This window comes from Primulina tabacum, chromosome 9 (assembly GCF_025594145.1).
Source record: "Primulina tabacum isolate GXHZ01 chromosome 9, ASM2559414v2, whole genome shotgun sequence".
Classification (NCBI taxonomy): Eukaryota; Viridiplantae; Streptophyta; class Magnoliopsida; order Lamiales; family Gesneriaceae; genus Primulina; species Primulina tabacum.
The window spans coordinates 17,421,575-17,493,663 of NC_134558.1; the positions used below are offsets into that span (position 1 = coordinate 17,421,575).

Consider the following 72,089-nt stretch of genomic DNA (forward strand, 5'->3'; position numbering starts at 1 on the left):
GGAGTTATAAAGGATTTTGTTGTGCATGTTCTAGTTGAATACAAGATGGTTTTTTCGCTTTGTATATTTTTGTACATGGAGTGATTAGTGTGCTCTTTTGTTCTAGATTTCTTGAATCTTGATATACGAGTCAATTAACATCTTATTTGTAACGTACCATATTTTTTACTACTTAAAATTTGCGGAAAAATAAAAAAAAATTCTTGATTATGAAATAACTGTATGTCTCCAAAAGTATTTGCAACAAAAGATCTAAAAATAAAGTTCACCGAAAGCATCTGATTAAAATCTTATAACCCGTAACATAAATCAGAGTATTTTGATCATATCAAAAAGCTTAAAACATGGCGGTCCTCGGGTTTAGTCTCCCGTTCAGTCCAAACCAGCTCATTGGTCATCACCCCTCGTCTCCTCCAATGCATCCTCGTCTGCATCGATCAAGTCTAGTGAGTCTAAAGACTCAACACGTATAAATTGGAAGTAACGAGTAATACGTAATAAAATCAAATGCAACTTCAAAATAGAATGTACATACTTGAACTTGAACGTGCATATAAAAGCTTGAACTTACATACATACATAGACGTGCCATAACGTGAAACTTTTCTTAAACATGCTTGCATACTTGTACATACATGAACATATTTAGACTACATCATTTTGCGTATAGACATGTTTCAAAGCAAGTGACTCATAACATAATTCGTCTGATCAGACTAAACCACATTACTGGGCTGGCAGGGACGAATCCACTGCCACATACATGAGATCCTCGTTCATGCTTTAATGGGTGGATTGGTCCCCGTTCATGCTTTAACGCTTTCCAATCCTGATCTAAACCCGTTCATGCTTTAACAGGGTGGAGAGATCCTCGGACACGTTCAACGACTTCCAAACCCATTCATAATTTGGTTACAAGACATTTAGCATACCTCAAAAACTTGAAATATTTTCTTTGCACGTCGCACATACTTACTTGGCGTTGAGGGATTCGTTGGATCTCGCTTGGGACCGCTGCTGCAACATACTAACATGAGTTCAAACACTTATTTTTCATAGCTTAGACTTAGGTACTCGTGCTCACCACCGAAGTAAATAAATAGCTTATGACATTCTAAATCTCTCGTGACTTGACCTCGTTCAATAATCGTACTAAGCCATGGTATAGAACCCCAAAACAATCTCAAAAAGAACCCTAAACTATTCCCAAACAGGATGTACACAGACCCCGTGCCCAGGTCCGGCTCCGGGTCCGTGTAGGTACTGTAAAAAGCATGTGAAGAAAAGGGGAGGCACGGACCCCGTGCCTAGGTCCGTGTAAGGGTCCGTGTAGACTCGGCAAAATGGCACTTCAGAAGGAACGAAAGCACGAACCCCGTGTCCGGGTCCGTGTACCCTCGGTGAAAGCAAACCAACGAAAATTCAATACATGTGATGCTCAACATTCTAAACATGATTGCACGGACTATGACCCGACGCCTCGAGACCCATCCTAGGATGCTACCACATTGATACAACCCTTACAAACACCCCGAATCCACGATATCCAACCTAGGACACGATGCAACTCAAAAACACGGGACTTGACACCAAATCGATTCTTACAACTTCTAATGAATTCAAGTGCCTATCGACACTAACCAGTACACCAATTACCAACCCAACATCATACTAAACATACCTAAATGCAGCAACAATCACCAGTCGATCCCTAACGAAGGCCTGTAACAATAAAACTTCAAGAACACCTCAATAACTTAATTTTCCAGAAATCGCAGTTTGAGCAGTCCCACGAAAATGATCATAACTCAGTCAATTTTATCCAAATATTTCGAATTTTATATCAAATCGAAGGTATCGAAAAGTTCTACAATTTTCATGTTGAAAGTTTTCTCAAAATCACGATCGAAAAATCGCAGTTTTTAAAAGAACAGCAAAAAAACTAGATTTTCAGATCCACAAACGTTCAAAATGCGATATAAACAATATTCGCTCAAACTTTACGCATCACACATGTATTTTTACACATAAAAACAACGCAACACATACTATGACATGATCGACGCATGAAAAATAGATTATACGTGCCTTTTAATATTAAAATTTACCGAACCGACGATACTGAAGCGGGAAAGAAGCGAGGGTTGATCCGGTGCGATTAGTGGCTCGATCTAGTTGAAGAAACTCACAAAATTTTGCTGGAAATGTAAGGGAAAAAAGGGACGGCTGCTGCACTACTCAAGAACCCTAAATTTTCTCTCCAAAATGTGTAAATGAAATGTGTTTGTGTGTGTTGTGTGTTTAACGTGTATATGTGTGTGTTAATGGTGTGTGTGCGTGTGTTTTGTAATTTAGGATAAATAATTTAGCTCATTTACATAATTAACAAGGTAAATAAAAGGCTAACTAAATGTCACTTAAAATGTTAATTAAAATGCTAATAAATGCTAACTCACTATTAATTTTAATCAAATCTTCTAACTTAAAATAGAATGCACAAGTGTCATAACTTTTAAAAGTTTAAAAAAATCATAAAATAGCTAAATCGATAATTTAGGCTTTAAAATGTTAAAAACTAAATAAATTATTTAAAATGTCCCAATCTTAACTTAAAATAAAATACCACATTTTAAACGGGTTCGGGGACGGGGACGGGGATTTTATCCCCGCGGGTTCGGGGACGGGGATTCCCCGATAAGGTAGATCCGGGGATGGGTGCGGGGATGGGAGCGGGGATATAATTAGGGGACGGGGATGGGGATGGCAAACTTGCCTCCGCCCCGTCCCATTGCCATCCCTAAATTCTCTCCTCCTATTGTCAGCATAGCTCTTTTGGCGACTTTGGGCGGTCTTCATTCTGTCTCGAATCTTGACCACCACATCTGCAGTCTGCTGAACTATCTCTAGACCAAGTTCTGCTCTCTCACCAACCTCATCCCAATGAATTGGTAATCTGCACTTCCTTCCATACAATGCATCGTAGGGAGCCATACCTATAAATGCTTGGAAACTGTTGTTGTAGGTAAACTTCACTAGAGGTAGCTTCGATTCCCAAGTCCCCTGGAAATCGATCATACAAGCTCGCAATAGATCCTCCAAAATTTGAATCACGCGCTCAGACTAGCCATCTGTCTGCGGGTGAAAAGCTGTACTGAATAACAACTTCGTCCCCATGGTTGCATGAAGGCTCTTCCAAAAGGACGATGTAAACTTCGGGTCCCTGTCGGACACAATAGAAACTGGGATTCCATGTAATCGAACGATCTCCCTGATATAAAGCTCTGCATAGTGCGTCATGGAGAAAGTCGTCTTCACTGGCAAGAAATGCGCTGACTTAGTGAGTCGATCCACTATGACACAAATAGCATTAAATCCTCTGACTGACTTCGGTAAACCAACTACAAAGTCCATGGTAAGGGATAGGGAGTGGCTTAAACATTCCTGCTGGCATCTGATGTTCAGATTTCACTTTTTGGCAAGTGAGACACTTTGATACGTATCGGCGGATGTCTCTCTTCATACCTGGCCACCAATACAGGATCTGCAAATCCTTTTACATTTTGGTACCTCCTGGGTGGATGGAATATGGAGATGCTTGTGCCTCCGTCAGAATATCCTCTCTGATCGAATCAACACTAGGCACCCACATTCTACCTCTGTATCTCACAATATCATTAGACACTGTGTAGAGTACACTGCCCTTGGCTTCATCCTTTAGCCTCCATTTCTGCAACTGCTCATTTGAAAGCTGTCCTCTACGAATACGGTCTAGTAAATCAGATTTGACTGTCAGATTAGACATTCTAGGAGCTTTGCCCTTCCGATAAACCTCTAGACTGAACCTCTGAATCTCAGACTGAAGAGGTCTCTGCACTGACAACTCTGCTACAACTACCACTTTTCTGCTCAAGGCGTCTGCGACAACATTAGCTTTTCCCGGATGGTAGCTAATTTCGCAATCGTAGTCTTTTACCAATTCTAACCACCGTCTTTGCCTCATGTTTAGCTCTTTCTGCGTGAAGAAATACTTGAGACTCTTGTGATCAGTAAATATCTGGCATTTCTCACAGTACAAGTAGTGTCTCAAAATCTTCAATGCAAAGACAACGGCGGCTAATTCTAAATCATAAGTCGGATAATTTTTCTCGTGCACTTTCAACTGTCTGGAGGCATAAGCTATAATCTGGCCATGCTGCATCAACATTGCGCTTAACCCGAGCTTAGATGCGTCGGTGCATAACACAAAATCTCCTTGCCCTGATGGCATGGCTAACACTGGCGCTGAAATAAGAGCTTGCTACAAAGTATCGAAGCTCTTCTGACATTCATCACTCCACGCAAACTTAGCATTCTTCTTTGTCAGTGAAGTGCGTGGCACTGCTATCGAAGAAAATCCCTGAATAAACTTACGGTAGTAACCAGCTAAACACAGAAAACTGCGGATCTCTGACGCATTCTTCGGTTCAACCCATTCCTTAACGGCTGCCACCTTCGCTAGATCCACCTCAATCCCACTGCTAGACACTATGTGACCAAAAAAGGCTACCTTCTCCAACCAAAACTCACATTTATTGAACTTCGCAAACAACTTGCGACTCTGCAAAACTTGCAAAACTGTCTTCAAATTCTGGCTATGTTCCTCATAGCTCTTCGAGTAAATGAGAATTTTGTCAATAAATACTATGACGAACTGATCAAGGTAACACTAAAATACTCGGTTCATGAGGTCCATGAAAATTGTTGGAGCATTCGTCAGTCCAAACGGCATCATCAAGAACTCGTAATGCCCATACCTAGTTCTAAAGGCTGTCTTGTGAACATCCGCGTCCTTCACCTTCAGCTGGTGATACCCTGATCGAAGATCTATCTTAGAGAACACTGAAGCTCCCTGCAACTGATCGAACAAGTCCTCGATCCTTGGAAGTGGGTATTTATTCTTGATCGTTACCTTGTTCAATTCTCGGTAATCGATACACAACCTCATGCTCCCATCCTTCTTCTTCACAAAGAGCACTGGTGCGCCCCACGGTGAGAAACTAGGGCGAATAAATTCCTTTTCAAGGAGTTCCTGAATCTGCTGCTTGAGTTCTAATATCTCAGCTAGAGCTAATCGATACGGCGCCTTGGAGATTGGCACAGTGCCTGGCATAAGATCGATTGCAAACTCCACTTCTCGCTCTGGTGGAAGGCCTGTGACTTCATCTGAAAAGACGTCGGAAAATTCTCTGACTACTGGTACCTCCGATATAGATGGAGTGGGTACGTCGGGTGTTGAAGTAATGCTGGCCAAGAAAGCCTGACACCCCTTGGAAATGAGTCTCCACGTCTGCATGCAAGAAATCATGCGAGAGAAACCTCTCCATCTGTCTGGCTCGAAAAGAAACTGCTCCATTTCCATCGGTCTGACCAACACTGATATCTTCTGAAAGTCAATCAGGACTCTGTTCTTCGTCAGCCAGTCCATTCCCAGAATGATATCAACTCTGGCATCGGTAACACTATCAGATCGGCATATACCAGGTGGCCCTGCAGTTCTATATCAATATCTCTGACCACGCTGGTAGCTAATAGTTCTTCCCCTGAGGGGACTGTCGCCGAGTAATTAACGTCAAGGCCGATAGACTTGACGTCTTAATGATTAGCGAATGTCTCCGAGATAAAGGAGTGAGTGGCTCCTGAATCTATCAGGGTCTTTGTGGCTAATCTCTTGATGAAAATATTTCCTGAGAGATGTTAGCACAACACAAACTTATATCCCCAAACTTCTACATTAACCTCAAGCATCGCAGAAATTAATATCCCAAGTGACTCAAAAATATTACTGGCACAATAATAATCCCAAATAGAATTTCAATATGCAAGGCAGATTAATACTGAGCTTAGGTAGAAAAGTTTACCGGTAAGTAATGTCGTGTCTGTGTTCGCCTCCTGCGCATGCATGGCGAACACTCTGCCCTGGGTCGGCTGTCTCCACTGTGGACACTCCTTCAACATGTGGTCACTGGCTCCACATTTAAAGCATTTCCCTGATCCCCATAGACACTGCCCCGGATGATGGCGATTGCACTTCGGGCACACTGGGTGTTCTCCCAGCCTCTGTGGCGCCTTCTGCTGTGGCATAGGGCCCTTGTCCTTTGGCGGTCCCTGATAAGGCTTATTTCCTGGATGCCCCTGGAACAACCTCTTAAACTGAGGTCGCTGTTGCTGCTGCTGCAGCTGCTGTGGAGCCTGATAGGGCCTCTTGCCCTGTCTGTCAACCTCAATATCCCTCTGATCCTGTTCTGCCGCCAAAGCTCGAGACATGGCAACTGCATAGGTAGTAGGACCAGCAACTCTCACATCTCGGCGCAAGATCGGCCGCAACCCATCCATGAAATGCCTCAACTTACACTGGGCATCATTAGCTATCAGGAGCACAAAGTGACACCCCCTCTCAAACTTCCTGACAAACTCTGCTACACTACTATCTCCCTGTTGCAGTGTCATAAATTCCCTGGTCAGTCTGAATCGTACTTCTTCAGTGAAGTACTTGGAGTAGAATATCTCCTTAAACCCATTCCACGTCAAAGTCTGCAAATTTACTGATACTGACGCACTCTCCCACCACAGTCTGACGTCACCTGATAGAAGGAACGTGGCACATCTGACTCGGTCTGCATCCTGCAGCTCCATAAAGTCGAAGATCACCTCGATGGACTTAATCCATCCCTCGGCCACCATCGGGTCGGTCATCCCTGAAAACTCCTTTGGGCTCATCCGCCTGAATCTCTCGTAAACTGCCTCTGGTCTGGGTCTGGCTTCTGTATTTGCCGCAGTCTGGTTCCCCGCAAACTGAGCAAAGAACTGCGTCATACCTGCAAGCATCTGTGCCTGCATATCTGGCGGTGGAGGAGGTGGAGCGTCTCTCCCCTCCTCTCGGGCCTCTCTGTCCTCATCCCTAGCTTCCCGGTCAATAATGCGTCTAGGAGGCATACTGTTCCAACAATTTACCCAACACGTAAATCCAATATGCATGCATGAACATGATATCAATAGCATAAGATGCACGTAATTTGAACTTGAAACATGACATGCTGAAATCATGACTTAATGCTTAATGCATAACATAATTCAAAACTTTAAAACTTACAGACTTGAGGTGTGGCTTCGTGAGCTTCTCGCGACTAGCAGTAGGCGTAATCCTTTACAAGAACACGACTCTGATACCAACTGTAACGTACCGTACTTTTTACTACTTAAAATTTGCGGAAAAATAAAATAAAATTTCTTGATTATAAAATAACTCTCAACTTCGATTTAAAATAAACTGTACGTCTCCAAAAGTATTTGCAACAAAAGATCTAAAAATAAAGTTCACCGAAAGCATCTGATTAAAATCTTATAACCCACTCGTAACATAAATCAGAGTATTTTGATCATATCAAAAAGCTTAAAACATGGCGGTCCTCGGGTTTAGCCTCCCGCTCAGTCCAAGCCAGCTCATTGGTCCTCACCCCACGTCTCCTCCAATGCATCCTCGCCTGCATCGATCAACTCTAGCGAGTCTAAAGACTCAACACGTATAAACTGGAAGTAACGAGCAATACATAATAAAATGACATGCAACTTCAAAATAGAACGTACATACTTGAACTTGAACGTGCATATAAAAGCTTGAACTTACATACATACATAGACGTGCCATAACGTGAAACTTTTCTTAAACATGCTTGCATATTTGTACATACATGAACATACTTAGACTTCATCATTTTGCGTAGAGGCATGTTTCAAAGCAAGTGACCCATAACATAATTCGCCTTATCAGACTAAACCATAGTACTGGGCCGACAGGGACGAATCCACTGCCACATACATGAGATCCTCGTTCATGCTTTAATGGGTGGATTGGTCCCCGTTTATACTTTAACGCTTTTTAATCCTTATCTAAACCCGTTCATGCTTTAACGGGGTGGAGAGATCCTCGGCCACGTTCACCGACTTCCAAACCCATTCATAATTTGGTCACAAGACATTTAGCATGTGAAGGCCCTCGAACTACTTGCTTGGAAATTTTGCGGAAAATTAAAAATTTTCTTTTTAAAAGAACTTAAATGGCCTCATTCATAAAAGCACTGGTGAATCAAGTTCAATATTTCAAAATATTGCAGCGGAAGAAAATCAAAGTTTTGCCAACAACAACGATTTAAAAATATCCAACAACTGATAAAAATTGTTTGCGAAGAAAATAACAACTGCTGCTCTGAGGTCCTCGGGTGCCACTACTGCCGACCCAAGCTGGCTCACTGGTCCCCGCCCTCGGCCCTGGCCTCATCAGTACCTACAACAATCAAGTCTAGTGAGCCTAAAGACTCAGCATGCATAAATCGCAGGTAACGAGTAAAAATCTGAATTTAAAATATGCATGAGATAAAATATCCTGTCCTGAGGCATACTGAAAATAATCTGTACTGAGCAATTATAATACGTGCATAACTGAACTGGAAGTCACTGTAAAAATATTTGTTCCTTGGAGCCTGTACTGAAATATCTGGTAAAATTTTCTGTTGAGATTATGTTTTACGCCTGTGGCCACTGCACTAAGCTGAACTGATCGGTAACTGGCTACCGGGGAGGCTGAAACTGATCTGAGCTGGCCGGTCACTGGCGACCGGGTGGTACCATACTGAACTGATCGGTAACTGGCTACCAGGGAGGCTGAAACTGATCTGAGCTGGCCGGTCACTGGCGACCGGGTGGTACCATACTGAACTGATCGGTCACTGGCGACCGTATAAAAATAACACTCCCACATAGTGAATGAACCACAAGCCATATCGCATAAATCTCAAAAAAAAATAATCATTTTCTATTTAATGCACGTAAAATAATTAACTGGCGTAATGAAAATTCCTGTAATTTTACCAACTGGAGTGGATTGGATCGTTCCCAGGCTCGCTGCAACCTAACTGTGCCATGAAAAATATGCAATAGCTTAAACTTGACCAATTACGCAATTTACGTTCAAAAGATGCGACTATGACGCCTAATGACTTCGCATTTAATCATGACTCCGAGCCAACCTGAACCGACACTGAACCGACGTATAGTCATGATTAAAATACGCTGAAAAATCATAAAATAATATTCCTAAAATGATAGGGTCGAAATCTAGGTGGAATGGAGGCCAAAACACGAAACGCTCTTTCGAGAGTCAATTTGGCACATTGCACCGTAAATTCTCGTACGACCTCAAAAATGATCCAAATGACGAACGGTCAAAAACATGACCTTCCCAACTCAATGAGGCACTGTCCAGTCCAAGGCCATGGGCTAAAAGCCAACCAAGAACTCAAACGACGCTTCTGAACAGCAGCATACTTGCTGTCAAAAATACAGCAGCTGCGCACTACAAGACTTGCATTGGTTTCGAGACTATCGGCCATTAGGGGCGTGAACCACCGACCAGAGACTCTTACCAACATCCCAAGGAATGATTTGAACCATGGCTAAGGGCCCTAGGCCAGCCACAATCCGCATCACACCAAATCTTAACCGAAGGGTCCAACCGAGAGCAACGTGCATGCGTGTGTAGTGTTTATGCTATGATCGATGTCTTGCGTCGTTCCAGTGGCCATTTGATTGACCATGGCACGATCTAGACATCTAGGAGCATGATATGAACCGTGGCTAAGGGCCATAGGCCAACCAAGATCCATACCAAGCAACAAAAGAACGAAATCAAAAGCTGAACAAATGAAGAAGCCGAATGGGGAAAGGGGCTGTTGTGACGTTTTGATTAAAAACCGATGAACCATGGACCAAGCCACCAAAAGGGCAACTTAGTCACGTCTTAGACTTGCTAGGGAAGTGATCCAACCATGGCTAAAGGCCCTTGGGGCAGCCAAGATCAGATCCACAACCCTTGACACAAAACTGAAATTTCGAATCACATTGCTGCACTTATGGGGAACTTGCTGTCATTTCGGTTTTCCAGCAAGCATGGGGATGGTTTGAATGGACCAACATGGTCCTAATGCATCCTACTACATGTATACAAGTCGCCTTGGGAGCCTGGAGTCGATCCAATACCTGAAACCATCAAAACTCAGAAAAACGTGAAGCTTGCCAAGGGAAGTCGAAAATTCTGCATGTGTGTTCCAAAATATTTTGACATGGATCTCGATTTTTACTTGCTAAAACATGATCATGTACTGAAAAATAAATGATAATATGACTTGATTGAGGTTTGAAAGAAATCTAGACATGCCTGGTTTCGTTTCGAAAGAAAACGAAAAGAAGAGACGAGACGGCGCGGAGGAGACGGAGTGGCTTGCTTCTCTACCTTTCTTGGCTCTCGATTTTTCTCCCTTTCTCCCTAGCTGCTATCCACGTTTTTTCTACTGAAAAGGGGTCTTATTTTCGGTGGAGGTGGAGGGGGGAGTGATGGTTATGAAGGTGAGGAGAAGGGTGCACAAAAATAGGATCATATCAAGACCAAGTCCACTCCCCTTTTGAATTTGAATTTTGAATTGATATCAAATGAGTTGGTGGATGTTTCTAGGAGGTGGTGGCCGAAATTTAGCTTGATTCTAGACTAGGATATGTCCATTTATTTAATTAAATTGTGCTCCCAAAAATCCTAGAATTATCCTACTAATTACATGCAAAGAATTGGTCAAAGTTGGTGAGTTGGAAAATGAATCTTCTAGCACTAAGGGTGGCCGAAAAATGCATGATAAAATAAAGGAAAATGTTGATTATCTAGTCAACTAATAATCCTTGAAAGCCTTACTAATCCTTTAAATAATTTAGTGAGCTAACCCCTTAATTAAGTAACTTAAATGAGTTCATTTCTTAATCACCTCAAATAATTAAATTAAATCCTCAAACCTTCCTTTCTAACTTAAATGAACTTAGTTACTAGCTAAATTAACTTCTGGAAATATTTCTCAAATCTTAAATTCTATCTCAAAACTCCAACTCCGGTCCGGCCTCACTGAAAATACTGAAATGCTAAAAATCAAACTGCTGAACTGAAATAATAAATAATTAACTTCAAACAAATGCATTTAAAATAATCATGCAATGAAGTCAATTAAATTTAAAAATCTAGAATTATGCATGGCTTATACGTCTACTGATTTACGGGTTCTACATAGCATACCTCAAAAACTTGAAATATTTTCTTCGCACGTCGCACATACTTACTTGGCGTTGAGGAATTTGTTGGATCTCGCTTGGGGCCGCTGCTGCAACATACTAACATGAGTTCAAACACTTATCTTTCATAGCTTAGACGTAGGTACTCGTGCTCACCACCGAAGTAAATAAATAGCTTATGACATTCTAAATCCCTCGTGACTTGACCTCGTTCAATAATCGTACTAAGCCATGGTATAGAACCCCAAAACAATCTCAAAGGGAACCCTAAAATATTCCCAAACAGGAGGTACACGGACCCCGTGCCCAGGTCCGGCTCCGAGTCCGTGTAGGTACTGTAAAAAGCATGTGAAGAAAAGGGGAGGCACGGACCTCGTGCCTAGGTCCGTGTAAGGGTCCGTGTAGACTCGGCAAAATGGCACTTCGGAAGGAACAAAGGCACGGACCTCGTGCCTGGGTCCGTGTCCGGGTCCGTGTACCCTCGGTGAAAGCAAACCAACGAAAATTCAATACATGTGATGCTCAACATTCTAAACATGATTACACGGACTAGGACCCGACGTCTCGAGACCCATCCTAGGATGCTGCCACATTGATACAACCCGTACAAACACCCCGAATCCACGACATCCAACCTATACACGATGCAACTCAAAAACACGGGACTTGACACCAAATCGCTTCTTACGACTTTTAATGAATTCAAGTGCCTATCGACACTAACTGATACACCAATTACCAACCCAACATCATACTAAACATACCTAAATGCAGTAACAATCACCCGTCGATCCCCAACGAAGCCTACAACAATAAAACTTCAAGAACACCTCAATAACATAATTTTACAGAAAACGTAATTTGAGCAGTCCCACGAAAATGATCATAACTCACTCAATTTTTATCCAAATATTTCGAATTTTATATAAAATTGAAGGTATCGAAAAGTTCTACAATTTTCATGTTGAAAGTTTTCTCAAAATCACGACCGAAAAATCGCAGTTTTTAAAAGAACAGAAAAAAACGAGATTTTCAGATCCCGAAACGTTCAAAATGCGATCTAAACAATTTTCGCTCAAACTTTACGCATCACACATGTATTTTTACGCATAAAAACAACGCAACACATACTATGACATGATCGACGCAGGAAAAATAGATTATACGTGCCTTTTGATATTAAAATTTACCGAACCGACGATATCGAAGCGGGAAAGAAGCGAGGGTTGATCCGGTGCGATTAGTGGCTCGATCTACTTGAAGAACCTCACAAAATTTTGCTGGAAATGTAAGGGAAAAAGGGGACAGCTGCTGCACTACTCAAGAACTCTAAATTTTCTCTCCAAAATGTGTAAATGAAATGTGTTTGTGTGTGTTGTGTGTTTACCGTGTATATGTGTGTGTTAATGGTGTGTGTGCATGTGTTTAGTAATTTAGGGTAAATAATTTAGCTCATTTACATAATTAACAAGGTAAATAAAAGGCTAACTAAATGCCATTTAAAATGTTAATTAAAATGCTAATAAATGCTAACTCACTAATAATTTTAATAAAATCTTCCAATTTAAAATATAATGCACAAGTGTAACAACTTTTAAAAGTTTAAAAAAAATCATAAAATAGCTAAATAGATAATTTAGGCTTTAAAATGTTAAAAACTAAATAAATTATTTAAAATGCCCCAATCTTAACTTAAATACCAAAAATCGTCACCGGTGTCTTTTCCTCGATCCCGCCTCGAATAATCGCCTGAAACATGAAACTCGAGAAAATATTTTAATGTGCATCACATAAACATGAATAATTTAAAATAATACATTTAAATAAAACATGCATCACAAAAAAAATTATTTTAAATTTAAATAAATGATTTAACAATTTAAATAATGAATGGGTGTTACATGTATTGATTTTGGGTTCTACATTATTAGTAGGAACTGGTTCAAAGTCTTGTGTTGTAAATGCCTAAAAATTCGGAAAACAAACACACTTTTATTCATGTGAAGTAAATACTTGTGATGATTTGTAAAAAAATAGTAGATTTCTTGTGAGACGGTCTCACGTATCTTTATCTGTGAGACCGATCAACCCTACCGATATTCACAATAAAAAGTAATACTCTTAGCATAAAAAGTAATATTTTTTCATGGATGACCCAAATAAGTGATCTGTCTCACAAAATATGACCCGTGAGATCGTCTTACACAAGTTTTTGTCGTAAAAAAAATATTCCATTAGGATAAAGGGTGTTTTTTTTCAAGTTTAAATTTTCATACTTCTTCGAATTAATTTTCTGAACATCTAGATTCATAATTTACATTTTATTCTCAATCTATAAAATAAATAGTATAATACAAATCTTGTAATAAAAATAATTTTTTTATGAATTTGCATTGTTGATTAATTAAATTATGTAACGAAAATTGGATGTTGACGAATTCTAATTTATTTTGTTTAACGATTCATATACTGTTTTCGAACTCATTTATTTAATATATTTGAATTAAAGGAGATTTCATTTAAATCCCCAACGATACAAATAAATGTGTGTTCAGTCTTTGTCAGATTAAAATTTTCTTTGCAATCATTGATTCACACAAACAACGTTTCTGCACTCCTTAATCAACAATTATTTTTTGGATGAAACTCGGTTTGAAATAATTTACACTGAAATATCATATATTAATACAATATTTCTAGTGTTTTGTACCAATTTTCATTTTGAAAAAAATACGTGTTATCAATACCAGAATTTGTTATAGATGTTTGGATATTCAAAAATTATATATAAGTGTTAGGCCTGAAACATGTAATACTCAAATATCATATATCAATATTAGATTTTCAATGTTTTATGTCAGATTTCATCCAAAAAACACATGTAGCCCTAGTGAGTGCAGTAACATTTTTGTGTTAGACAAAAACTGCAAAAAAAATTCAGACAAACAAGAACTGAATACGTATTTAACTATTGGAATGTTCATTTATTGATCATTTGCTCTTGAATTAAAGTAAATTAAAATAAAGTTTTTTTTTCTACAAAGAAAATTGGTTTTTTATAATAAATACCTCCAGTCATATTATAAAATAAAATAAAAACCTTCTGTTACTGTGAACACGAGTTTTTTTGTTAGACCACATACAAAATTAATCCAAATTTTTTAAATATTATTTATCATTTTCTTATTTTTTTAATCACTTTGATTAATATGTATCATTTTTTCTGAAAGGTTGATTATGTATCATTTTTTTAATTACTTTGATTATGTATCATTTTTTAATCCAATTACTGTGCACTTAAACAATGTGATTGTTGCATGACAGCGTCAGTAATATGGGGAGTCGATGCCGTATAGAAATCAAGAGGAGACATATCGGAATGCTAGCATATTATCACTTTTAACGACCGAGTAAGCTCTGCTGATTTTGCTGTATTGATCACTGAGTTGAAAAAAAACTTGTCTGCGTAGGCTTTCCCACAGTGGGCTTTTCGGTGGTTCATATGGCGGAAGTAAGAAAATCTTTCTTGTGTTAGCTTGATCCTATAATCCAATTTTGTGTCAATATTAAGAAGATCGGTTGGTTTTGGGACAAATGTTCATTAGATTATATGTAACAGTGCTGGCAGCATGGATGAGGCTCAAATACCCACACATTGCAATTGGGGCGCTTGCTTCCTCAGCGCCAGTTCTTCAGTTCGAGGATATTGTGCCTCCCGAAACATTTTATGACGTTGTCTACAATGATTTTAAAGTCTGTTTTTCCCTTCATACTGAACTTAACATTTATGTCGCTTTTAATTCAAAAGTGTTCTTTAGTATGGTAATCTTGCTGATTGATCGTCATGTCAGGGTGGAAGTGTTAGCTGCTTTAGTACCATAAGACATCTTGGATGTAATAGAACCTATTGCTATATTTATTTGGCTACGGCTGATTACCCCTATCCTGTTGATTTTCTTATGCCAATGCCTGGAAATCCAATAAAGGAGGTTGATTTGCTGTAAATTTAAAGTTCATATCTCTCTTTTCTCATGTATAAAAATATATGATTTTTTGTAACTTAGAAGAATCAGTAAAACCATTTTTTTCTATTATATGATCTGTATTTGCTGAATTAAATGCTGACCAATCTATGATTTTTGTCATGTATGTAAAAAGATTGGCAATTGCTCCGGTAAGACCGACATCTTAGAGTGAATTTTTGAAGGAGTTAGCGTGTATTACAATTGTAAGAAAAATAAAGTGGATTATCGGATCGCCCATGAGGGTCAACACGACCCGACCCAAATAATTCAAATTGGCATTTCGAATTAATTGGAGGGAGTGGTTATTTTTCTAAATAACTCCCCAAATGCTACTTGAATATATCATATTATCAATACATGAAAAGTGACCGAAGACTTTTGCAAGCAAAATCCAAAAGAAAATATCACCATTGTTTTATGCATTTGGTTTGTAAAAATCGATTCACTTCCATTCGTGATCGGCGTCAGATCATCGAAGTATATTAATATCATCGAAGAAGGTTAGTAAATCAACTACCAAATATCTTAAATCGAATGATATGATTATTCGATATCCACATGCGATTAGTGTTATTTTTCCGTCGTTGATATCAGAGCCATATACTAGTTGATATTCTAACTTGTTTTTTTTGCATTTCGGTAATGTTTTATGTTCTTTCAATGTTAATTCCAAAACTTCATATGCATGTAAAATTTATTCTCGAAAATAAATATATATGAAGCAAGGAAGAATGAGAATGAAGAAACAAACGTGTTCAAAATAGAATATTTGACATGATAATCTCACAATTATGTCTTGTTTTTTTGCCAAGCGGTGGGTTTTGTTTTTTAATTTTACGATGTTGAATCTAATTCATTGGCCAATCCATGAGACTCGTGGCTTGTTTCATGTGATTATAAAACTGCAACATGTTTTCATCTTTCTTCGAAGGAGCACCGTTTGAGATTCATGGTTATGGAGATCATCGCACGTTCTGTTTTTTTACAATTAGCACGAAGTATAGCCTTGAATGCTATGAATGTATACTATAAGCGTGAGCTTTGAAATTTTAAAAGATTTCAGCAGAGTAACAGCTCAGTTGATAGAATAATATATCGATCGGGTTGATTCAGCTTGATTATTTGTCAGCTGCTATTCTCTGCTATTTATAGGCTTTGCCTCCAACGGTAATATTGAATACGATTTGAAACTTTCTATCCATTGTTTGCCATGTCAACATTCTACTGACAGTCGTACACTGCAGCTTTTGCGATCCCACTACTTGTTGCAGTCAGCTTTTGTAAAGTTGTCGGTTGAACGTCCTTTTCCTTAACTGATGACTTGTACTGTTAAAATATCAGCAGATAGGATGTAGCTGAAAGATCACAACTGATTGTAGTAATTAATCAGTTCCAACTGATCAGTCAGTTGTCTGCGTAGTTCAGTTTGCTAGTCCAATTGTCTTAGAAAATCTGCGTACTAGTCTTCAGTTATGAGCAACCGATAGTTTGTGTATTTTGATCAGTTTCTATCAGTCTACTTGATCAGTTAGTTCAATCTATTAAACGCTCAGTTTGTCAAACTTCCAAAATTCAGTTTCCAACAATTTTTCACTTTTTGGTGTTTGACAAAACTTAGAAAATATGATTGATCAACTGAAGTTATTGTAGATAAAATAACATTTTATTGACAACTCTTTCAATGTACAGATTTGTACAAAAAATGAAAGAATAAAGGAATCTTCTAACTGACTAAAATAATCTTCAAAATTTGCCAATTATCTTCTATTGTTGCCTGGGTCTCTTTGTAGATTGCACCTGCTAATCTTTTTCTTCTTCTTCCCCATTTTTGTCAAACGCATCAACCTTTTTAGATAACATACGAACATCCGAGGAGATGTTTGATACTGCATTCATCAAAATTTTTTGCAGCAAATCCATTTTTTTTGAGACAGTGTTTTCCAAAAAAATCAAGGGGTCTTGTGAACAATGCTTGAGTTTGGAAGTTTGCTTCAGCTAACACTCTGTATTTTTTAAGTTTTTTCATTTGAAAAAATAGAGAAGTTACATTGTGAGGCCCGGGGCCGAAGAGGGCGGGGGGTGATCACCTGTGCCATGAGGTTGCACGGACAATGAGCGGGGCATTACAGTTGGTATCAGAGCCGACCTCTCTTAGTACGGTGTGGTTCGGGGACGAACCAAGCGGAAGCTGGTGGGCATGTGAGGCCCGGGGCAGAAGAGGGCGGGGGGTGATCGCCTGTGCCATGAGGTTGCACGGACAATGAGCGGCTCCTGGCAGGCTTCTAGGTGGAGGGAACATGAATGAACCGATCCCACACCGGAATGAGAGGGATTCCGAGACTGTTCAATGTAATAGACTATACAATTGAAGAGGGCTTAAAAGATTTGATTGGTACTACTCATATCACGAAGGTGCATCTTCTTTTCGGTAGCTCATCACATAAAAACTCTAAAGTTAAGCGTGCTTGACTTTGGGTAATTTTGGGATGGGTGACCTCCTGGGAAGTTTCCCAGGGTGCGTGTGAGTGAGGACATAAGCACGCTGGAAAGACCCGTCTTGGTACAGTGAGGACAGTCGTCGAATCTGGGGCGCTACATACATCCTTTGTGATTTGCTGTAGTCTTCCCATAGTGTGCTCCTTTACAAATTCGAGCTTCATAGTATGTATAAATTGGGTTGACTTGATGTCAGAAATGGAAGTCATTACACTGACAAGGTTGGTCTGAATGGCCTAAATTTCTTCGAACATTGATAGAGTTTCATGGCTCCAGATTTTTCTGGTTCTTGCTCCATGTTTTCTTGATTAAAGATCACCAACGCCCTGTCAGTTTTTTCAGTTTCAAGAATAACCATTTCTGAAATATCTTCTAGTATAACTTCCTGCTGAAGCTGTGGAGGAGAAGAGAGATTCGAAACAGCAGTGGAACTTGAAGGCTCTGTAGTTGGTTGATCAGCTGAAATAATAGTTGGTTCTTCAGTTGGTTGCTCAGCTGATTAAGAAATTGGTTCTTCAGTTGTTTGAACAACTGAAACCGTGGTTGGCTTTTCAGTTGGCACCTCTTTAGATTGTATCAAGTGTACCCGAGCCTCTTCAGTTATTGTTTGAACGACTTGTTCAGTCATGGCAGATGACTGAACTGGCTCTTCAGTTTCTGTGACTGTTCAGTCGTGGCAGTCGACTGAACTGGCTCTTCAGTTATTTGAGACATATCCTGTGAGGCTGGTTCTTCAGTTGTGATTTGTTCTTCAACTGCTTTTGAAGTAGTCAGCTCAATATCAGTGGCAATTGATTTAATAACTTCGTTCATGTTTTCCAATGATAATTCAGCATCAATATATAGTTGAAGTTCCGCAGTTGAGGATTGAGGAGCAGTAGTTGACGATTGCGTATCTTTTGAAGAAGAAGCAGCTATTTGCTCAGAAGATTCAGCAACTGGTTCCTGAGATGCCTCTTGCGGTTGAACTGATTGTTCAGCTTCCTCTTCTGATGAAAGATTGTGGGAATCTGCTGGAATAGTCAGTTCTTGATCCAGTTCCCAATGTTTGATCTCCTTTTGTAGTGATAGAAGTCCAGTTGATCATGAACTGCTTTGTCATTAAAGGCAGTTGGACATATGGGATCATAATTTTGGCGTAGCTGAACAATCATTTGTCTTAAATACTTTGCACGTACTTGATCAAAGAAGTACTTCTTCCTCTGCAAAGCTTGAACAACTGAGGCCGCTTTGACCATTTTTAGGACTATAGTTTCAAGTTCAATAAATTTCTTCAAAACTGATTTCTTCTGTAGCTTCCTGACAAACAATTCAGTCTAAACCTGGCTCATTCATCGTAAGACTTTAGCTTAGTCTCAGAAAACTCATTGATCTCTTTCCAGATTAGGTCAATATGATTTTGAATTTCATTTGTACGTCTGGACTCACTGTCATCTTGTCCTTTCCATTTGAGTCAGTCACAACATGAGGAATACTCAGTCCTGATTCAGTTGCATCAATTCTTTCTCTAATCACTACCCCTTTGGGTCTGACAAATGGCAAAGTAGTTGGACCAGAGATAGTGATCAGTGGAGCTATAACTTCAGCAAGTTTCTTCTTATCACCAGATTCGGTGATAGTCTTCTTGTGTTGAGCAGCAGGAGGAAGTAACTGATCTTCAGTTGAAGATTTAACTGGTATTGCTCTCAAAGGAGTATCCTTGATCGGCTGTTCAGCTCTAGATTGTATCAGCATGTCAGTTGGGACGGTGCTCAGAACAATTGCTGGTTTCGTCTTGATAGTTTTGGGTTTCTTGGCGATTTTAGGGGAAAGAGTCTTATCAGAATCAGTTTCACTGGCAATCAGTTTGCGTTTGATTGCCTTCTTCTGAATTGTCTTCTTGGCTTTCTTGACTGATTTGGGAGCCTCATGCGTCCCAATCTCCTTTTTCACCTTAATGAACTGTTCAGGAGAGATGTCCAGCTTGAGCTTCGGCAGTTGAACACTCTTGACATTGAAAATCTAGAACTTGGATGACCTCTCAGAGAAGTCACCCACCAAACCCTTGCTTTTGAGCAAATAGCTGAGCGGCACTGCAAATCCCTTTGATTCTTTCGATGGCTGAAACATGTTTTTGAGAAGGTTGAAGATGATACCTTTTCATTGCAGTCTTAATCCAGCCATGATAGTAGTCATGACTTGAAATTTTTCCCGATTTAGAACAGCAAAAGATCCTGCTTTGGCGAGTAGCCCTTTGGCCACGATGTCAGCCAGTAACTGGATTTCTGGCTTCAGTTCTTTCTTCGGATCGAAAACCTTGATTTTTTGTCCATCAGCAGATAGGAGAGTCTGCATCTCCTCGACATCAGATGTTTTCACCTTAGAGATATTTTCCATTCCATCAGTAGGCAGCTGAAAGAAGTTGCTGAACCAACAAGCATTAGCTCTCCTTGAAAAGGAGGTGATCCAGCCGCACCTTCCAGTACGGCTATCTTGTTACGGCTTCTTCCTATACCTATGAATTCCATTAGACCCAGAAATGATACATTGGAAGAATCGGTTGGGTCTTCCAATATCAATAGGTTGATTGTTTCGCTCCTGTATCATCCAAAATGAAAAAAGATCTCTGAGAGTTGTTTCCTGAATCCGAAATAGAGTACTTGGATGAGCCAAAAAGCTAACAAAGAGGTCCTTCTTTTGTCCCTTCCAGGCGATTGGAAAATAGTATAAACAAGTAAATAAAAGGTTTTTCAGAATTTAAGTTTTTTTTTATGAAACGTAATCGACAACAATAATTTGTTTCTTTTTACGAACTTGATGTCGATAAATCTGCGAGTCTAGAAATGAGTTGCTGAAGGAGTATTCTTCGATTATCAGCAACTGATTGTTGACGGTGGTAGTGATGTTGTCGTCAGCAGAGATAAATCTATTGGCATAGAGATCCTTAATCTCTTTTGGATAAATTTCTTTGAAAGATAGTCCCAAAAATGTCTTCAGTCCAGCAGCCTCCAGTTTGAGAAACACATTCTTGATATCCTCTTCCTGGACAGATAGGACTGAATCAAAATCAATTGCCATTGCGTTCAACATGTATGCCGGAACTTGATTTGCCATTGCTGAAAGATTGGTTATCTGCGAGAGAGAAAGTTCTGTGTATTGATTTGCTCTGTAGACTGAAATATGCATAAAGAAAAACTGAAATGAGGCGGGGACAAGTACATATGTATGTGAGTGTTCAATTGTTGGACACGTGTTAATTCAAGATAATTGAATAAAATCGTGTGTACGTGTGATGAAAATGTGTGTAGAATTTAAATGGGTTATGGTTGGCCAAGTTTTAAAACACTATTCATTGAAAGACATCAGTTAAATGCGTAATTATCAGTCACATCACTTATTATGAAATATTTATCGATTAATTAGTTAACTTATTGGAGAAGATCAGTTTAGGTCAACAACTGAGTGATCTGTTGAAAGTTGAGTCATTTCAGTTGAATACCAACTGACTATTGTCTTCTCAGTTAACCATTTAAGTCGATATTCTCCCTCAATAGATGCATATAAATAAAAAGGTAGAATAAACTTAGTTTGGATCAGTTAAGTGTATTCTGTTAGCTGATGTCTCTTCGTCTTCTTCTTATTTCTCGAATAAAGAGAACTGTCTATAAATAAGACCATTGTCACTAGATGATAACAACGACAATCAAACACATATGGATAGAGCAATCAGTTCCAACAACCCTCTTTCTCCAACAACGCTTCGCCGTCTGGAGAGACAGAAGGAAGCTATGGAGAGTTATGTCCTTGAGAAAGTCGTGTCCACCTGGACTAAAGTACAAGAACTTCAAATAATTCAGCGAGATGGGTTGGTTGCTACTGATAAACAGAGGGCAACCGAGATAAAGTTTAAGAAACGTATTAATGTGATCCACACTTCAGATCTTGCTACTGATGAAGATCTGTTGGAGTTGATGCTGATGCAGGATCAGAGAGCGTTGGAGAAGATTATCTTCTCGGAAGACTACCGAAGAATTTCCTGTAAAGCATTGTCTAGTTGGATGTTCCTTTGGCTAGATGTCGTAGGAAAGGAACTAAATCGTGTAATATGTGAAAGATTTTATCGATAAAATTGTTGTTTCGATTCATTGCTCTTTCCTTATCTGCATATGAACTGATATCAGTTGACAACCAGTTAACTAACTGATAATGCCTAACTGAGTAGTTATTAACTGATATAAAATTAACAACAACTGACATAACAACATTATCATTGATATAATTAAGACAAATCAATTAAACCAAGAATATTTCAAAAATGAGAAAACTTAGTCTCTGGTAACGATTTGGTGAAGATGTCAGTTGTTTGTTGTTCATTTGGTATGTATTCCAGCCTTATTGATTTCTTCAGAGTATGATCTCTGATGAAGTGATGCCTAACATTGATATGCTTGGTCCTAGAGTGAAAAACTGGATTGTATGTAATATGTGAAAAGGAACTGAATCTGTAATATGTGAAAGATTTTATCAATAAAATTGTTGTTTCGATTCATTGCTCTTTCCTTATCTGCATATGAACTGATATCAGTTGACAAACATTTAACTAACTGATAATGCCTAACTGAGTAGTTATTAAATGATATAAAATTAACAACAACTGACATAACAACATTATCATTGATATAATTAAGACAAATCAATTAAACCAAGAATATTGCGAAAATGAGAAAACTTAGTCTCTGGTGACGGTTTGGTGAAGATGTCAGTTGTTTGTTGTTCAGTTGGTATGTATTCCAGCCTTATTGATTTCTTCAAAGCATGATCTCTGATGAAGTGATGCCTAACATCGATATGCTTGGTCCTAGAATGAAAAACTGGATTGTATGTAATTGCAATCGTGCTTGTATTGTAACAAAATGTTGATGATTCTTTTCCAATGACTCCATAGTCTTTCACTTGTTGAATCCAGATCAGTTGTGCACAGTAGTTTCCAGCAGCAACATATTCTACTTCAGTTGTCGAAGTTGCTATGGATGTTTGATTCTTGCTGAACCATGAAATCAGTCTGTCTCCTAGAAACTGACATGATCCACTGGTGCTTTTACGATCTATCTTACATCCTGCATAATCTGCATCTGAATATCCAAATAAATTGAAAGAAGAGTCCTTATCATACCATAAGCCCACATTTTGTGTGCCTTTAAGATATTTAAGCTGCGTTTGGCAGCTGAAAAATACGATTGCTTAGGATCTGTCTGAAATCTAGCACACATACAAACAGAAAATACAATATCAAGACGACTAGCCGTTAGGTACAATAATGAACCTATTCCACCTTTGTAAATTGTTGTCTCAAATGATATTCTCCCTTAATCATTGTCTAGTTTGATTGATGAACTCATGAGAGTATTTGCAGCTAACATGTTTCCATGTCAAATTTCTTAAGCAATTCCTTCGTATATTTGGCCTGACTGATAAAAATACCAGTTTCAGTTGCTTCACTTGCAGACCGAGGAAAAATGTCAGTTCACCCATCATACTCATCTCAAATTTTTTCTGCATTAACTTGGCAAATTTCTCACATAATTTGAGGTTAGTTGACCCAAAAATAATATCATCAACATATATTTGCACAAGTAAAATGTGATCATTCTTTGAAAATTTGAACAAAGTATTATCAACAGATCTAACATTAAAATCATGATCAGTTAGGAATTTTGAAAGAGTTTCATACCAAACTCTTGGAGCTTGTTTAAGACCATATAAGGCTTTGTTCAAATGATAAACATGATCAAGATGAGAGTGATTAACAAAACCTGGTGGTTGTTCAACATATACTTCTTCTTGCAACTGACCGTTCAGAAATGCACTCTTCACATCCATCCGGTAGACTTTAAAGTTCTTGAATGAAGCATAAGCAATGAACATTCTGATTGCTTCCAGTCTTGCAACTGGTGCATAAGTTTCATCGTAAACTATTACTTCTTCTTTCCTATATTCTTGTGCTACAAGCCTCGCTTTGTTGCGCAAAACTAAACCATCTTCGTTCAGTTTGTTTCTGTATACCCTCTTTGTACCTACAATGGTTTTAGAAACTGGTCTTGGAACTATGTTCTAGACATTGTTATGGGTAAACTGATTTAGATCTTCTTGCATGGCATTTATCCAGTTAGGATCAACAAGATCTTCATCATTTTTCTTAGGTTCCAGTTGGCCGGAAACGAAAGATGAATGAATAAATAAACTAAAATTTTGATTCCGAGTTCTTACCAGATCAGATGGATTACCTATTACCAATTCTGGTAGATGTGATTTCTTCCATCTGTACTCAGCATTTGTTGCATCCATCTCAGCAACTGCTTCGACTGGCAACTGAATATTTTCTTCAGTTTCAGTTGTTGTTGTATAAGTTGGTAACTGAGTATTATCATTATGCTCCACCAACTGATTATCAGTAACAATTTCTTGTTCAACTGATTGATCCAGCACTTTTAGTTATGGTGTTTGAATGATATTTCGATTAATGTGATTCTCTTCTTCATTATCATCCTCCAAACTAATATATATAAAGCGATCAACTAGCTCAAATAAATTAGTTGGCTTATTAGTTAGCACAGATTCATCAAATAGAACATGAATAGACTCTTCTACATTCAAAGTGCATTTGTTAAAAACTCTGTAAGCTTTACTAACTGATGAATACCCAAGAAATTTTCACTCTGCAGATTTAACATCAAAAGCTTTTAAATGATTTTTGCCTTTATCAAGAAAAAAACATCTGCAGTCGAATATTTTGAAATAAGAAACCACGTTTTTGCGTCCATGTCAGATCTCATACGGTGTTTTCAAATGATGCTTCTTAATCATTGATCTGTTCTGAGTGTAACATCCAGTGTTTACTGCTTCTACCCAAAACCTCTGAGAAATACCAGAATCAGCAAGCATTGTTCTAGCAGCTTATTTAAGGGTCCGATTTCTTCTCTCATCTATACCATTTTGCTGAGGAGTTCTTGCTGCTGAGAGCTCATGCTTGATCCCAGTATTTTCTAAAAATTGTGAAAGATTTTGATTGATGAATTCAGTCCCTCGATCAAACCTTATTCGATCAATCCCAATTGATTTTTCATTTAATAGTCTTTTGAAAAGCTTAATCAGTTGTGCAGCAGTTTGGTCTCTGGATTTAAGAATGATAATCCAAGTAAATCTTGAAAAATCATCCACGACTACTAAGGTGTATTTCATTCCTCCTAAGCTCATGATTGGTATAGGACCAAAAATATCCATATGTAGCAGTTCTAAGTATCGAGAAGATGATTTACAACCCTTGTTTTTAAATGAAGATCTTACTTGCTTACCAAACTAACATGCTGAACAAATTTTATCTTTCGAAAAATCTATTTTGGGCAAACCAGTTACAAGATCATGGTTACTAAGATAAACAATAGATTTAAAGTTAAGGTGGTTCAACATCTTATGCCACAACCAATTTTTAGAAGATTTGGAAGCTATAAAACAAATCGGTGCATAAAGTTGATCAGTCCAACTGACTTTGTAGGTGTTCCCACAACGATTACCAGTTAGGATGACCTCATCAGTTGAGTCTCTAACTGAGCAAGTGTGTTTGTCGAACTGAACTGAGAATTTATTGTCACGTATTTGACTGATGCTAATCAAGTTATATTTCAAATTCTCAACTAGTAAAACATCTTTGATAGTAAAATTACCATGGATAAGCTTACCCTTACCCACAATTTTACCTTTGGAGTTGTCTTCAAAATCGATGTTTGGACCAGTGTATTTGATTAGTTGAGATAGCAAATTTGCATCCCCTGTCATATGACGCGAGCATCCATTGTCCAGATACCAGGTTGATTCTTTGTTTGTACTTGTCACCTGCAATCACACCTAATATATAATCTTGGTACCCACATCTATTTGGGTCATAAACTAATTAGTCCTTTAGGAATCCAGACTTGGACCAGTCTAACTGCCTTTCCAGTTGCTATGTTCCAAATAGTTTTTTCTCAGCTTGTTTGTGCTTGATGTGTAGTGTGCAGATAAAGCAATATGATTTTTAGCCTTGTTTAACTGGTTGTTCAGCCGATATCTTTTCTAAACTGGTTTACTGTTATAGTAATTGGAGTAGCCTATTTGAATAGTTCAGGTATTTATTGTTGAACCTTTTTGGTGACTAACTTTGTGGGTCAATTGAAATTTTTGGGCTATAGCCAATACCATACCTTCTAGCCTTGTTCTTAGTTTAAATAGGCTGTACAACTGGCTTATTTGGCTCAGGTTGTTCTTATACCACAACTGATTTTACAAAGTCAATATATTTCCCTTTGTCCAGTTCAGTTATGGTTGAGTATCACTGGTGAAAGTTTCATCTTGGTTGCTAAACCCTAAACCAGTTTTATCAGTAAATTGATTTTTGCTTTTCTTGTACTTCAGTTAGTGCAACAGATGATTTATTCCATGCCTTGATAAGCTCAATTTGCTTTGAATTATCAAGCATTAACTGCTGAATCATAGATTAATTATTTCTTCTTTTAGCATTCAGCTCAGCAATCTTCCGTTTAAGACTCAACAGATCGACTGATTCATCAGTTTCAGTTTTATCGTCTTTGGGTTCAGTTTTCTTTGATTTGGCATTCTCAAAAGATAGGGCAAGCTTGTGATACTCATTGACCATGTCATGAAGGGTAGAAATAAGTTCATCTCGTGTGAATTCAGTTGAACTAAAGTCGAATACATGTTGACTGGTTGACTCCAGTTTTGTGTCATCAGCCATCAGACACTTGACCTCCTCATCATCATCACTGGAGCAGCTCAAGCTCTCAGGTTCTGAATCATCACTGTCAGATTCTGCCCATTTGGACTTGCTTTCCTCCGCTAGAAGTACCTCATGTTTCTTTCTGTATGATTTCTTATCATCCTTAGTTCAACTCTTGTGCTCATAAGATTTCTTTCCCTTTTTAGTTGAGCCTCGACTGTCCTTCTTTGGCTTAGGACAGTCAGCAATAAAGTGACCAGCTTTGCCACAATTGTAGCAAGCATTAGGTTCTTCTTTGGAGTTATTTCTATGATATTGTCTATGAAAGTTTCCTTGATTTCTTCTATAAATCTTCCAAAATTTTTGAAAAATAATGACAGTGTCATTACTTAACTGATCAGCAGATTTGTCAACTGAACCAGTTGGTTCCAATTTGACAGTAGTTAGAGCAGTTGTAGCAGCTGGTGTAGAAGGTTCTCCTTCTCTGGTTTGCAACTCAAAATCGTAGGATTTTAAATGTGGAAATAAATCATGAAGTTTGACCTTGTTCAGGTCCTTTGATTCTTGCATTGCCATGGTCTTAACATCTCATTCCTTGGGAAGAACTCTGACTACTCTCAGTGCTACCTCTTTATTTGAATACACCTTTCCGAGTGCATTCAGTTCTTTCATTATGCTACTGATTCTTTCATCATATTCGTGCATGGATTCTCCAATCTTCATCTTGATATTGTCGAATTTTTGAACAGCAACAGATAGTTTATTTTCCTTGGTTTTCTCATTGCCTTCGTAGAGCTGAATCAGTTTCTCCCAGATTTCCTTAGCAGTTTTACATATTTTTATTTTGCTAAAAGTGACTTGATCTAGTGTTTTGTACAAAATCTCTTTAGACACGTTGTCCAAGTTGTATTTTCTCTTGTCTTCAGTTGTCCATTCATCTCGGGATTTTTCAATGCGGTGTGGCGCCCCATCAGTTATGGCAACAACAGTGTTTACCTTTAATATTTTCATGGGCCCGTCTGTAATAAAGTACCACATGTCATCTTCTTGTGCAGCTAGATGAGCCTGCATTCTGATTTTCCAATCATAAAAATCCTCTCTAGAGAACATTGAAATTTTGTTGAATGAAGATATGTTAATCAGTTTGTATATTGGAATATTCAGGAACAAGATTTAACTGCTCTGATACCAATTGGTAGGATTGGGTAAAGGTGAAAGAGTGTTCAGAAAGGGGGATTGAATAAACACTAACAATTTTCACAACCTTTTCTCTGTTTTTGAGTCAGTTTAGTGATAAATTGATACTCAGAAATCTTGTAAGTCGATATCAATCAGTTAACAATAAAACTGCAGAAATAAACTTACTGATAGATATAAGATGTTCAGAGATTTCAAACATTTCTACGTCACCTCTTCTATCACAAATATAGGATATTCACTAAAAGACTTTGATCAATACAAAGAGTTGTAGAGACCCACTTCAGTTTTTGACTTTATAATGCCAAACTGAAACTCTTAGTTACGAACCAGTTTACAGTACTCAATTGGACTGAAATAATTTAGCACAACTGATCTTTTCAAGATCAAGTATAACAGTTTGTGCTTGTAAGCTCGAAGTTTAGCCTTGAATGCTATGAATGTATATAATAAGCGTAAGCTTTGAAATTTGCAAAGATTTCAGCAGAATAAGAGCTCAGTTGATAGAATAGTATATCGATCGGGTTGATTCAGCTTGATTATTTCTCTGCTGCTCTTCTATGCTATTTATAGGATTTTCCTCCAACGGTAATATTGAATACGATTTGAAACTTTCTATTCGTTGTTTGCCATGTCAACATTCTTCTGACAGTCGTACACTGCAGCTTTTGCGATCCCACTACTTGTTGCAGTCAGCTTTTGTAGAGTTGTCGGTTAAACGTCCTTTTCCTTAACTGATGACGTGTACTGCTAAAAGATCAGCTGATAGGATGTAGCTGAAAGCTCACAACTGATTGTAATAATTGATCAGTTCCAACTGATCAGTCAGTTGTCTGTGTAGTTCGGTTTCCTAGTCCAGTTGCCTTAGAAAATATGTGTACTAGTCTTCAGTTATGGGCAACCGATATTTTGCATATTTAGATCAGTCTCTATCAGTCTTCTTGATCAGTTAGTTCAATCTATTAAACGCTCAGTTTGTCAAACTTCCGAAATTCAGTTTCCAACAGTTATGCAAAGTTTGAGAAAAAATGGTTGGATTAATTTTGAAACGATTTTTAAATCACAAAAATCGAGTTTTCTGTCGTATTGATTACTGTAAATATTCGGTTGATTTTCTTGAAAATCTTTCAACATATAAAACATAGTACTCTTTGATATCTTCGATATGACAGTAAATTCGTAATTTTTTGACAAGAAACGTGTGAGTTATGATCATTTTCGTGTGACTGCTCGAATTATATAAAAATGAGTTTTTTTTTTTTGAGGAAATTTTATCCCAACCGAGTGGGCGCCGAGCGGTAAGATTTTACCGCTAAGCACCAAGCATTCTGGAAAAAAAAATTATATTTTTGTCTTTGGCAGGCATGCATAATGTATTAGTATGTTCGACGTGCAAAATAAAATATTTTATATTTTTGAGGTCTGATAATTGTCTTGACCGATTATGAACAGGTTTGGAAGCCGAAGAATGTGTCCGCGGACCTCTCCACCCTGGTAAATTATGACTGGGTTTTGATCAGGATTGAAAAACGGTAAAGTGTGACCTGGGACCAATCCACCCGATAAAGTATGACCGGGGATCTTATGTATGTGGTGGTGGACATCCCTGCCAGCCCAGTACTGTGGTTTAGTCTGATCATTCGCACTATGTTATGGGTCACTTGCTTTGAAACATATCTCTACGCAAAATGATGATGATATGCATGTTTAAGTATGTATGATGCAATTACTGTTTATGAAAATGTTTATAAATCGATGGCACAGTCTATAAGTATGTAAGTATGTTCAAAGTTTAAGTATGTATGTCCTACTTTAAAATGCACGTGGTTTTATTATGTATTACTTGATATTCTCAGTTTATACCTATTGAGTTCTTAGACTCACTAGACTTTATCGATGCAAGTGAGGACGAGTTTGAGGTGGCGAGAGGTGGGGACCAGTGAGTCGGCTCGGATTGCGCGGAGGTTAAACCCGAAGACCGCCTATGTTTTCAAGAATTTTCAAGCATGTTAATTTAGTTACTCCTGATTTCATGAAACTATTTCAAGATGTTTAAACAAGTACCTTTTAGGCAAACTTTGTTTGTAATCGTTTTTTTTTTTTGAATATTTTAGACGAGCATTTTATTTTTATAGCAATTTGAAATATTTTATTTATATAAAAAAAATTTTAATTTTCCTCAATTTTAAGTAGTTCAAAATACGGTACGTCACAGTTGGTATCAGAGTGATGTTCTTGTAAAGGGTTAAGCCTACTGCCAGTTGCGAGAAGCTCACGAAGTCACACCTCAAGTCTGTAAGTTTTAAAGTTTTAAAATTCTTTCATGTAGTAAGCATCAAAGTCATTATTTCAGCATGTACATGTTTAAATTCGATTTTTACGTGCATCTTATGTTATGAATATTATGTTCATGCATGTTGGTTTACATGTTGGGTAAATTGTGGAACAATATGCCTCCTAAACGTATGATTGCACTGAGACCAGGTGAAGAGGATAGAGAGGCTCGGGATGAGGAGAGAAACACTCCTCCTCGTCCACCGCCAGATATGCATGCACAGATGCTTGCAGGAATGACTCAGTTCTTCGTACAGTTTATGGGAAACAATGCTGCAATAGATACTGAAGCGAGGCCGCCCAAGCCAGAGGCCAGTGTATGACAGGTTCAGGAGGATGGACCCAAAGGAGTTCTCGGGGACTACTGACCCGATGATAGCTGAGGGATGGATTAAGTCCATCCAGGTGATTTTCGCTTTTATGGAGCTGCAGGATGCAGACAGAGTTAGGTGTGACACCTTTATGTTGTCAGGGGGACGCTAGATTATGGTGGGAGAGCGCGTCTGTGTCAGTGTATCTGCAGACTCTGTCTTGGGATGGTTTTAAGGAAGTCTTCTACTCCAAGTACTTCACTGAGGAAGTACGCTCCAGACTGACCAGGGAATTTATGACCTTGCGGTAGAGAGATAGCAGTGTATCCGAATTTGTGAGGAAGTTTGAGAGGGAGTGTCACTTCGTGCCCCTGATTGGTAATGATGCCCGAGAGAAGCTGAGGCATTTAATTGATTGTTTACGATCGATCTCGCGTCGTGATGTTAGAGTTGCTGGTCCTACCACCTATAATATTGTCGTGTCGAGAGCCTTGGCAGCAGAACATGACCAGAAGGACATCAAGAATGATAGGCAGGGCAAGAGGCCCTATCAGGCACCCCAGCAGAAACCCTCTCAGTAGCAACAGCAATTCAATGAGGCCTTTCCGGGGACAGCCGGGAAAGATGCCATTTCAAAAACCGCTGGAAGGCAAAGGTCTTATGCCACAAAAGAAGGCCCCTTAGAAGCTTGAGTACCCAGTGTGCCCGAAGTACAACCGTCAGCACATGGGCCAGTGTTTATGGGGCTCGGGCAAATGCTTCAAGTGTGGGGCTAGTGATCACATGCTGAAGGACTGCCCGTAGTGTAGGCATCCAACTCAGGGAAGACTGTTCGCCATGCATGCTGAGGAGGCGAACCCAGACACATCTCTACTGACTGGAAATATCTTTATAAAGGAATAGCCACGAAGGCCCTGTTAGATTCTGGGGCCACTCAATCTTTTATCTTAGAGATGTTCGCTAATTATTTGAATGTCCAGTCTATTGGACTCGACGTAAACTACTCCGTGACAGTCCCATCGAGTGAGGAGTTATCAGCTACTAGCGTGGTCAGAGATATCAATCTTGAACTACATGGCCACCTAGTTTATACCGACCTGATTGTATTGCCCATGCCAGAATATGATGTCATTTTGGGTATGGACTGGCTGACAAAGAACAGAGTTCTAATTGATTTTCAGAAAAGATCAGTGTTGGTAAGACCGTTGGGCATGGAGCAATTTCTTTTTGAGCCAGACAGGTGGAGAAGTTTCCTTTGCATGATCTCTTGGCCAGGAATTATCTCAACACCTGACGCACCCACCCAATCAATATTTGATGTACCAGTTGTCAGAGATTTTCCTGACGTTTTCCTAGACGATGTCACAGGTCTTCAACCAGAGAGAGAAGTGGAGTTTGCCATTGACCTTGTGCAAGGCATTGTGACAATCTCTAAATCATCGTACCGTTTGGCCCCAGCAGAGATGATAGAGCTCAAGAAACAAATTCAGGAGCTCCTAGACAAAGAATTTATCCGCCCTAGTTTCTCACAATGGGGCGCACCAGTGCTCTTTGTAAAGAAAAAAGATGGGAGCATGAGGTTGTGTATCGATTACCAAGAATTGAACAAGGTAATGATCAAGAACAAATACACATTACAAAGGATCGAGGACTTATTCGATAAGTTGCAGGGAGCTACAGTGTTCTCTAAGATAGATATATGTTCTGGGTATCATCAACTGAAGGTAAAGGATGCAGATGTTCATAAGACAACATTCAAAACTGGATATGAGCATTACCAGTTCTTAGTGATGCCATTTGTACTGACGAATGCTCCAGCGATTTTTATGAACCTAATGAATCGAGTATTCATCCCTACCTAGATCAGTTCGTCACTAGTATTCATTGACCACATTCTTATATACTCGAAGAGCCATGAGGAGCACAGTCAGTATTTGGATACAGTTTTGCAAGTCTTGCAGAGTCGCAAGTTGTTTGCAAAATTCAGTAAGTTTGAATTCTGGTTGGAGAAAGTAGCATTCTTGGGGCATATTATATCTAGCAGTTGCATTGAGGTTGATCAAGCTAAAGTGGCCATAGTAAAAGAATGGGTTGAGCCGAAGAACGCGTCAGAGATCCGTAGTTTCCTAGGCTTGACAGGTTACAACATGAAATTTATTCAGGGGTTTTCTTCGATTGCAGTGCCACTCACTTCTTCGACTAAGAAGAATGCCAAATTTGCATGGGGTGAAGAATGTCAGAAGAGCTTCGATAATCTGAAGCAAGCTCTCATCACATCGTCAGTTTTGGCCATGCCATCAGGGCAAGGCAATTTTTTGTTAAACATCGATGCTTATAAGCTCGGTTTAAGCGCAGTTTTGATGCAGCATGGTCGGGTTATAGCATATGCCTCCAGACAGTTGAAGGTGAATGAGAAGAACTACCCGACTCGTGATCTCGAGTTAGCTGCCGTTTTCTTTGTGTTGAAGATATGGAGACATTATTTGTACGGCAAAAAATGCCAGATATTCACTGATCACAAGAGTCTCAAGTACTTCTTCATGCAGAAAGAGTTGAATATGAGATAGAGACGGTGGTTGGAGTTGGTAAAAGACTACGATTGTAAAATTAGCTATCATATAGGGAAAGCTAATGTTGTGGCAGATGCTTTGAGAAAGAAAGTAGCAGTTGTAGCACAATTTGTAGAGCTCAAATTCAGTACACGTATAACCCATGCATTTATTTAATTATTGAAGCATTTATTTAATTTTAAAATGAGTCTTAGTGGTGCATGATTTATTTAAACGCATTATTTTAAATTATTTACGTTTAGGTGTTGCACGTTAAAATGTGTTTCGAGTTTCATGTTTCAGGCGATTATTCGAGGCGGGATCGAGGAATAGAGACCGGTGACGAGTTCGGCAATTTTGTTTTAATGCGGTATTTTATTTTAAGTGGAGGTCGGGGCATTTTAAATAATTGGTTAAGTTTCAGCATCTTTAAAGCCTAAATTATTTATTTAGGAATTTTGAAGTTTTAAAACTTTTAAAGATTTAGTGCTTGTGCTCTTTATTTTTAATTAGGGGATTATATTTAAAGATTAGTAGGGATAATATTTTAATTAATTTGTTAATTGAGTTAACATTTTTATTAGTATCTTGATTAGCATGGCTAATGGTATAATTAAGCAAATCAATTCCCCTAATTACTATTCTAACACACGCACACACACTTCACACACACACATACCGATACACAAACACACACATATTTCATTCCAAATTTTATTATTTTTGAGAAGAGAAAACCTAGGGTTCCAGGAGTCCTTGCAGCCGCCCCCTTCCAACTCCATCTTCCAGCAAACTTTCGTGTGTTTTCTTCAAGGATTTTAGCGCCACAATCGTCCCGTATCAATTCTCGCGCCATCTCCGCTTCGGTTTGTCGGTTCGGTAAACTTTAACATCATAAGGCACGTATAATCTATTTTTCCTGCATCGATCATGTCATAGTATGTGTTGCGTTGTTTTTATGCGTAAAAATACATGTGTGATGCGTAAAGTTTGAGCGGAAATTGTTTAGATCACATTTTGAACAGTTTCTGGATCTGAAAATCTCGTTTTTGCTGTTCTTTTAAAAACTGCGATTTTTCAGTTGTGATATTGAGAAAATTTTCCACATGAAAATTGTAAAACTTTTTGATACCTTCGATTTAATATAAAATTCAAAATATTTGGACAAAAATTGAGTGAGTTATGATCATTTTCGTGGGACTGCTCAAACTGCGTTTTCTGAAAAATTATGTTATTGAGGTGTTCTTGAAGTTTTATTGTTGCAGACTTCGTTGGAGATCGACGGGTGATTGTTGCTGCATTTAGGTATGTTTAGTATGATGTTGGGTTGGTAATTGGTGTACCGGTTAGTGTCGATAGGCACTTGAATTCATTAGAAGTCGTAAGAAGCGATTTGGTGTCAAGTCCCGTGTTTTAGAGTTGCATCGTGTCGTAGGTTGGATGTCGTGGATTCGGGGTGTTTGTACGGGTTGTATCAATGTGGTAGCATCCTAGGATGGGTCTCGAGGCGTCGGGTCATAGTCCGTGCAATCATGTTTAGAATGTTGAGCATCACATGTATTGAATTTTCGTTGGTTTGCTTTCACCGAGGGTACACGGACCCGGAAACGGACCCAGGCACGGGGTCCGTGCCTTTGTTCCTTCCGAAGTGCCATTTTGCCGAGTCTACACGGACCCTTACACGACCTAGGCACGGGGTCCGTGCCTTCCCTTTCCTTCACATGCATTTTACAGTACCTACACGGACCCGGAGCCGGACCTGGGCACGGGGTCCGTGTACCTCCTGTTTGGGAATATTAGGTTTCCCTTTGAGATTGTTTTGGAGTTCTATACCATGGCTTATTATGATTATTAAACGAGGTCAAGTCCCGAGGGATTTAGAATCTCATAAGTTATTTATTTACTTCGGTGGTGACCACGAGTACCTACGTCTAAGCTATGAAAGATAAGTGTTTGAACTCATGTTAGTATGTTGCAGCAGCGGCCCCCAAGCGAGATCCAATGAATCCCTCAACGCCAAGTGAGTATGTGCGACGTGGAAAGAAAATATTTCAAGTTTTTGAGGTGTGCTAAATGTCTTGTGACAAAATTATGAATGGGTTTGGAAGTTGGTAAACGTGGCCGAGGACCTCTCCACCCCGTTAAAGCATGAACGGGTTTATATCAGGATTGGAAAGCGTTAAAGCATGAACGGGGACCGATCCACCCGTTAAAGCATGAACGGGGATCTCATGTATGTGGCAGTGGATTCGTCCCTGTCAGCCCAGTACTGTGGTTTAGTCTGATCAGGCGAATTATGTTATGGGTCACTTGCTTTGAAACTTGCCTCTACGCAAAATGATGAAGTTTAAGTATGTTCATGTATGTACAAGTATGCAAGCATGTTTAAGAAAAGTTTCACGTTGTGGCACGTCTATGTATGTATGTAAGTTCAAGCTTTTATATGCACGTTCAAGTTCAAGTATGTACGTTCTATTTTGAAGTTGCATGTGATTTTATTACGTATTACTCGTTACTTCCAGTTTATACATGTTGAGTCTTTAGACTCACTAGACTTGATTGATGCAGGCGAGGATGCATTGGAGGAGACGAGGGGTGAGGACCAGTGAGCTGGCTTGGACTGAGCGGGAGGCTAAACCCGAGGACCGCCATGTTTTAAGCTTTTTGAAATGATCAAAATACTCTGATTTATGTTACGGGTTATGATATTTTAATCAGATGCTTTTGGTGAACTTTATTTTTAGATCTTTTGTTGCAAACACTTTTGGAGACGTACAGTTTATTTTAAATCGAAGTTGAGAGTTATTTTATAATCAAGAAAATTTTTTATTTTTTCGCAAATTTTAAGTAGTAAAAAGTACGGTACTTTACACAATTGTTATTGCATAGATCTGTTCAGTCAGAGATTCAGAGGTCTGGCTTAGAAGTTTAGCCTAAGGACAGAGCTCCCAAGTTGTATAATCTGACAGTTCAATTATCATTGTTAGACCGAATCCACAGAGATCAGCCTTTAGATGAATAGTTACAGAAATGGAAACTGAAGGATAAATCCAAGGGCAGTGTACTCTATACAGTGTGCAATGGTAATGTGAATTACAGAAGAAGGATGTGGGTGCCTAGTGTTGATTCGATCAGAGATGATATTTTGACAGAGGCACATACATCTCTGTATTCCATCTATCCAGGAGGTGACAAGATGTACAAGGATTTACAGATGTTGGATTGGTGGCCAGGGATGAAGCGGGACATTCGTCGATTTGTATCCGAGTGTCTCACTTGTCAGCAAATAAAAGCAGCGCATCAGAGGTCAGCCGGGATGCTTAAGCCGCTCTGAATTCCCGAGTGGAAATAGGAGAATATCACCATGGATTTCATTGTTGGATTGCCGAGGTAAGTTAGGGGATCTAATGCTATTTGGGTTATAGTTTATCGACTTACTAAATCGGAAAATTTTTTATCCGTGAAGAAGACTTTCTCCATGACTCAGTATGCAGAGCTCTATATTCGGGAGATAGACAGATTGCATGGGATCCCAGTTTTTATTGTGTCTGACAGGGACCCAAGGTTCACGTCGTCTTTTTGGAATAGTTTGCATTCAGTTATGGGGAATAAGTTGCTATTCAGTACGGTATTTCACCCTCAGAATGATGGCCAGTTTGAGAGAGTGATTCAGATATTGGAAGATTTGCTGTGAGCTTGTGTGATCGATTTCCATGGGAATTGGGAATCGAAGCTACCTCTAGTGGAGTTTACCTACAACAACAATTTTCAATCATCCATAGGTATGGCTCCCTACGAAGTACTGTATGGAAGGAAGTGCAGATCGCCAATTCATTGGGATGAAGTCGGCGAGAGATCAGAACTTGGTCCAGAGATTGTTTAGCAGACTGCAGATGTGGTGATCAAGATTCGAGACAGGATGAAGACAGCCCAGAATCGGCAAAAGAGTTATGCCGACAAGAGGAGAAGGAATCTCGAATTTGTCGTAGGAGATCATGTTTTCGTGAAGATAACACCTATGAAGGGTGTTATGAGGTTTGAAAAGAGAGGCAAGCTGAGTCCGAGATTCATTGGACCATTCGAAATTCTTGACAGAGTTGGGACACTTGCTTTACCGCCGAATCTAGCTGGAGTACACAATGTATTCCATGTTCAATGCTGAGGAAGTATATGGCAAATCCTTCGCATGTCTTGAGTTATGACCCATTGCAGCTTGTTCCAGATCTGTCATATGAAGAAGACCTCTCCGAATTCTAGACATACAGGAGTGGAGACGTCGGAAAAAGTGACAAAATTGGTCAAAGTCCGGTGGCTGAATCAATCAGTGGAGGAGGCCGAAGCAGATATGAGGAATCGCTACCTGAAGTTGTTTGGTAAGATTTAATTTCAAGGACGAAATTTATTTAAGTGAGGGAGGAATTGTAGACCCGTGCATTTATTTAAAATGCTAAACTATTTATTTAGCTGTTAAAATGATTTTTTTAGCGATGCATTATGGATTTCTTTGCACTATTTTAAATTATTACATGTTTATTTGACGCACGTTAAAATAATTTCTTGAGTTTCATGTTTCAGGCAAATATTTGATGCGAGATCGGGAAAAAGACCCGTGACGGTTAGGCTATTCTTGAAAATGTGATATTTTATTTCAAGTCGAGAAAATTGTTATTGTAAATGTTCTGTGGAATTTTAAGCATTTTAAAGATTAATTTATTCATTAGGTGATTTTTAAGATTTTAACTTTTAAAAATTTGTCACTTAGGCATTTTATTTTAATTGGGTGATTTTAGTAGAGTTATTATGTGATTAAATTTTAATTAGCATGTTAAATAGTTGTTAGATATATTTTAATTAATTTAATTAGCTTCTAATTGCCCCTAATTAAAAACACACTTACACGTTAATAACACACACACAACGCACACACCACACAAGCGTTGCAAAATCTGAGAATAGCTAAGGTTCTTGAAAGTTCTTTCAGCGGCCACCTTTTCCCTTGAAAATTTCTGGTGATTTACGTCCCTTTTCGAGCAAGAATCGTGTAGCAAGCGTTCCCCGGTCATCTCCCGCAATCCACCACGTCGGTATTCGTTATCTTCAAGCGTTTAGACGCAAAGACATGTATATTATTTCGTTTTTGCATCGATCTTGTCATAGTGTTTGTATACAAAAATTCATGTCTGTTACACAAAATTTGAGAGAAATTGGTTGTATTGATTTTGAAACGATTTTTAGATCTTAAAAACCGAGTTTGCTGTCATTTTGATTACTGTGAATTTTTGGTTGATTTTCTGGAAACACTTTCAACATATAAAACGTAGTACTCTTCGATACCTTCGATTTGAGGGTAAATTCTTAATTTTTGGACAAGAAACGAGTGAGTTATGATCATTTTTGTGTGAATGCTCGAACTATGAAAAAATAAGTTTTTTTTTTGAGGATTTTCGAGCCCAACCGAGTTGGCGGCGCCCGAGCGGCAAGATTTTACCACCCGAGCGCCAAGAATTCTGGGAAAAAAATTATATTTTTGTCTTGGGAAGACATGCATAATGTATTAGTATGTTCGACGTGTAAAAGAAAATATTTTATGTTTTTGAGGTATGTTAATTGTCTTGTGACCAATTATGAACGGGTTTGGAAGCCGGAGAACGTGTCTGGGGACCTCTCCACCCTGGTAAAGTATGACCGGGTTTTGATCAGGATTGAAAAGCGGTAAAATATGACCGGGTTTTGATCAAACCACCCAGTAAAGCATGACCGAGGATCTTATGTATGTGGTAGTGGACTCCCTGCCAGCTCAGTACTGTGGTTTAGTCTGATCAGACGCACTATGTTATGGATAACTTGCTTTGAAACATCTCTACACAAAATGATGATGATATGCATGTTTAAGTATGTATGATGCAATTAAGTTTATGAAAATATTTATAAATCGATGGCACGTCTATGGATATGTAAGTATGTTCAAAGTTTAAGTATGTATGTCATACTTTAAAATACATGTGGTTTTATTATGTATTACTTGATAATCTCAGTTTATATATGTTGATTTTTTAGATTCACTAGACTTTATCGATGTAGGTGAGGACGAGTTTGAGGAGGCAAGAGGTGTTGACCAGTGAGTCGGCTCCGACTGCGCGGAGGCTAAACCCGAGAACCGCTTATGTTTTCAAGAATTTTCAAGCATGTTAATTTAGTTACTATGATTTCATGAAACTATTTCACTGACGTTTTAACGAGTACCTTTTTGGCAAACTTTGTCTGTAATCTTTTTTATTTCAAATATTTTATACGAGCAGTTTATTTTTATCGCAATTTGAAAAATTATTATTTAATTTAAGAAAAATTTTATTTTTTCGCAAATTTTAAGTAGTTTAAAATACGGTACGTCACAGAATAAATATGAATAGAATATGCAATTTGAACGAGAATTTCAAGGCTGCTGAGACTGAAGCAGCACAGTTGACCATGGTTATTTTCAATGAAGAAGACAATGACGAAGATGCAGATACACCTAAAACCTTGTCTCCTGAGATACCTGTGGCTGCTGATATTATGATTGAAGAAATTCAGTCCAGCTTGCACAATTTATTTCAACTGTTATTGATATGAAGTCAACCCAACTACTGCATGCATTAAAGATTGATTCTATGAAGGAGAATACTATAAAGAGCCTACATCAGGTTACTTAAGATATTACTTCCATGTTCTTCCTAGTAGATCAGTTGAAGAAGAACAGAGTGACAGTGGCAGCTCTTTTCAAAACTCAAGACATTCTTATCAATAGGATTGATTTCATACAAACAAGTATGACAAAGACAATAGGATTTAATGCAGGAACAGTTGTTTAATGCTATATCCCAAGTCACTTCAGAAGTCCGCATTTTATCCAAGCGTGTTGGTGGTGTTGACAAAAAGGAGGAAGAAGAGCAGCAACATCAATCTAAGACTAGACAGATTCAACCAACTGATCAAGAACCGGATGATAAAATAGCTAAGAAATAAAGATCAATTAAAAGACAGTCTCTATTCGGCAGAATACCAGTTAGAAGATTCTTTCATTCCTTGTCGAATCTATACAGTAAAAGATTATTTGCATTCTTTCATTCTTTGTACGAATCTGTACAGTGAAAGATTATTTGCAAATGAAAGATTATTTTATCTACAAGGTTCAGTTCATATCAATTTTTGAATTCTAAGTTTTGTCAAATACCAAAAAGGGGGAAATTGTTGAAATCAAAATTTCAGGAGTTTGACAAATTGAGTGTTTGAAGATTACAGAACTGACCAACGCAACTGAACGTAACGTAACTGAAATGTTTTACACTGAAGTTGCCGACTGATAATTAATGCGCCAAACAATCGAAAGCAACTAAACTGATTAAAGCCAATTGAAGCTGTATAGCGAACTGAACTATCAGTTAAGACTGATCAGTTATACAGTCAGTTCATCAAATCGAGTGTCCAAAGAATATTTTGAACTTCAAAATAAAATTTTAGAACTTCCGCTATTTTTTGGACACGAGAAAAACGGTATCCCAACAAGTGGTAGGTGGGGAAGAAAGCAAATGGAGAATCGACGATCAACTAGTTATTGGAACTCATTAAAAATCTAATCGAAAAGGATCTTCATATCATACACACAAAAACAATAATTAATATGAGGAACCCAATAAAAACCTAAATCGGAAAAAAACTTCAACGAATCAAAAAAGAGAGAGAAATAATCGAAGCATACATTGGTAAAAAAATTTACTGGAGCTAGAACGGCAGGCGACAGAGATTGGGTGATGGGGTGGAAGGTGAGTTCCGGGGCTAGTGATCTATGGCTGTGTGAGAAGAGAAAAAATATCTTGTTTGCCGTTGAGTTCTGAATCTTAAGCTTTTTATGTATCTAATTTTTAAAAAAATGAGGTGGGCGCGATATATAGTTGTGTCTATATATATATATATATATATATATATATATTATACAGTGTTTATTAAAATTCTACTAGTTTGCGGGTTCAGCTGGACAATGTCAATTTATAGATGGAAGAAGGTGCAACAATCTATTAAAATATAGAATCTAGTTGTGATCGTGATTATGCAAGCCACAAACTTATTAATTATGACGAAATCTGTGTTAATTTTGTGAAGAAAAAAAAATGAATTTTTTTGATGAATTATTCTAATATATATGTAATAATATATTAACACAACCAATATATTAACACAACCTTCAGGCTAAGTTGATGGAGTATGTGAATCTATCTAGTCAATAGAATGTTTGATTCACTCAACCAAATTCTTCTTCGAGAGTTTGTCACATATGACTTGTTCAATACAATTTATTTGGCTAGAATGGTTTGCAGTCTGCTGCATTAACTTGAAGCCTTATTTAACGTGTATCAAAAGTAGCGGTTGTAAATTCTCACGTCATAAAATAAATAAATAAAATAAAATATTAACACATTTTGTAGATTTGTCACGATGATACACGATATTTTTGTAGTATGGAGGGTCCAAATTGGAGCACTTTGTTTTACAAGTCATGCATGTAATTTGTTGCGCAAAAGCAAAATCAATAATAATCATATTCCAGCAATTTTATTAGCTAAGCCAAAGCCAATAGCAATCACGCATAATTACAATATTGGTCATCGATTTTTTTGGACTTGAACATCTAATTTACTGCACATCTATCTTTTTTTCACGATTTTAATATTTTTTGACGTGACGTTGATATCGTTTCTATGCGCTTACTTTGACATGACGCTAGCATATAAATTATCACATCAACATTTCTCACTAAAAAAAATTAAAATTACCAAATATTGAAATATATATGATAAAAATTGCATTTTTTCCTAATTTATTTTTCATTGACAAAACAAATCTATGGACATATATGCAACTTGAATTGGTCATACTTAGTTCAAACTCGACTCGATGTCTCGAATAAACAAGTCAGTTATGTAGATTTAAACCCAACTCTAATATTCTTTGAAAGGAATATTTATTTCTTTATTATTTTGCTAAATTGATATTATCGTTTTAAGAATTTTGCCTTTCTAGATTATAAAATTTTGTTTGATTTGATTCTAGATGATAAGATCTTGGTTGATTCATCTCTAGATATTATACGATTTGTTTTTAATATGATTTTTATCTCTATGATATTTTATCCATGTTTAATAGAATTTTATTCCTAATAAACTATTGTTTTTTCATTTTTTCTATATAACTCTTCTATGGAATAGTTTTTAGGTCAAGCAATGGATAGATATATATATATGAAGAAATTCACGGCCGTAGTAGAGGTCTTGAGGAGAGAGTTGGACTAGGGAGCTTTTCACAGAGAAGAGATTATAAGAGTCCAACATATATTTGCTCTGCGATTTTTATATGATCGGGTAGTCACTTTATTGTGCAGCTGCTGAAGTTTTGCGTGATCGTGTGATCACTTTGTTGTTGAGAGGATCAGCTGGAGGTTTTTGGAGTGCACGTAGAGGTCGACAGAAGAGTTCTTTCGTAAAAGATTATAGGAGAGCCAAGCCTTTTTTATGAGAAGTTTTCGTGTGATCGTGTGATCACTTTGCAGAGCAGGAGAGCTGCTGGAAGTCTTTGGGAGTGCAGGTAAAGGTCGGAACAAGAGTTCTTGCTTATAAGAAAAATACTAGAGCCGAGCCTATTTTGATGATACGTTTTTGTGTGATCGGGTGATCACTTTTGCAAGGACACAGCTGCTGAAGTTTGTCTCTGAACACGCTCATAGTTCAGATTTGAAGATTTTCGTGTGAAGAGTTTGTGTGATTATTCACATATTTACCGTGTTGCTGATTGATGTTGACAACAACCAAGAACAACACTACGTGAAGTGTTGGGTGAAGATTGGTTTCGTTTGATTTTAAGCAACACGCCTCTTTGTTTCATGCATCTAGTATTTACTTTGAGTGTGTTTGATGCATGTTAATTCCTTGGAGTGTCAAGGAATTTAGTTTTGTTATACTCACTAGTATTGTTTTGGTGTAAACGATTTACATAATTTTTCTAGTGAATTTTTGGTCATGAGGTATATCACAAGTATTCGTACTTGTGCATAATTTAAATTTGGTGTTTAATTATTAAAGTTTACGTGTGTGTTAAATAAACAATTTTCGCTGTATGTTGTACCAGAGCACAACACTAACTTCTGATACACACACTATTTCAATTACATGTACGTTTATATGAGCAACAGCTGCCTTTCATTCTTGAAAAAGAGTATTGTGATATTAAATCATTTTGATGTGGCATCGAAATTGAAGAAAAATCTGAAATCACTCATGTTTCATGTCACGTAAAGGAATTCCATATATGATATTGCAAGAAAAAATATACTATATATGTAAAAATAAACACAAATTTGATGGTTGCCTCATATTTGTTATTACATAATAACAATTATAGGAAAATTATGCATTTTTATTTTTAAAAACCAAAACTCATGTACAATCGATAAAGTTCTCGTCGTCAAACTGTAAACTAAAACCAGAACTATCTCCAAAAACCGAAACCAAAATCGTTTTCCGATTCCAAAACCAAAACCGATGTCATAAACAAACCGTAAGTGAAATCATAAATTGCTTAAAGTTGAAGATGTAATGACAATTTAATTTAATTAATAACTTAATTTATTTTAAATTATTTTGACCCTGAATCTATTGGAAGACATAAATAAATAAATATTTGACTCTTATTTTATTTATATTTATATTTAGTAAAAAATTAGACACTCATAATATTAGTTTTTCACACCTATAACAAGATGAAAAAGATACAACTCAAGATATCGATAATCTAAGATACTAATATATTTGCAACTTCAGAAAAATTTGCAGATTGCGTCCTATAAACAATATGATTATTATTGTCCGCAGACAAAAAATAGCATTCACAGTTGCATAATGTAAGATGGAGATAGCCTTAGATAATCACTTTTTTATTTTTCTATACATGGAAAAAGACAGGATCGAAGATGAAAGCTCAATTTACAATTGTAAGGGACACTCTTGTAAAACGTTGATTCCAAGTATGCAGAAGAAAACAATGACAGTATACATAATAAACAAAATGACAAGCCTCCATTAGAATGGATCGGTCATACGCCCAACTTCTATATGATAATCTCTCTTTTCTCTAGTTACGATATGTTTTGTTAACCTCAAATATCAAAACTCAACTGGTGTGAAGGATGTCTGTACAGTTGATTATTCTCTGGCGCGACTGGGAGCTTGGCGGTTGATGGCATTAAATGCAAGCCATACGGAATTTATAAGCTCCTCAACATCATGGAAGCTGAAATCAATGACTCTCTTGACAGAAGCAATGGCCTCTTTATTCTGTGACTCCTCAAACTTTACATGAGCAGCTTTATACGTATCTAGCGATTTTTTGGCAGCTTCCATAGCATAATTTACATCTTTTGTCTGCAAACGAACTCTGATTTAAATTTTATAGCCCAGATGTACCAAAGAAAGATGGTTGAGAAAGATGCATTCTATCAGCATCGACCCTATGGCCAATCAGTGGACCCGGAAATTTTACAGTATACCCTAGAGATGTAAACTATATTTGCCAATTTCTAAATGAACAAATACTAAAGAGTCGGATAAAATGTATGGGTATTTCTGCTGTTACCGCACCAAAATTAGCAACATTTATTAGTTTTTGTTTAGAATATGCAAAACATAATAACATAAATATGTTTTGCATATTCTAAACAAAAACTAATAAATGTGGCTAATTTTGGTGTGGTAACAGCAGTAGATACCCATAATTATGTAAAGGGCAAACTAGTATCAAACTATATTACAATTGTGATTTGAAGGTTTCCTGAAATTAGAAGAAACATAAATTAACTTATGCTATCTACATATTTGATAGTTTAACATCACAATGTTCATATTCTGACTATAACATTGCTGCAAAGTGAAATATTTGATTACTTCAGGAAGCCTCATTTCCAGTAATGACAAAGTTCAGCCAAGTACCCAAATATAGTTCTACATCATCACCACATTCAAATCAAAACAAGTGCTAGGAAAAATACAGGCAAATGGCATAACCAGGGTCAATACACTTACAAAGTCAAGCAGCCGAGAAATGTTAGTGCGGTTGTGGGGAACCATAACATGATTCAAAGAATGAGAATCATTTCCCTTAGATGAAGCGGCCCGATCCGCCACCACTAAATTGTTTAAGTTATCAACATCAGATGCCGAAGATGATGGAGATTCACCTGATGATGATAAGGCCACGATTAATGTCCACAAGTGTCGCATGGAATCAATTAAGAGACCAAAAAAAATATCAATCAGAACAGAGAGGGAAAATTAGTTATTATGTAATACTATTTCATTGGTCTTAAGATAAAAAAAAAGTGAGTATGAGTGAAGCTTATTATATAATTTTGTTTCCTGAATGTGAATAAAGTGTGATATTAGCAAGGAAATTATATGGAGGCTCTTGAAGGTAATTGTTACAGGCCAATTTAATGAAAATTTTACATTTGAAATTGTAAATAAAATACCTTGTGGAAGCATCTGCATACTTGATTGCAAATAGCGCCAAATTCGGTGTGTACTCTTGCTTTTGCAGTATACTATCTTCAGATAAGCCACTTCCACACATTTATAGGCCAAAGCAGCAGCAGCCAGTTCACAGCTTTTTTCATATTCATAGGCACAGGTTCTGAAAATCATATGAAGTTTATTGTGAAGCTAGAAAATAGCCCTTAAGAAAGAAGCTTCAAGACAATAAAAGATATTCGAATGATTCTAGAGTCTAAAATCAATGCTCTAAACATGCAATGATGATCTTCTTCCACATCAAGATTGTTATACTCTTAAAAATATTTTAATAAACATGATAATGTACTTCAACTTCAAAGTATAATCAGAAAGCTAATAATTAACTCCATAGTCTCATAACATCCTTTTCAGCACAAAACTTAAAGAGCAGCCCCCTTACATTTGACACCTCATTTACCGCAATTTCAAAAATCAAATCAAATCAACTCTTCACTCCTCTAAGACATGCAAGCACGTCCATAGATACAAGTAGATTATACCAAATGTTCACTGCTAATTTGACCATGCAAATTTGAAGATTGAACACTAGCAGTCCATGTTCAACTGGCAATATTAGAAAAAAGAGAGAAAAAGAACACACAAAAATAAAAAACTGATCAAATAATATCCAAAGTTGGAAGTAACTAACGACTGAGCCATATACTTACTCGCAAAGTTTGGCAGCAGTGCCATAGATTTGAATAAGATTAGTCTCCAAATTTTTTATACTTCCACCGTTGTAGGCCTCTAAAAGTGAAGCTCCATGAAGAAACTTAACGGCAGCTTTTAAATATTCATAGTTACTTTCAGAATCAAAACCAGAAGTCTGCAAAAGTTATTGAGAGAAAAAGTAAGAACGTGTGGCAAAGCATGAGGATATTGTATATCACAAGAATCAAATAATCGACATTTCCAAGATTTTTTTTTAAAACAAAAGGAGGCGCAAACAGATTAGCAAGCAATCTGGAAGACCATAAACAAATAACCACAGATTAAGAAGCAATCCAAAAAGACCTTGATCAGATTGGCATGAGATTTAAGTTCTTCAGCTTTTTTCAAAGCATCCTGAGCTTCTTTTAAGGCAGCAGATAGAGGAAGATTGGAGATATTTTCATTTTCTAAGCTTGTTTCTAAAGCAGCAGATTTACCGCGATGAACAGATTTTATGCTAGACTCGTCTGAGAACGAGTGCTTCACATTACTCAACACTTCAGAATGCACATGATAATTGTCATCAATATCTGTCTCTTCTTTCAGTTTTTCCTTTAATTCAAAAATTTCTGAGCCAGTAGATGGATCAGAAACCTTCTCTGCCGACCTCTCACCATGTGTTCTATTCCTCTTTCCAGAGTTCTGTTGAGCTGACAATGCTTTAGATAAGTCCATGCTCATTTCCTCCTTTCTATGAATGCAATTAACAAGTAAGCTGGGGGAACACTGGCCACATTGTTCCAAGACACTGCATTTGTTATCAACCAAAGGTGTCTCTAAAAATTCACAAGGAAGGTTGCCACTTGATATATGTTCACCACAAAGTGTTTCCGCGGCAGTTCTTTCTCGAAAACCAGCACTGTTTTTCAATAATTCCACATGACGAACGCCAGTGGTTTTCCCTTTCCGTGTTATCCCCAACTCAGAATTTCTATTCATGCCCAAAGATTTCTTCCCACTGCCCATTGCTGAAAATTCATTTACTCTAGAACCAACCTTACCTGCACTCTCCAATGTAACTGGCAAGACCCGATTCAGATAGGGCATCCTCATAGGAGAAGAGGAAACTGATTCCTCAGGTGAGCTTTTGACCTCCATGAAACCAACTCTATTTTTACGGGAGTCAGAAATCTTGGAGCAGCTTGAAGTGGCAGCCATTGAAAATTCTTCACAACACAAATCCTTCCTCAGCTCATCTATATCCTCCTTGGTCAGTGATAACTTCACTTTAAGATTCTTTGACTGTTGTTTTTCCTTAACAACACTGTTAGTTGATTTTTCATTACTGCTAGACAAAATAACTCTAGCTTTTGCAACCTGCCTTTTTGATGAGTCACCACCCTTGCTTCTTTTGAACCCATTATCAATCTGAGACACTCTAAACTTTTGTACTCCATGAAAATCAATATCCCTTTTCTCCTTTTTTATCGATTGCTGAGCCTCTTCTCGATGCTCCCTGTTGAATTTTCTTTTCTTTGTAGATACTTCTTTTCTATTACTTGCATTTATGTCAAAGAGCTCGCCATATGTAAAATCCTGTATCTGGTCTTTCTGTTTCTTCACATGAATATGAACACTGCCCTTTTCCCTAAAGCTTGAATCTTTTCGTAAACTTAATCTCTTCTCTTCCTTTACAGGTTCCTTACGTGGCAAATCAGAATTCAAATCGTGGTCAACCAAATCTAGGTTCCCACCAGAAACCTGGAAGTTGTCCACGTTAAGAGCACCCTTACTTTTAATCTTTTTCATCGTCCCTTGAACATGTTGAAAAGATTCTCTTTCGATTCTTTTTTTCGGGTTTTCAAAATCTGCAAGATTTAATATTCAAAAATTAAAGAAACAAATTCATAATTAAGACAGAACCAAAAATTGACAGCTTGAACAAATTACATACCTTCACGCATATTCTCATCTTTTCTTTTGTTCAATTTACCTAAACTGATTGCTGACTTTTTGGAATGTTGCAATTTGCATCCTTTGGTTGCCTCTGGTCCTGCAAGAGGCTGGTTCACCTCCTTCAAATTAATGATATTCATGGAATGGTGCTGGAAGTTCTTTTGATCATCATTAGAAGGGACCGGACAGCTCATGCAAACGCTGTTTGAACTTTCTTTCAAATTTTGCCTCTTCGATTGACAAGCCATTTTATCAGAAGTAAAGTTCTGGTGGTTGGGAGTAAAATGATGGGCTCCAACTGAAGCCACTCCGGGCACAGATGTGTCAGCATAAGCTTCATCATTATAGTGCTTCTCGGGGACAGGAACTGATAATGAAGCACGTACAGCATTAGTAGTATCGTCTTCACTAACGTCACAACTGTTCATTCCTGGACTGAAGATCAATACAAATTAACTCACAGTTAGGTTTTACTGCAGTTGATTTTATAACAGCGCGTATGTTGGAACAGATACATGATGAGAAAGAGATTTCGGCATTTGCGTGCGCTGAACATTGAATGAGAGAATTCCATGCTAGGCACTTACAAAACTGGACACAAGTGGCAATAGAAACATAATAACTCCTCCCAAAAATGCACATCCTGTTTGACCATTTAATGAAGTGACAGCTGTCTAAATTTTAAATTGGTTTACTTAAATGTTTACTGTTGACAGTATTTTATGCCTGGTTTTCCCAGATGATTGACTATGAGAACTGATTTCCTGAGCACCTATTGCAGACAGCTATGTGAACACCGCTGAGATAACATCAACCTATTAGATGTGATAAAATTGTACATCTAATAGGTGGATGTTAACTCAATGGTACTCATGTAAGTGCCCAAAGTAAGTGCCAGGAGAACAAACCTCGATAAACTATTGTGTACATTTAATTATATGTGATATGAGCTACTGTACCAGAGTCCTCCGAACTAAAGAGCCGTTAAAGTTTTCCTTTGAAGCAAATGAATCTATCTACACAAATGAAAATAAAATGCAAACACATAATGTCCAAACATGAGCTACCAAATCAATAAAGAAGCTTACAGCCAGTTAAGCATGCTGCAAACCCACTTGTCTGGCAGCTGTTCAGACTCTGTACCATGTGGTAGAAGACGCCACGCCTCACAATGGTCACAACAAACCCAATTTTCCTTTATTAATACAGGATCCACCGTTGTCCCCTCTGTCGCATTGATGATTCCTTCTTTAAAAGGTATGGCTTCAGCAGGAGGCTCAATCACATGAGTTTCAGAAGTAATCTTGTCTGTGTACTTTTTATTACTTGATCTCCCCTTAAATTTATCAGCATATCCATTCTCTTCCTTCACTGCATCAAGATTAGAGTTCTTTAACCTGTCACCAGAAGGCCTTTCCAACACATGATTAGAGTTATCCTTATGTTCAATACTGGTATCTAGAACATCTTTCTGGTTGAGATTCACCAAATTCCTTTTCTTTCCACTGTTCTTGACTTTTGGTGCTGCACAACCACCATTCTTCAAAATAACAGCTGATTTTGATGCTAACTTGGCACTATTTTGAGTGGCTTTTGGCTCCTGTTCGCCAGATTTAACTTTCATACCAACTTTCAAAATGGACTTATTCATGGCTACTTTAACACTTTCACAATCAGAAACATCAGAGCAAGCTTTAACTCTGTTCCTGCTATCCTGCCCATGATTAACTGAAATATCATTCTCAGAAACTCTTGTTTGATCTTCGCCAAACTTGTGTCCATCACCACATCTGGATTCTTTCTGATCGGACTTACTATAACTTTGGGTTGGTGTACAGCCTATGGAAGCATTCTCGACCAAAACACTTGACACTGATCTTTCATTCAGCCTGTCTTTACTTCCTTTCCTCTTCTTCAATGGAACATCCTTCTCAAAGCCCCTAACATTATCAGGTGGGACATCCATCTCAGAGACCCTAACAACATCAGGTGGCCTAACAGCTTCTTTCTGAGGGTCATTAGTGCTGCAGACTGCATCAGATAAAGGTCTTCCGTTCAAGCCATTGAGAGGCTGAAGTCTGCATCCCAGGGTCTCACTTCCCGAAGTTTCCTTCTTCAAATCTTTCAGATATGGAATACGCTCGTTTTCAGACTTCTCAAAATTTCCAAATTTAACAGCAGATTTTTCATTTTTCTCCTTTAGAATATCTTTGTTCTCGAACCCAAGGGAGATGGCAGAACTCCTGGGGTTAGTTTTATTCCCACTTCTTGTGGAAGATTCAGTATCTCTGCCCAAGCTCAGAAAATCTTCACAAAGAGGTGAAAGAAGAGAACCACCAGAAACTAGGAACGAAGTCATTATCTGTTCGAAAAGATTCAGAAATTAATGCTAAGTGACAACATATCAACTAGAACAAGATTACTAGAAATTATTTGATAACAATCGGAGAAAACCTTAGGTATATGATGATAACTGTTAAATAATCTTGAAATAGCCAAAGTAGAAAAACAAGAAGGGATATAAATGAGAAAGTGGTCGCATTAATAACCGCAGTGGGGAAAAGGAATAGTACCTGAAGAATCTTTGCAGGAGATTCATAAGGAGTCTCACAATGTTCAAGCCTTAATCTGGCACTCTCCTCAGGACTAACTTCCGTGGACGAAGATGGAGATGTAAGCCCGAGATTGTTTATTTCGGCATTATATTGTGCCACCATCTCTGAACCCAATTTAAGACGAACCTTCAGTGTTCTCTGCTCAGTTGGATTATCTGACTTACTTGGAGGAACTTCAGCTTTTCCAGTAAACGCCTCGGCATCTTTATGAGAAGAAACGGATGTTTTTTCTTTAATTGACCGATCCTTAGAGGAAACTTTAAAGTTTCTGGAAGGAACAATACTTGTGGAAGAAGAAGAAAAGTCATTCCTCTGAGTGGCAGGAGCATCACTTAGCTGGGTAGAATTTGGGGCAGTACCCTGACAGGTTGACGTAAACCACAAAGCTGACTAAATACGAACCAAAGAGGAAAACAAGACATATTTGCAATATGTTTGTATACCTCTTGAAGGAAAGTATCAGAAAATCTAGGCCCGCGACAATTTTGAACCTTGTGGGAGGATTTTGGCTGTGATGGCACTAAAGGAGAACGCTGGTGCATGGGTAAAAATGAACCATATCCACCAAATTTAGCCCCTAGAAATGCACCAAAAGTTCAAGCGTGCGGTCAATATTTTCCAATAGGAAACAAAAGAAACAAACATCTCATAGAAACAACACTTACCCAAATTTTCAGCCGAAACCCCTCCCTCAAAATCTTTCTGAAAATGACCCAGTAAACTTTGAACCCTGTCTCCCTAAAATAATAGAGTTTCAAACAGTAAGTATTGTTGTCAGTGGGAATGATTACGAGAGCAAGATATCAAGATCATAAGAGGAAGCATCGATCAAAGTGTTACGAAATGCAGTACTACAAAGGCGTAAAGTAGCTCATGATCACTATCAAAACATGTATTAGCAGACACTGAATGAAGCTGAGTTTGCATTGAAATGAAAACCTAGGAGATAACTCATTTAACTGCAATGTGGTCAGTTTACACTGTCAAAACTTACATCGAACAAGGGTTTCTTTTCAAATGATCGTTAAGATTTCGTAGTGCCAACAAGATCATAAGAATCGTATTTTTCGACTTCCACCTCATGACACTCTTAAAAATAGGCTATCATTCGATTTCTTCAAACAAACATCAGAACTTCTCAATTCAGAAGAACAGAAGCACTTTCAATCCACTCGGAAAGTGAAAAGATAGAAGTCATTTTTTAGCCTCGGAGGTTAAGTGATTCAACTATTCAATATCACTAGTTATACTTCGATTAAGCATTTCAGAGACAACACCTGGCCATTTAATTATAAAATCATATCAAACACTGAAACACTGTAGGATCAGTCATCATCCATACGCATTCCAAATTCCCAATTCACTCAAAGATAACTCCTTTCTATCGTAATAATAGTAGTGATTGTCAACAGCAGATAATGAAATCTTACAATGTAAGAGAGAGCAACGTCAGGGTTCGTTCTTGTATCGTCCTTGTAGTAGCAAGCCTCTCCTTCTTCAAGCTCTGGCGCTTGGATCATTCCAGGCCCACATGCCCAACTCCCCATATTAGAAAAACTCGTCCCAATCCCTACACCAAAAGCTAAAAACCCTAATTCATCCCCAATTTTTTAAATCCAACGTATCACTCTTCAATTAAAAAAACCAAATTTCAACAAAATAAAATACTCCAAGAGACCACCAACAGACGCCCTTGATCTCACTAATTCCCAAAATTCGTAAATCCAATCCAAACCCTACTTGATCATCTAAAATATATATAAACAAAAGTGTATATCAGAATTTTTACGCCGATAAAGAACTGTCGATTCCACAAAGAGTGAATGCAGTAACACAGAATTGATGATCTCTTTTTCTCCCTTGAAGTGACGATCGTATGGAATCTGAACGAAATGCTGAATTTTTTTATTTCTGTTTGTTAAAGTGTGCATATGTGATAAATTTTTGAGTCCGAGAGAGGAGGTTTTCCTTTTTTCTTGTGGTTTTTTCCTTTTTTAAAATGATTAAAATCTTGAGATAAAAGATTTGAATTAATCCCGTATCAAAATTTTAAATATTTATATAACTTTTCTACAAATTTAATATTTATTTCATAAAATTAATATATAACACGTGGGTAAGAAAAACTCGTAACGAAGACGGGATTTCCGAATTTTTTGGCTTCAAATTCGGGTTTGGATTCGGGTTCGAAAATAATATTAATAATAAAAATAATATTTTTAAACTATTAATAATAGTATTAATATTAATATTATCACTGATGATAATAGATAATAATAAGTTTTGGTTTGGATAATCTCCGTGCCTGTCGCAGTCTTGCCCTATTAATATTTTTGAAATAGAGATGAGGGTGGGATAGAGATTTGATCCCCATGATTTCATGTTTGGGGATTTTTCAAATTCGAAAAAACGGGGATCAGGGCAAGTATAGGGGTAGGAATAGAATTCAAAGACGGTGATACGGATATCAAACTCGCTTTCCGTCTCATCCCATTGTCATCACTAGACACGATCTGATAAAAGTTTTTGGATAAAAGATTTTGGGTATTATTATTATATAAGTAGAGATATTCCAAAAAAAATTGGGGTTCTTTATTTTTTTTGTATAGTTTTTTATGTCGCAGTTACTCAGGTAATAATTGAAAAATAAAATTTTGAATGTTAATTGATTCAATTTTCATTGATTTTGTACTTAACATAGGTGATGTTGCAGCTTTGTCTCGCTATTAATTTTAAATCAACATATTTTCTATCTTATTATTCATTATAATCCTATGCATTGATTCCGCGAAATTTTGAGAAAAAATAATAAGATTTTAAAAATTATGAAAAATTTATTACTTATGTTTTGGCTATTTATAATATTAATGTATATATGTAAAAATTAAATATAAAGCTAATTAAATATAAAGCTTACAATCGGTTGAAGTATGAAAATAAAACGAATATCTAGAAATGTAATGATTAAATTTGATTTTGAATGAGTATGTACGAACTTAAGCTCGATTCAAACCTTAAATGATTGAATTACTTTTATTTGAAATCAGCTCTAAATAGAGCTCTTTTCTTTTTTACAAAGTCAATTAATTATTTTTTTTATCATGGGTTATATAATCATTTAAAAATTTGAAATATAACTAAAGATAAATAAATAATTTAAATTTATAATATTTTTGAAAATATATTAAATATGTTAGTCATAGATAAATCACAAATTTTAAAAATTTTTAATTTTATAAACATATCGTTGTTACCTATTTTTTTATAATATAGATATACATATATGTCCGTGTTTTAATTAAAATAAATTCAATATAATTTGGATTGTCTGTCAAAACAAAAAAATAATAAAATTACACACACACGACACGGTGTAAAAATACTTAAGTACCATATTTTAATGCATGTAGGTGATCACACAATATGAGCGAGCTGCTGTTAGTTATCTCTAAAACATATTTTATCATCTTTTTCGAAATAGTCACCTTATCTTTATTTTTATGGAAATTAATTTCAAAATTAAAACCCTTGTACAAAATTAAAATGACCGCTCCTGAACTAATACAAATCACGGTTGAGAAGATAGCTATCATCAGGGAGAAACTCAAAGCGACACAAGACCGACAAAAGAGCTGGGTTGACTTGAAAAGAAGACCGTTGGGGTTTGAAGTCGGAGAGAAGACCTATGTCAAGGTTTCACCTATGAAGGGAGTGGTCCGCTTCAGCAAATCGGGGAAATTAAACCCAAGATAAGTCGGACCCTTCGAAATTCTTGAAAGAGTTGGAACCCTAGCTTATCGACTAGCCTCGCCGCCTGACATGTCAAGAATGCATAACGTCTTCCATATTATGCAACTAAGAAGATACATTCCTGACTCGAGTTATATTCTCGAGGTTGCACCACTGCTACTCGACTGAAACCTGAATGAAGAACTGAGATACGAAGAAGTCCCTATCCGTATAGTGGACACCAAAGAACAAGCGTTACGACACCGAACCATTTCGTACGTAAGTACAGTGGTCAAACCATACTGAATGGAAATCAACATGGGAACTAGAGGAGAAGATGTGAACCCTGTATACTTACATATTCGAAGAATAAGCAAACTCAAGTTTTGTGGGGACCCGAACCTAATCTATTTTCTTAATCATCATTAGGATCAGTTAATTAATATGGGTCTAAATTTTTTTTTTTTAAATACATAAGTACGGAACATATGATAATCAATCTGATTTACATATCAACAGTAAAGTACAAGTCTTGTACAAAGTACATTTATCTCAAACTAAGGTTCAACCACTATACATCAAGCGTTGAAAGCCAATTCTACTTCTAAGTCCGGATCTCCACGCTAATATTTATCTCTCATTCTCTTCTTGACCCTGATCCTGTCCCACCTGTTGTCATGCACACATACAAACACAACAATAGCCAGATAACTCCGGTGAGAAATATATTCCCAGTATAAACAACTTATACATGCAATCATATAAACATATATAAAAGCATGAAACAGATATCAATAACTTGTATCACAATCTGAAAGACATGAATCGATATAAAACTGTAAATCAACTCTCGATTCATAATCTCTGACTCGACTCTTCTCTAATCTAGGGATCCCGGTTCCTGGACATTGGCACCCTATATCGAATCTCAGCAATAGAGTCGATCTGCTCCTAATCAACATCGATATAAACCAAATATCAAGTGTCTTGGCACACCCGCCAAAGACTTGGCACCTCAGCCAATGACTAGGCACATCCGCCCAGGACTCATTACATGCTTTGCTATAAATAATAGATTAAGCATATCAATATCATGAATTGCAAATATCAATGCAATAAAATAAAGTATGCGGTTTTAGGAAACTCAAGTCGGATCTAACTCGAGTCGTATCTTCCCGGTTCAACATTGATTTATACCTTTCTCTTGTCGATCTGATGAAATCTAAGTCTCGGATTCGAAGTCTGTCAATAGTCAATCTGGCAATGACAATATTGAGGAGTAAAATATTAATATACAACCCAATCAATACTGGATATAATCAGAACTCAATCTAATTCTGTTTCGACGGCATAACTGCACAATCTCGATATACCTAGCAATATAATGTCAACAGATACAAATCATAACTCATAATCGATAACAAACTCAATCTGATATCAAATCTGTATAATCTCAATCAATTAGTTCTGAAAATGATAACAATTTCATATGGTATCCGTTCTTCGATCCGGTTTCAATTATACAATGACAACAAACTCAGGAACAGATAATATCAGTCATATCAGAATTTCTTCTATATCATATTTCTAAAACCATATCAAAAAGTAAATAAACTTAAGTCCTGTTGAAGCTCTTGACAAGAGAAGTACAGTACTGAAGTCGGATTGAAATTCTGACGGACGGATCTTTCGCAAACCGAATTCTAGTACATGAAGGAACTCAAATCTTCCCTGGAACCTTTCTCGTTCTTTCTTGTTGCTGTTTGAAGGAAATGAAACTTTTACACATTATATTGCATGGCCAAGACAAGTGGCTTATTCCTTTGCACTGCACGTCTCGCGCATATGCGCGACCTCCTCCGGCTCATATGCGCGAGACACTCTGTCTCGGCATTTTTCATTCCCTCAGCTCGCGCATATGCGCGTCCTCTCTTCGTGCATATGCGTGAGGTTCTCTGCCATGCTCGCGCATATGCGCGCATCCTATCACGCATATGCGCTGAGGTTCTCTGCCTGCCTCGCGCATATGCGCCCTGCTTGGTCGCGCATATGCGCGAGGGGTTCAGTCCTCGCACATAACATGTCTTATTTTGTCTTCCCCAGTCTGATCCTTTCCGTCTATAATCACATCAATTCAAAATCAATAATCGCAGATTAAAAGAATAAAAATCTCGGGCATTACATTTCTCCTCCTCTAAGATCTGATTTCGTCCCCGAAATCACTGGCAATCAAATCAGATATCAAATTAGATACCATAAGAAATGCATAATAGAAGCTAAACATGAAAACTCACATCAGTGAAATAACTCTGGGAATTTATATCTCATATCTGACTCAGTCTCCCAGGTAGCTTCTTCAATGCCATGACGACTCCATTGAACTTTCACAAGCGGAATAGTCTTTATTCTGAGTTGCTTTTCTTTACGATCAAGAATTTGGATCGGCTTTTCAAAATAACTCAGTGTCTCATCAAGTTCGTCCTCATCTGGCTGAAGAATATGAGATGCATCAGGAAGATACTTCCGCAATAAAGATACATGAAAGACATCATGTATTCTAGCTAGAGAAGGTGGTAAAGCGAGTCGATAGGAGCGATCTCCTATCTTCTCGAGAATCTCGTAAGGACCGATGTATCGTGGAGACAACTTCTCTTCCTTGCCAAATCTGACAACTCCCCTGAAAGGAGAAATCTTCAGAAATACTCTGTCTCCTGCCTCAAATACCAACGGTCGACGACGAACATTGGCATATTTGGCCTGTCTGTCTTGAGCTGTCTTCATTTTCTGACGAATCAGCTTCACTTTCTCAGTCATCTCTCGAATCATATCAGGCCCAATCTCAAGTACCTCGGAGATATCATCCCAATAAAGAGGGGATCTGCACTTCTTGCCGTACAACGCTTCAAATGGAGTCATCTCTATACTCGTCTGATAGCTGTTGTACGAAAACTCACAAAGTGGCAAAGAATCTTGCCAACTAGTGCTAAAATCTAGCACTACAGCTCTAAGCATATCCTCCAATGTCTGTATAGTCCGCTCTGACTGTCCGCCAGTCTGTGGATGATATGCGGTACTCAAGCTGCAAACTGTGCCAAATGTGCAAGGTAAACCGAGGATCACGGTCCGATACAATCGACTTCGGCACTCCATGCAATCTGACCACTTCTCTGACATAAATCTCTGCCATCTGGTCATGTATGTACGTCATCTTGTACGGAATAAAACATGCTGATTTGGTTAATCTGTCAATCACAACACAAATCGCATCACAACATCTGGAGGAACGTGGTAGGTTCGTCACAAAATCCATAGAAATGTGATCTCATTTCCATTCAGGAATAGACAAGCTATGTAATAAACCTCCTGGTTTCCTTCTTTCGGCTTTCACCTGTTGGGAATTCAGACATTTTGATACAAACTCTGCAATATCTGCTTTCATCTGTTTCCACCAAAACTGTCTTTTCATCATTATACATCTTTCTGCCACTAGGATGAATACTGAATCGACTACTGTGCACTTCTGACAATATCTGTCGTTTCAACGCTGAAACATCGGGCACAACAAAACGATTATTCACATACAGTACATCATCACGTACCTGATATTCTGATCGATGCCCTGCTCTGACCATCGATATCGAGTTCTGAACATTTTGATCAACTTTCTGCGCTTCTTTAATACTCAAAATCAGCTCTTGTTCAACTTGAACAGCATAAAGTCTCAACGGTTGACAATCTGTCTCAAATATCAATCCAGAAAGACAGCAATCTTCAATCAAATTCGAGACAGCAATCGTCGATAAGGATAAGGAACATACCTTTCGACTTAGTACATCAGCTGCTGCATTAGATTTTCCAGGATATTACTTGAATTCACAATCAAAATCTTTCAATAAATCAAGCCATCTTTGTTGCCTCATATTCAATTCTGGCTGTGAAAACATATATTTCAGACTCTTGTGATCATAATAAATCTTAAACTTCTCACCGTATAGATAGTGTCGCCATATCTTCAGTGCAAATACGATGGGTGCCAATTCAAGATCATGAATTGGGTAGCGAGACTCATGTGGCTTCAATTGTCTGGAGGCATATGCAATAACATGTCTTCGCTGCATCAAAACACGATCCAATCCTCTATGAGAAGCATCGCAATATACAACAAAATCACCAGTACCTGACGGAATAGTCAACACAGGAGCACTGGTCAATCTCTTCTTCAACTCGAGGAAACTAGCTTCGCACTCCTCTGACCAAACAAATGGTGCATTCTTCTGAGTCAACTGTGTAATAGTCTTAGCAATGCTCGAAAAATCTTGAATAAATCGTCGATAATATTCTGCTAAACCCATAAAACTACGTATCTCTGGTACTGATGTCGGTCTAGGCCAACTGATCACTGCCTCAACTTTGCTAGGATCAACAGAAATACCAACTCTAGATATAATATATCCCAAAAATACAACTTTTTTCAGCCAGAATTCACATTTCGACAGTTTGGCATACAATTTCTCTGCTCTCAGGATTCTCAATACAGTTCTTAGATGCTCAACATGATCAATCATATTTTTGGAATAAATCAGAATATCATCAATAAAGATAATAACAAAATCATCAAGATACTTCTGAAACACACGGTTCATCAAACCCATAAATACAGCTGGAGCATTCGTTAAACCAAACGGCATGACTATAAACTCATAATGGTAATAACTGGTTCGGAAAGCTGTCTTCGAAATATCAGAATCTCTTACTCTCAGCTGATGATATCCAGATCTCATATCGATCTTGGAATACACAGAAGAACCCTGCAACTGATCAAATAAATCATCTATACGAGGCAAAGAGTATTTATTCTTTATCGTAGCCTTGTTCAGTTGCCGATAATCAATGCAAAGTCTCATTGAACCATCCTTCTTTCTCACAAACAGTACTGGAGCACCCCAAGGAGAAACACTCGGTCTGATGTAACCCTTGGCCAGTAAATCTTCTACCTGCTCTTTCAATTCTTTCAGTTCAATCGGTGCCATTCTGTACGGAGCTCTAGAAATCAGAACTGTACCTGGTACCAATTCAATGCTGAAGTCTATCTCTCGAACTGCAGGCAAACCCGGAAACTCATCTGGGAAAACATCACCAAAATCACATACAACTGGAAAATCGGCCAATGATGGGCTCGATTTTCAGTATGTCTACTGAATATACAAGGAATCCCTCTGCTCATTTCTGTAATAATCGAGTCATAGATAATGCAGCTATCAAAGGAATTCTAGCTCTAGAACCCTTACCGTAAAATTTCCATTCATCAGCCATGACAAGTCTGAATCTTACCATCTTCTGGAAACAATTTACGGTAGCTCTGTACTTGATCAGCATATCGATACCAGTAATGCAGTCAAAATCAGATAATCCAAGTACAATACAATCTAACTCAATCTCATGCCCGTCATATTGTAGCATACAATGTTTCACAGAATTTACCGATATCAAACCTTTCCCCGAAGGAGAAGAGACAGATACTATAGCAGATAATGACTCAACAGGCAATGCATGAATCAATGCAAATCGCTCAGAAATAAAAGTATGGGATGTACCCATATCAATAAATACGTAAGCAGGATAACCACATAAAGAACAGTTACCTGCAACAACATCATCTGGTGCTTCTTGTGCCTGCTCTTCAGTCAAAGTGAATACTCTGGCCTGCTGTCTCGGAGGCTGGCTAACCGTCTGGCTTCCTCCTGGCTTCTGCTGTGACTGAGTAGTAGTCGGTGGCTGGAAAGAGTGAACAGCATATGATCGTCTATCAGTCTGAGCCATTGATCTAGATGATTCTGATCCCTGGGATCCTTGAGAACTTCGTTGTGGACATACTCTAGCAAAATGTCCCTGCTGTCTGCAGATGCGACAACTACCAAATACTCCTTGGCATTGCTCGGTAAGATGTTTTACACCACATGTTCTGCAAGAAGCTCCTGTATAACTCTGGCTCTATCGAGAACCACTGGAGCTAGATGAACTACTACAAGGCTTCTTGAACTGTTTCCCTCGAGCTTTCATATAATCTTTCTTTCCACTGCTACTACTGCCACTCTCAAATCTAGGAGGGGGTTTGTGGAACTGAGTGGGAGATTGTTGCTGTTTCGGTGCGGGGGCAACATACGAAGCTCCTTTCTGCCTAATCAGGCCGGCTTCTGCTCCTTTTATTCTGTTCAGGGCATCAGCAAAATTATTCGATCATCCAGTGTTTACCAACGTAAAGATCTCGGGATTCAATCCGTTGATGAACTGATCAAGCAACAGCTTCATCACTCTCAGCAACATGTGGAGCAAATCGTAACAAGGTAGAGAACTTGGCCACATACTCTTCAATGTTCAACTGACCCTGTCTCATATTGGCAAACTCTGCACCCTTGTCTTTCCTGTACGATACTGGGAAAAATCTTTGATAAAATTCAGTCTTAAAGATCTTCCAAGTAATAACCGTACCTCGATGCTCCAAAGCCCTCTTAGTCGTGAGCCACCAGTTCTTTGCAATGTCATGCAATTGGTGCCCAATCAATCTAACTTTGCGCTCATCTGTGTAATCCAATGAATCAAACAGCATCTCAATGTCATCAAGCCAACTTTCACAATCAACAGATGTCTCGGTTCCTTTCAGGGTTGGCGGTTTGAACGACTGAAATCTCTTCAGAAGTGTTTCCATCAGTGTCGCTGTCACATCCATTGGACTAGTCGAAGTACTACCCTATTCTGGGATTCTTCGAGGAGGCAAATCTGATTATCAAAAAGATTACTAACCAAATACAACAATTCTATTTCAGTCCTCCTCTGATCATTTTACTGCTGATCAAGAATCAGTTCTGATTCATTTTCAAGTCATACATGTTTCCAATCAAATCAGATAATCAGGTAAACATGTATTTAAAGCAGTAAAACTTGCAGTAGTGCTAGCATGTAAAAGCAGGAAAGAAAACTCAATCTACCCCGCTCACTAGCATTCTAAGTCAGTCTAAGGAACCTACTGCTCTGATACCACCTGCTGTGGGGACCCGAACCTAATTCGTTTTCTTAATCATCATTAGGATCAGTTAATTAATCTGGATCAAATTTTTTTTTTAAATACATAAGTGCGGAACATATGATAATCAATCTGATATACATATCAACAGTAAAGTACAAGTCTTGTACAAAGTACATTTATCTCAAACTAAGGTTCAACCACTATACATCAAGCGTTGAAATCCAATTCTACTTCTTAGTCCGGATCTCCATGCTAATCTTTATCTCTCATTCTCTTCTTGACCCTGATCATGTCCCACCTGTTGTCATGCACACATACAAACACAACAACAGCTGGATAACTCAGGTGAGAAATATATTCCCAGTATAAACAACGTATACATTCAATCATATAAACAGATATAAAAGTATGAAATAGATATCAATAACATGTATCACAATCTGAAATACATGAATCGATATAAAACTATAAATCAACTCTCGACTCATAATCTCTGACTCGACTCTTCTCTAATCTAGGGATCCCGGTTCCTGGACATTAGAACACTATATCGAATCTCAACAATAGAAGTCGATCTGCTCCTAAGCAATATCGATATAAACATAAAATCCAATGTATTGGCACATTCGTCCAGGACTCATTACATGCTTTGCTATAAATAATAGACTAAGCATATCAATATCATGAATTGCAAACATCAATGCAATAAAATAAAGCATGTGGTTTTAGGAAACTCAAGTCGGATCTAAATCGAGTCGTATCTTCCCGGTTCAACATTGATTTATACCTTTCTCTTGTCGATCTGATGAAATCTAAGTCTCGGATTCGAAGTCTGTCAATACTCAAACTGGCAATGACAATATTGAGGAGTAAAATATTAATATACAACCCAATCAATACTGGATATAGTCAGAACTCAATCTAATTCTGTTTCGACGGCATAACTGCACAATCTCGATATACCTAGCAATACAATATCAACAGATACAAATCATAACTCATAATCGATATCAAACTCAATCTGATATCAAATCTGTATAATCTCAATCAATTAGTTCTGAAAATGATAACAATTTCATATGGTATCCGTTCTTCGATCCGGTTTCAATTATACAATTACAACAAACTCAGGAACAGATAATATCAGTCATATCAGAATTTCTTCTATATCATATTTCTAAAACCATATCAAAAAGTAAATAAACTTAAGTCATGTCGAAGCTCTTGACAAGAGAAGTACAGTACTGAAGTCGGATTGAAATTCTGACGGACGGATCTTTCGCAAACCGAATTCTAGTACATGAAGGAACTCAAATCTTCCCTGGAACCTTTCTCGTTCTTTCTTGCTGCTGTTTGAAGGAAATGAAACATTTACACATTATATTGCATGGCCAAGACAAGTGGCTCATTCCTTTGCACTGCACGTCTCGCGCATATGCGCGACCTCCTCCGGCTCATATGCGCGAGACACTCTGTCTCGGCATTTTTCATTCCCTCAGCTCGCGCATATGCGCGCCCTTTCTTCGCGCATATGCGCGAGGTTCTCTGCCATGCTCGCGCATATACGCGCATCCTGTTGCGCATATTCGCGAGGTTCTCTGCTTGCCTCGTGCATATGCGCCCTGCTTGGTCGCGCATATGCGCGAGGGGTTCAGCCCTCGCACATAACATGTCTTCTTTTGTCTTCCCCAGTCTGATCCTTTCCGTCTATAATCACATCAATTCAAAATCAATAATCGCAGATTAACAGAATAAAAATCTCGGGCATTACAAGTTTCGATGACGAAACTTCCAATAAGGAAGGTGGGATGCTAGGATCCGAATTTTCGAAGCAAATAAGCTCAAAAAGCTCGGAAAGTAGTTCAAAAAGAAATCGAAGCAATGCAAAACCATAAGAATTGAAGGGACGTCGCTCATTGATGAAACCCTCAGCTCAAGGAAGCCAGTTGAAGAAACATTCAGCTCACAAGCTAAAACACTCAACTCAAGAAATCTCATTCATTCTTGGGAGAAAACCACTAGCTCATGTGCTTAAACCCTCAGCTCGAGGGAGCTCATTGATTTTTGTCCTAAAAGAGACAAAAATATAGCCATGAAAGGGGCTAAAATTTGGACATAATTAATGTGTAAGAAGTGACTATTGAGTTTACCAAAAAGACCTTTGGTTTTTGATAAACTTTGACCACTTGAAAGCCATTTGTACCATCATCCTTGGGGAATTTCAAGGGGCATTGGACGGCTGATGTAGGGCATGGGAAGAGTCACTTTTTCACCAATAAATAGCCCATGTGTTTTAGCAAACAAAACATTCAAATCCCCAACCCATCTCATTTCAAATTTTCAGCCAAGGAAAGGAAGAGAAGGAAGCTTCGTGCAGTTTTCCGTGCCTCAAAAAACTTACGTCGAAGTACTGCTAAAACAACTACAAGCCCTGTTCAAAAAAACTCGACGTTTCGGCCAAGGCTTCATCCAATTGACAATCAAGATCAACCAAAATCCCGAACCAAGTGTGAGTGGGTTTATATATTTTAAAGTTATGTATGTTTTAAAATTCGATCGTCTACTGCATGTTGTGTATAATTGATGATTTCGAAATTCTAATTTGTTTCAAAATCGTTTCGTTCCGTCCGTTGTTTGTCCATGCCCTCCGCTTCGTTCTGTATTAGTGTCGCTCTGTTCGAACCAATCCATCTCCGAATGATAAGTTATAAGAATGAATCTAATAATGATGCATCGGGAAAGCCTGTGAGGGAAAAGACCCCATAGGGAGCCTGTCTAGGGGAGAGGTCCCAGAAGGAGCCCGGATGCGGAAGAAGACCCTAGAGGAAGTTCATTTACAGGAGAAGGTCCCAGAGGGAGCCCAAGATCAAGGATAGCACATGACCATTATAATCTGTTCGTCTGATAAGCTCTCATAAGTTCTGTTCCGAAATGTTCTGAGTTGAAGTTTTGAATTGTTCTATGTCTGATTTCTGTTCATCCAAATCTGAAGCTCTGATTTGTTCAATGTTTGACTTCTGCTCATTCAACTCTGATATAATATGCTAGGTAAAAAGAAGAAGGTTTTAAAAGTTCTATGTATCAAATGTTTTCTGATATTTGATCGGCCAGCGCTTGCTGAGTGTTTCTCAAAACTCTCTGTAACGTACCGTACTTTTTACTACTTAAAATTTGCGGAAAAAATTAAAAATTTTCTTAAATAAAAGGCGAACCTTCAAAATTCGATAAAATAAACTGTTCATCCCCAAATATTGTTGCAACAAAATATCTCAAATGAAGTTTACTAAAAGTACTGTTTAAAACTCATAATCTATAACATGAAATCAGAGTATTTTGGACAGTTCATAAACTCTTAAAAACTGGGCGGTCCTCGAGTCTAGCCTTCTGCTCAGTCCAAGCCAGCTCATTGGTCCCCACCTCCCATCTCCTCAAATGCATCCTCACCTGCATCGATCTAGTCTAGTGAGTCTAAAGACTCAACACGTATAAACAAGAAGTAACAAGCACTACATAATAAAATCACATGCAACTTCAAAATAGAACGTACATACTTGAACTTGAACGCACATATAAAAGCTTGAGCTTACATACATACATAGATGTGCCATAACATGAAACTTTTCTTAAACGTGCTTGCATCCTTGTACATACATAAACTTCATCATTTTGCGTAGAGGCATGTTTCAAAGCAATTGACCCATACATAAATACGCCTGATCAGACTAAACCACAGTACGGGGCTGACAGGGAAGATCCACTGCCACATACATGAGATCCCCGTTCATGCTTTAACGGGTGGATTGGTCCCCGTTCATGCTTTAATGCTTTCCAATCCTGATCTAAACCCGTTCATGCTTTAACGGGGTGGATTGGTCCCTGGTCATGCTTTACTGCTTTCCAATCCCATACATAATTGGTCACAAGACATTTAGCATACCTCAAAAACTTGAAATATTTTCTTTGCACGTCAAACATACTTACTTGGCGTTGAGGGATTTGTTGGATCTCGCTTGGGGCCGCTGCTGCACAAACTAACATGAGTTTGAAATACTTAACTTGCATAACTTAGACTTAGGTACTCAAGCTCACCACCAAAGTGAATAAGTAGCTTATGATATTCTAGTTCCTTCGGGACTTGACCTCTTTTAATCATTGTACTAACCATTATCTTGAACCCCAAAACAAAACCTGATGTGAAGTCTAACTTTTTTTTCCCAAAATAAGAAGTACACAGACCCCGTGCCCGGGTCCATGTATGGGTCCGTCTAGGTTCGCAAAAGAAATGCTCGAAAAGAAGTAAGGACACGAACCCCGTGCTAGGGTCTGTCTAGGGGTCCGTGTAGGCTCGCAAATTTGACACTTCAAAGGAAACAAAGGCACATACCCCGTGTAAGGGTCCGTCCCCGGGTCCGTGTACCTGCAGTAATTGCAAACACACGAAAATTCATTACATGTAGTGCTTAATATTCATAACTCGATTGAACGGACTATGAACCGACACCTCTAGACCCATCCTAGGATACTACTACCTTATTCCAAACCCATACAAACACACCCCCAAACAACGACATCCAACCTACGATACAATACAACTCAAAAACACGGAAATTGACACCAAATCGTTTCCTACGACTTCTAATGAATTCAAGTGCCTATCGACACTAACCGGCATACCAAATACCAACCCAACATCATACTAAACATACCTAAATGCAGCAACGATCACCCGTTGATCCTCAACAAAGCCTGCAACATTAAAACTTCAAGAACACATCAATAATATAATTTTTCAGAAAACGCAGTTTGAGCAGTCCCACAAAAATGATCATATCTCACTCAATTTTTATCCAAATATTTCGAATTTTATATCAAATCAAAGGTATCGAAAACTTATACGCTTTTTACGTTGAAAGTTTTCCCAAAATCTTGACCAAAAAATCGCAGTTTTTAGAAGACCAGTAGAACGAGATTTGAGATCCCAAAAATGGTTTCAAAAGTGATCCAAACATGATTGCTCAAACTTCTACACATCACACATGTATTTTCTAGCATAAAATCATCGCAACACATAATATGACTAGATCGATGCCGGAAAAATAGAATATACACGCCTTTAGATCTTTAACGTTATCGAAACGACGACTCCGACGTGGGAAGGAAGCGAGGGGACGACCGTGGGACGATTTCCTTTGAAGAAAACTCAACGAAAATATGCTGAAATCTGAAGGGGAGGGGCGGCTGCTCTCTAGCAAAGAACCCTAGGTTTTTGCTCTCCAAAATATTAAAAATCTGAAAATAAAATGTGTAGGTGTGTGTTGTGTGTTTTGGTGTGTGTAAAACTGTGTAAGTGTGTGTGAGTGTGTGGTGTGTGTTTTAATTAGGAGAAATTATTGCTAAATTAACTAATTAAAATGTAATAAAAGGTTAACTCACACTAATTTTAAACAAACTCCTCAATCAAAATAAATACACACTAATTTTATAAAATTCTCCTTTTTAACAAAATAAAATGCACAAAGCCAACTTTAAAAGTTTCAAAAATTCTAAACTCACTAAATACATAATTTAGACTTTAAAATGCTTGAAACTTATTAAATTAATTAATATGCCCCAACCTTGACTTAAAAATAAAATACCACATTTTAAAATTGCCAAAATCGTCACCGGTCTCCTTTCCTCGATCCCGCATCGAATAATCGCCTGAAACATGAAACTCGCGAAAACATTTTAACGTGCATCACATAATCATTAAAATAATGCAATTTAAATAAATCATGCGTCACTGTAATCATTTTAAACTTAAATAAAAGATTTAACAATTAAATAAATTCATGGGTTTTACGTGTACTGATTTTGGGCTCTACTGTTCCTCCCCCACTTATATAAATTTCGTTCTCGAAATTAAATCTTACCAAATAACTCTGGGTAGCGAATTCTCATATCTGCCTCGGTCTCCCAAGTGGCTTCCTCCACTGCTTGATTCAGCCACCGGACTTTGACCAACTTGGTCACCTTGTTCCGAAGTCTGCGTTCCTGTCTGTATAGGATTTGGACCGGTCTTTCCTCATATGACAGGTCTGGAGCAAGCTGTAACGGTTCATAGCTCAACACATGCGAAGGATTTGCTAGGTACTTTCTCAGTATCGAGACATGGAACACATTGTGTACCCCGGCCAGATTCGGCGAGAGGGCAACACGATAAGCTAGTGTCCCAACTCTGTCAAGAATCTCGAATGGTTCAATAAACCTCGGACTCAGCTTGCCTCTTTTCCCAAATCTCATAACACCCTTCATAGGTGCTATCTTTATAAAAACGTGCTCATCTACGGCAAACTCGAGATCTCTCCTCCTCTTATCAGCATAACTCTTTTGGCGACTCTGTGAGGTCTTCATTCTGTCTCGGATCTTGACCACCACATCTGCAGTCTGCTGAACTATCTCCGAATCAAGTTCTGCTCTCTCTCCGACTTCATCCCAATGAATCGGCGACCTGGAATTTCTCCCATACAATGCCTCGTAGGGAGCCATACCAATAGATTCTTGGAAACTGTTGTTGTAGGTAAACTCCACTAGAGGTAGTTTTGATTCCCAACTCCCTTGGAAATCGATTATACAGGCTCGCAATAAATCTTCCAAAACCTGAATCACTCGCTCAGACTGGCCATCTGTCTGCGAGTGAAAAGCTGTACTGAAAAGCAACTTCGTCCCCATGGCTGCATGTAATCTCTTCCAGAAGGACGACGTAAACCTCGGGTCCCTGTCGGACACAATAGAAACTGAGATTCTGTGCAAGCGTACTATCTCCCTGATATAGAGCTCCGCATACTGCGTCATGGAGAAAGTCGTCTTCACTGGCAAAAAGTGCGCTGACTTGGTAAGTCGATCCACTATAACCCAAATAGCATTGAATCCTCTGACTGACTTCGGCAACCCAACCACGAAGTCCATGGTGATATTCTCCCATTTCCACTCGGGCATAGGGAGTGGTTTAAGTATCCTTGCTGGCCTCTGATGTTCTGCCTTCACTTGTTGACAAGGCAGAGATTCAGACACAAATCGGAAAATGTATCTCTTCTTCCCTGGCCACCAATACAAAATCGGCAAATCCTTGTACATCTTGGTACCTCCTGGATGAATGAAATACGGAGATTCATGTGCCTCTGTCAAAATATCCTCTCTGATCGAATCAACACTAGGCACCCACATTCTACCTCTGTATCTCGCAATACCATCGGACACTGTGTAGAGTACGCTGCCATTGGCTTCATCTTTCAGTCTCCATTTCTGTAACTGTTCATCTGAAGACTGTCCTGCATGGATTCGGTCTAGTAAGGAAGACTGAACTGTCAAATTAGACAGTTTAGGAGCTCTGCCCTTAGGATAAACCTCTAACCCAAATCTCTGAATCCCTGACACACTTGTGCTACGACTGCAACTTTACGGCTCAAGGCATCTGCCACAACATTAGCTTTCCCTGTATGGTAGCTAATTTCACAATCGTAGTCCTTTACCAACTCCAACCACCGTCTCTGTCTCATATTCAGTTCTTTCTGAGTGAAAAAATACTTGAGACTCTTGTGATCGGTAAATATCTGGCATTTCTCGCCGTACAAGTAGTGTCTCCAAATATTTAAGGAAAAGACAACGGCGGCTAACTCAAGGTCATGAGTCGGGTAGTTCTTCTCATGCACCTTCAACTGTCTGGAAGCATAAGCTATAACCCGACCCTGCTGCATCAACATTGCGCCTAATCCTAGCTTAGATGCATCGGTGTATATGACAAAATCTCCTTGCCCTATTGGCATGGCTAACACTGGCGCTGAAATGAGAGCTTGCTTCAAGGTATCAAAGCTCCTCTGACATTCATCACTCCACTCAAATTTAGCATTTTTCTTAGTCAGTGAAGTGAGCGGCACTGCTATCGACGAAAATCCCTGAATAAACTTACGGTAGTAACCGGCTAAACCATGAAAACTACGGATCTCTGAAGTATTCTTCGGTTCAACCCAATCCTTAACAGCCGCTACCTTAGTTGGATTCACCTCAATACCGCTGCTAGATATTATGTGACCCAAAAACGCTACCTTCTCCAACCATAATTCACAATTACTGAATATCGCAAATAACTTGCGACTCTGCAGGATCTGCAAAACTATCCTCAAATGCTGGCTGTGCTCCTCATGGCTCTTCAAGTAGATTAGAATATCGTCGATGAATACTATGACGAATTGATCAAGGTAAGGCTGGAATACTCGGTTCATGAGGTCCATGAAAATAGCTGGAGCATTCGTTAGTCCAAATGGCATCACTAAGAAATCGTAATGCCCATACCTGGTTCTGAAAGTTGTCTTATGAACATCTGCATCCTTCACCTTCAGCTGATGATACCCCGATCAAAGATCTATTTTTGAGAACATTGTGGCTCCCTGCAACTAATCAAACAAGTCCTCGACCTAGGAAGTGGGTATTTATTCTTGATCGTTACCTTGTTCAATTCTCGATAATCGATACACAGCCTCATGCTCCCATCTTTCTTCTTTACGAAGAGTACTGGTGCGTCCCATGGTGAGAAACTAGGGCAGATGAATTCCTTAGTCAAGGAGCTCCTGAATCTGCTGTTTGAGTTCTTGCATCTCAGCTGGAGCTAAACTGGTACGGTGCCTTGGAGATTGGCAATGTGTCTGGCATAAGATCAATGGCGAACTCCACCTCTCTTTCTGGTGGAAGGCCTGTGACGTCATCTGGAAAGACGTCAGGAAAATCTCTGACCACCTGGTACATTAGTTATAGACGGAGTGTGTAGAACCCGTAAATTAGACTACGTATAAGCCATGCATAATTCTAGTATTTTAAATTAAAATGATTTTATTGCATGAGTATTTAAATGCTTTTCTTTAAAGTTAATTATTTTATGCAGTAGTTTAATTTTTATCTTTTCAGTTAATTCAGTGAGGCCGGAATAGAGTTGGAGTTTTGAGATAGAATTTAAGATTTAGAAATCATTCCCAGAGTTTATTTTAGCTAGCTAATAAGTTGATTTAAGTTAAAAGGAGGTTTAAAGAATTATTTAAGTAACTTGAGGTGAGTAGGAAATAAGTTCAATTAGGTTCCATAATTAAAGTGTTAATTCCTTAAATTATTTAAAGGATAGGTAAGGCTCTTAAGGTTTAAAAATTTACTAACTAAACAATATTTCCCCTCCATTTAATTGTTCAATTTTCGGCCACCCCTTAGTTGAGTAAACAATTCTTTGACAACTCACCTTTGACCCTTTCTTTATTATTTCTTGGCATGATAATCCTTTCATTTATTAACCACCATTTATCCAATATTAGATCAATATCCTAGCCTTGTTTAGCATGTAGGATTCGACCACACCCCATCCATTTCCCTCTCCAACAATCATTTTGATATCAAACAAATTCAAATTTCAAAAAGAGGTAGACTTGGTCTTGCCATCCCTCTTATATTGCAACCCCTTCCCCTCACTCTCCTAACCACCATTTCCCCTCCCCCAACACCGAAATTGAGAGCATTTTAGAGTTTTAAATCGTGAGCCTCATAGCTAATAACAAGAGGAAAAATAGAGTAGCAAGCAAGAAAAAAAACGCTCCTGTCTCCTCAGCGCCGCGTCGTTGCGTTTCGTTCGTTTTCTTTTCAAAACAAAACCAGTCATGTATATGTTCTTATTTGCTCTTCAATCAAGTCGTATTATGATTTTTAAACACTACATGATCATGATCTTTCAACCAAAACCGAAACACATGACCACTTTTTTTTTAAAAAAAATGAAGTGCAGAATTTTTGTTCTCCTTTCATGCTTCACGGTTCGCTTGTTTTTGTGAGTACAGATGGATGGTTCGATTCCAGGCTCCCAAGGCTACATTTAGACATGTACTAGGATGGATTAGGACCACGTTGGTCCATTAGTTCAGCCCCCATGCTTGCTGGAAATCGAAATGACAGCAACCTCCCCATAGTGCAGAATTGGAGTTCGAAAATTCTGTTTTGCTTGTCTAAGGATGGTTCGAACCTTGGTCTGCTCTTGGGCCTGTAACCCTGGTTTGAACCCTTCCCTAGCATGTCTAGGATGTGACCAATTGTCCTTTCATGGCTTGGTTTACGTCCCAATTGGTTTCAAATAAAAAGAAACAAGAACAGCCCCCCCTTCTCGGCCTTCTCTTTTTCCAGCAAGTGTAGTTTTGAGTATGGGTGTTGGTGTGGATCTTGGTTGGCTCATTAGCCCTTAGCCATGGTTCATACCATGCCCCTTGATGTCTAGATCATGCCATGGTCAATCAAATGGTCAATGGAATGGTCCATGATAGCTGAACAATCGTAGTACCCCCACGCATGAAGGTGTGCTCTCGGGTGGAATCACTTGGCTTGTTTCGGTTGTGGTTCGAATTGTGGCTGACCTAGGGCCCTTAGCCATGGTTCAAATCATTCCTGAGGGTGTTGGTAAGAGGTTCTGGTCTGGTGGTTCAAGCCCCATTGACCATTAGCTTTGCAAACGACTGCAAGGAAACCAAAGCACAGCTGCTGTATTTTGTGGACAGCAACTTGCTGCTGCGGTTCAGTGGCTCGTTCGAGTTCTTGGTTGGCTTCTAGCCTATGGACTTGGACTGGATAGTGCCTCATCAAGTTGGGAAGGTCATGTTTTTGGCCGTTTGTGATTCGGATCATTTTAGAGGTCGTACGAGAAATTACGGTGCGAT

At 38.2% G+C, this 72,089-nt stretch overlaps 1 protein-coding gene across 3 annotated transcripts; it reads right to left on the bottom strand.

Annotated features, from left to right (window-relative positions):
• Nucleotides 1-43,664: 43,664 nt before the first annotated feature.
• Nucleotides 43,665-52,600, bottom strand: LOC142554935 (cysteine-tryptophan domain-containing zinc finger protein 3-like). 3 transcript variants are annotated; one of them, XM_075665539.1, is made up of 12 exons: nucleotides 52,408-52,600; nucleotides 52,049-52,188; nucleotides 51,284-51,356; nucleotides 51,062-51,195; nucleotides 50,577-50,978; nucleotides 49,092-50,365; nucleotides 48,002-48,438; nucleotides 46,411-47,915; nucleotides 46,065-46,222; nucleotides 45,357-45,517; nucleotides 44,911-45,065; nucleotides 43,665-44,253 (listed from the first exon to the last, which is right to left on the bottom strand). In XM_075665539.1, exons 1-12 carry the CDS (start codon nucleotides 52,547-52,549, stop codon nucleotides 44,035-44,037), a joined length of 4,800 nt encoding a protein of 1,599 aa, XP_075521654.1. In that variant the 5' UTR covers nucleotides 52,550-52,600; the 3' UTR covers nucleotides 43,665-44,034. The 3 variants fall into 3 exon arrangements, with proteins under 3 accessions (XP_075521654.1, XP_075521655.1, XP_075521653.1); XM_075665540.1 differs by having other exon boundaries at nucleotides 51,110-51,195; nucleotides 52,049-52,200; XM_075665538.1 differs by having other exon boundaries at nucleotides 52,049-52,200.
• Between the last annotated feature and the right edge of the window lie 19,489 nt (nucleotides 52,601-72,089).

What these genes read in the sequence shown, in the direction of transcription:
- LOC142554935 (XM_075665538.1), bottom strand. Translation starts at nt 52,549, where the DNA reads ATGCACACTTTAACAAACAGAAATAAAAAAATTCAGCATTTCGTTCAG. An exon ending in AGATGAGAATATGCGTGAAG is followed by an intron (nt 47,916 to 48,001) that starts GTATGTAATTTG and finishes TAAATCTTGCAG; the next exon opens with ATTTTGAAAACCCGAAAAAA. An exon ending in ACTGCTGCCAAACTTTGCGA is followed by an intron (nt 45,518 to 46,064) that starts GTAAGTATATGG and finishes TATGATTTTCAG; the next exon opens with AACCTGTGCCTATGAATATG.